Source organism: Colias eurytheme, chromosome 21 (assembly GCF_061535395.1).
Source record: "Colias eurytheme isolate Ceu_HAF_F1 chromosome 21, ilColEury1 Martin Lab GWU primary, whole genome shotgun sequence".
NCBI lineage: Eukaryota > Metazoa > Arthropoda > Insecta > Lepidoptera > Pieridae > Colias > Colias eurytheme.
The window spans coordinates 2317309-2372735 of NC_143000.1; the positions used below are offsets into that span (position 1 = coordinate 2317309).

A 55427-nucleotide genomic window follows, 5' to 3' on the forward strand; every position below is an offset into this window, starting at 1 on the left:
TTCAAGGAATATAATAGAAAAGAATTATCGAAATCGGTTCAGCCGTTCACACGTAATGCCATGACAACGCGAAACGGGTGCAGACCCGCCGCCTTTTTATAGCTCCCGCCGCGAAGCGCGTAGAACGCGGCAACTGATACACAAAAATAATCCTTATGGCTGCATGATTCTGTATTCACGCGCGATGACTTATAGCGTATTTCATGTATAACTTTGGTGTTTCTACACCGATTTACATGATTCTTTTACTATAACCTGCCCAGGAGTATGAAGAATAATTGTGCCAAATTTGGTTAAAATCCGTCGTGTAGTTTTTGTTTCTATAACGAATATACAGACAGACAGACAGACAGACAGACAGACAGACAAAAATTTTACTGATTGCATTTTTGGCATCAGTAGAGATCCCTTATCACCCCTTCATAGTTTTTTTTTAAATATATTTCATGTACAGAATTGGCCTCTCTACAGATTTATTATAAGTATAGATTAGATTCACACATAACTATTAAAAATTTCTAAATTTTTCCGTAAAAAATCCATCAAAATCCGTTGCGTAGTTTTAAAGTTCTAAACATACATAGGGATGGACAGATAAAACAAATGTACAGAACATAGACACTCAATATACCATAGGTAATAGGTATACGCTTCAATAGTCCTTACGCGACAAGGAAAAATGTCCCCGGTACATGCATAATATTTTTATTGTAGGGAAGCTTGGCTTGCTATTACACCGAAGTGAACATTTTTCCTTTAGAACCACTTTAAAATGTAAGTTTTTATACTGAGTCGTAGTTCGGTAAGTATATCACATGCCAATACTTTCTTTATAATATGTGTTTTTGTATGTTATAAAATATTGTTATTAATAATAAATATGTATGTTATTAAAAATAAATAACGTGATAATAGTAAAAAAAATTAAGATATTATCACTTTTCAACACTCAAAGTGAAAATTAAATTTCAACACTTAAATATGATTATACGTTTTCGAACTTCGAAATTAGAATTTCAAGTTAGCTACCTTACTTCCATTTTAAAAAGCGATTGGATATTTGATATGGGGGTAGTTATCTCGCAACAATCTACCGTGCACATGAACACACCCGTATGAGAAAAATAATTTAAGTTACGTTTGGGGTAACTTTGACTTCAAAGTACCTATTATTAGTTTTAAATAACCAGTTTTCAACCGACTTCAAAAAAGAAGGAGGTTTTCAATTCGGCTGTATTTATTTTTTGGGTTTGTTACCTCAGAACTTTAGACTTGGTGAACGGATTTTGATGATTATTTTATATTTTTTGTCTAGTAATGACCATTTAAAGGCGGTTTGATTTTTTGTTAAAAAAATAATTATTAGTATAGCCTTAGCATAAAATATGCTTACATTGTATACATTCGCGTCGGTGTGAAAGCAGTACTGAAGAAAAGTATATTCGTCTGACGATGCATTGTTGTAAAGAAATATTGTCAGTATCCATCACATTGTTAGCGAAGGTCCTAGCATTTACTTGTACAAATTGTGTGTTATGTTGAAAATGTGTGGAGATGGTATATTGTAAAGTGTAAGGAAATAAATAGCTTTTCATCCGTATCAAAATTAGCCTTTTTAAGCATTGGTTTTGCAATTTAACATTGGTTCAACTTTATTATTAGAAGATTTTTTTATAAGTATATATGAAGAGATATTTCGTTATTTTAAGGAATATTTTATATTCAAGATCACTACTACTTTACTTGTAAGTTGTAGTATTATTATTTATCTATAGAACTTATTCTTCTATAAATATCAATCAGTAGTTAAGTCACACCCCGGACAATCCATACAAAATTATCGTTTTGACAGTCACACTGTAGAGACTGCAAATGTGTGTGTTAACGCTTTATGGTTGGCACATTTGTGACTAGCGTAAAAAAAATTCGCGTTTTTCTGATGAAATACATCCGTAAACAGCATAATATCTAACCACAAATCCAAAACGATAAAATTACTATTTGATTAATGTTGTCAATCTTCGTTGCGTATCGTCCTTGCAGAAAAATGTGGCCCATTTTAATCACGATCGCGCGGGGTGAGGTAGGTAAGTTTAATTTTGGCGGGAGGCGGAGAGTGTCCGTTCTGTAGCGTTTAGCTACTACATATTATGTATTCTGTGGTTAAGTCAAAAAAAAAGATGCTCATTTAAATACTTTAAAGACTATAATTAATGTCATATTTTACAACTTGTATTTTAATGTTACACTCAGCTTTCTATCTCTAACTGGCGAACCATCCTCGTACTTCAAGGAAAATTATAAAAAAAGAAAAAAAATTAACGAAATCGTTCAGCCGTTCTCGATTTCGAACACATTCTGCGATTTTTATATTATAGACTATCTGTAACTCTTCAGCTGCATAATATTATAAGTATAGATTACATAAAGTCCATCAGACACTTGAACAAAGTTTTCCTAGGTCAAGATGAACGAGATATCTTCAATTCACAGTGGTTCCAGGTAAATCTTTTTACACAAACTTGGAGATCCTATCAAGTTGGTACATTATTGGAAAAGTGTCCAACCAAATAGAAGAGGATCTATAAAGAGGTATGAAATGTTAAGGTATTTTCAGACGTGAAATTTTAAAACGCTCGAATTCTATTTGATTAAGCCTTTTTTTAAGCTTTTTGACCGCCTTTTAGCAGAGAGGTGAGTTTTAGTTTTGACTTCGATTGCAGATGAAACCAGGTATGAAATGTTAAGGTATTTTCAAACGTGTAATTTTAAAACGCTCGAATTCTATTTGGTTGTGCTTTTTTTATAGCTTTTAGACCGCCATTTAGCGTAGACCGTAGAGGCACGTAGAGGTGAGTTTTAGTTTTGACTTCTATTGCAGATGAACAACACTATCTATGTAACTGTAATACCACCATCTATCTAGTAATAAACCAATGTTACTTTTTTATTATTTAAAATGTTTCATTAGTTCATGACTAGACGATGATGATACATATTTTTAGTTAGCAAATTCAAAAATATTATTTTATTCAGATAAAGACTATACTGTTTACAATAAAATACGTGATTCAAAAGCCTCTCTATATAACTGTAATACCACCATAATAATATACTTAAGTCGTGATATCTTTAGTGTGTATTATCTGTGGCAATACCACGACCTGACATCTAAGGGATACAAAATCCAGGACGCGGTCAACAAATTGAGCTGGAAGAACAAGGAACCCTTAAACATGTTTATGCTCTCTTTCGATAAGGATGAGGACATAAAAAAAATATATGGAATTAAATCCATATTAGGCTGTAAGGTGGACATACAGCCCCTGAAAACATCTAAGCTGATACCACAATGCAAAAGGTGTCAAGCATACGGCCACACACAAAAATACTGTTCAAAAGAACCCAGATGTGTTAAGTGTACAGGCAAGCATTTAACAAAGGATTGCAATAAACCAACTACAATGAAACCAAAATGTGTTCATTGTGGAGAGCCTCATCCGGCTAACTATAGGGGATGCACGGTGGCTAAAGAACTTCAAATTATTAAAAACAAAAGCATAAAAAGGAATGTGCAGCCAAATCTTCAAATTCTAAACAAAGAAAAAGTGACCAAACTCAGTAAACTTACAACAACAAAAGAACTTTCGTATGCATCAGTGACACGAGGAGCGCAGCCACAAACATCCTCACAGTCACAAAATAAGCCACTAAACCAACTCATGGATGAAAAAATGAATACCATCTTAAAGCTTTTAACCTCGTTTGATGAGAGGCTTAAAAAACTTGAGGAAAGCAATAAAAGAGCTTCCAATCATAAACAATAAAAATGTCGAATACATTAAAAATTATGGCATGGAATGCAAATGGACTGCTAAAACATCAGAATGAACTAACAGCAGTCCTAGACATAGAAAACATTGATGTATGCCTCATCTCAGAGACACACTTCAACAAAGAATCCCACGTAGAAATCAAAGGCTACAAAGTTTATCACGCGCTACATCCCCATAATACATCAAGAGGAGGAAGTGCTGTCATTATAAAGGAGAACATCTACCATTATGAAGTAAATAAATACGAAAAAGAAGAAATACAAGCAGTGGCGGTCAGTGTAAAAACTAAGCATTGTCCTATAACCATTTCATCCATATACTGTCCACCAAGGTATTCCTTGAAAGCAGATCATTACAAAAGCCTTCTACACGATCTTGGAAACAGATTTATATTAGGAGGTGATTTTAATGCTAAAAACGTATACTGGGGTTCAAGACTGACCACAACCAAAGGAAGAGAGTTACTATGTGCTATTAGAGACACGCAATGTAAAACTTTATCAACGGGTAAACCAACCTATTGGCCAACCGACCGACAGAAAAAACCAGACTTAATTGACTTTTTTATTTATAAAAATATATCACAAAATTTTCTCCACATTGAGGAAGGTTATGACATGAGCTCAGACCACTCGCCTATCATACTAACTATAAGTGAGAGCATAATAATGAGGGAAAGTCATCCTACTTTAGTAAATAAATATACTAATTGGGAAAGCTTCAAAAAGGACTTGGAATCTGTGATAGAATTAAAAATTCCTCTAAAATGCGAGGAAGATCTGGAGCATGAAATCAGAAAATTTATTGTTGATATACAGAAAAGCGCTTGGAATAATACACCTACTGTTAGAAAAAGCAAAAGATCCAATAATTATCCGCCAGAAATAATAAATCTTATAGCCAAAAAAAGACAACAAAGACAGATATGGCATCATACGAGATTTCCACATGATAAAACAGTACTTAATAATCTTACTAAAAGACTGAAAAGAACAATTCAAAAGTTTCAAGATGAATCAATGGATATCTTCCTTAGTCATCTAACTAGTGATCGTACAACAGACTACTCCCTTTGGAAAACCACAAAAAGTTCAAAAAAACCAATGACGCATATCCCACCAATCAAAGATGTGAATGGGAGGTGGGCAATCAGCAACGAGCAAAAAGCAGCAAGATTTGCACAACATCTGGAGCAAATTTTCAAACCCAATGAAGAGAATGAACACTTCACTTTAGTAGAAGAAACAGAAAATGATGAGCTAGAAATAAGACTAGTCACTCCAAGAGAAGTATCCAGTGAAATTAAACGACTTAGCCGAAAGAAAACACCTGGCTATGATCTCATTACTGGAGAAATCCTTAGAAACCTTCCGCGGAAGGCTATTGTCAAACTAACTACAATCATTAATGCTACCTTTAGGCTTAAGTGTGTGCCTGATGTGTGGAAAATAGCCGAAGTTATAATGATACCAAAACCTGGTAAACCGCCACAAGAGACTACTTCATACCGGCCGATCTCTCTGCTGCCGATCATGTCAAAATTATTTGAAAAACTTTTCTTGAAACGGTTAAAACCCATAATCGAGGAAAGAAACTTAATTCCTGAGTACCAATTTGGATTCAGAGAACGCCATTCTACAATAGATCAAGTACATAGGATAACCAATATAATTGAAAAGGCTCTAGAAGAAAGAAAAGTTTGCTCCACGGTATTTTTGGATGTGGCGCAAGCATTTGATAAAGTATGGCACGAAGGGCTTATATACAAACTAAGAAATATGCTCCCAAAACAGTTTGCTGACATCTTAGAGTCTTACTTATCACAACGTATGTTTAGAGTAAGACAAGATGATGCATATTCAGAGCTTAAGCCTATAAAAGCTGGAGTACCGCAAGGAAGTGTCCTGGGTCCTATTCTGTACTTGTTGTACACTTGCGATATTCCTGAGTTAGAGAACAACACCATTGCAACATTTGCGGATGACACAGCTATAATGGCTACAGGTGACACTCATGAAGAAGCAGTAGAAAAAGTTCAGACAGCTGTTAATACGATCTTTGACTGGACGAAAAAATGGAGAGTAAAACTCAATGAGTCTAAATCTATTCACATAGACTTCACAAACAAAAAGCCAAATTGTCATCCGGTATACATAAATAATCATGTAATACCTTATCAAAATACAGCGAAATATCTGGGTATGACTCTAGACGCAAAGCTTCGCTGGAAGGCTCATGTCAAAAAGAAACGCGAGGAGCTAGAGCTTCGCTATAAGGCTATGTACTGGCTAATTGGCAAGCATTCTACACTTTCAAAGCAAAACAAATTACTCTTGTATAAACAAGTCCTTATGCCTTTGTGGACTTATGGTAGTCAGCTTTGGGGCTGTACCAAACAAAGTAATATCACTATCATACAACGATTCCAAAATAAAGTGCTGAGAGAGATCGTGAATGCTCCCTGGTACATTAGAAATGACGACCTACATCGGGACCTTAAAGTAGATCTCGTCACGGACATAATTAAAAAAAACGCCGAAGCTCACGAACGCAGACTTTACCATCATGTGAACGTCGAGGCTATCCAGCTCCTTGACAACACGGACATAGTGAGAAGACTAAAAAGGACAAAACCTTTTGAGTTAGTTTAGTGCAGTGTTAGTGTAATATAGTGAGTGCTATTCATAAAGAACACATGAACAAAGTGTCTTCGCCTTAAATAGAGACATTAAGAAAAGTGTTAATGGACACATTCTTAGACATACTATACCTAGCAAATTAAGTTAGATTTATATTACTCATTAGCCTATAGTAAAGGGCTAGATCGTAATTTTCAATAATGATACCTTAGGTTCATTATTTTAGGTAAAAAAAAAAAAAAATCTGTGGCAATATGTAAGTAATAATATTATTTTAATCATCATGTTTCATGCCCCATCACACTCAACATTCACGAGTAAAGCATACACATAACACATTGTATATTATTATTTTACTGTACAAAATAAAACGGTAGCCAGTATGAAGAACTTTTACAACAAGTTTGATGTTAACCCTTCCCGTCTAGGACGTCTCAGAGATGTAAGATAATCTCCCGCATCAATCATCATTTCTACTTTCATCCGGACTATGATATTTTTGACCCTCCATTAGATCCTTCTTAAAATAGATGACGTCACCAGTGCAGACTTAGCACGTCATGACAATTTAATTTATTATCTACATCAGTTGTAACGATAGGTAAATAAATACCTAAATAACCAAAACAAATTCAGAAGGATATACGAATAAAATTAAATCTTCACTTACACAATGGAAATTGGAAAACTATTGACATTTATAATTCGAAAATCGCGACAATTACAGCAAATAGAACGATGAGATAAATATGTTTTAAATATCTACATTGCAATTTTTTAGACCCTATAAAATCAATTCAATATTATAAAATATACTGTAACTATGTAATATATTGCAATACATGTTTAAGTAAATAATGAAAAAGTATACTTCCACCACGCTCGCTTTAAGTAAAATGCATTCGTTCACAAACAATACAAAAGTACCCGAAAAAATAGGTTGAAAAAGAGCCCTCATCTGTCCTACCTCTTTTTTCTTTTTCAGGACAAAGCTCCGTTAAAACAAGCACAAATATCCTAAAAACATGGCCGACGAATCTCCCTTTATTCTCTTGTAGTTGTAGCCCTCGGCTTTGCGTAGTAACTGGGTAAAAATAAACATATGTGATAGTCAAGACCAACAAATAGATTCAATCGTTATTTTTACAGTAAATATCTATCCAACGATTTATTATCACAAGCTTTCACTGTTATAATATTAGTTTGATAAGATAAAAGTGTTAATAATCCTTGTGTTGTTAAAAGGTAACTAAATTCCAGAACCTCAATAATTCATTCAGAACACAATATAAAAAGGAACATAATGAATATCCAGTCAGAAAGCCACTTCAACGAACATTCTAGAACTTATACAGGGTGTAATCGCAGGCGATTATTCCGTAACTATTGCAGATATCAAAAAACTTTATACTGATATCGAAAGCCGATATTTCCCGTTTTATTTTTTTAAAGTTATTATTGTCATTTTATTCATTAGGTCAAGGGCTTTCGATATCAGTATAAAGTTTTTTTATATCTGCAATAGTTACGGAATAATCGCCTGTGCACACTTAACGATTACACCCTGTATAAGACCATTATTCGTAAATTATCACAAGCCAGCAATATCCGACCACGCCAATTAATAAATTCCTTAATTTATTCGCATAACAAAGGTATTACCAGCTCATTCGTTCAATTTTCTCTGCCATCGGCCACTCTGCACTCACCATTCATTCCATCTACATAATCATTCGGTCTATTTGCTTTATGCGAACAAATTTGCCAATTTTCCACCACAAGGAACGAAATGAAAAAGTAGGTCCTCTAGATTTCGTGGAATTGAAATCCGCAGATGATTTGAGGTTATTTTACGGTGATAATAGTTCGGATTGTGTCAAATGTAGCAAGATATTTCGGGATTGAGTATTGTGTGTTCAAATGTTTATACTAAGTAGGTAATTACACTTGTATTCAAGTCAAAGAAAAAAGAAAATATGCTTATTTTATATCACAAGTAAACATTAATGATAGTTCTAGAATGAATAAAAATCACGTGTTATAGAATATGAGAAATATCTTTATAGGTGAACACCTGTCTCTAATCTGTATAAAACTACACATTATAATTATTATAGTAAAACAATAGACTTGTACATAATATTACATATGTACTATAATATTACTTTCATTTGTTATATCTATTATAACCACAGATAACAGAAATGATTATAACCATAAACCAACACTATAATCAGAGACAATTGAACTATTTCACACCTACGACTCCCAATAGTTTACCCCATCTACATTGAACCATATCCCATATTGATATTATTGTACCAGTAACAAAATATCAGATGTCTGTTGCAAATGACTGGTGCATTCCACTCCAATGCACGGCAGCCATTTTATTCGACGGCCTGAAAACTGCATTACCCACAATATCGGATTTCAGTATTGACATGACGTTACATGGCGTTGAATTTAAGCACTGTTTATTGGGAATACTTCACTATAATACACCTTGTACTGTCCATGATGACCTAAAAGTCCACAAGGATTTTCGTGGAAAGGAAAACGCTTTGTGTCTTTGTAACAATCTAATAATACTTTAGTCGAGATGAAATACCAAACATTAACTGTAAGTTGTTTGTTAAAAATATGCACTAGCTGTGCTCTGCGATTTTACCCGCAGTGCTCTGCTCCTGTTGGTCTCAGCTAGATGTTATATAGCCTTCCTCGATAAATGGGCTATCTAACACTGAAAGAATTTTTCAAATCGGACCAGTAGTTCCCGTGATTAGCGTGTTCAAACAAACAAACTGTTCAGCTTTATAATATTTGTATAGATTGGTGCAGACATTGAAAATCCTGACAAAATCCGTAATCCGTAATAATAATCCATGAAAATAGATGAAAGAAAACTCAAAATTCCCTAATGATTGAAAGAAAGAATTAAGCTCTACCTACATATTGTAATGAAGTTATTTCTAAAGAAATATTGCAAAATAAATCCTGCCTTAAAATAACTTACCTCTTGGAAATAAATATCCTCAAAAGTGCTTTGCATTATAAAACACATAATTAAATCAACGTTAAACCAAAATGACTTTACATTCCGAATGCCGGCTTATATTCGTATTTCATATTTTAACACGCGATAGAAATAAGTACCTGTTTTTCGTTAGGGCTGATAAGTAGAAATATTATTGTAATATCGAAATTTAACCGTTGTTGACTTCCTTCAATCTCTGTCTAGACTAGTTGTTTTAGACAATGATTTACTGCATGGAAAGGTGTCTCAATGATCAGCATCAAAGGTTTGAAACTACATGAGTGTGCAAATATTTATGTTTATTTTTCAGTTTATCTACACATTACATATATTCATTACTCTGTTCATAACTAGGAGACATAAGCTTCTCCCCTGGGTATATGTATACCTATGTTCTGTGGACAAGCAGACATAAGTTTCTTGCATGATGAGGAACCTAGCACGCCCAAAAAATCCACATAAATAAAGTGACAATACCAATAATACAGAGGAGCAAACATTAATTTGCATATACATACTAAGAATGATTAATGTTTGAAAACATTATATTAAAATGAATTCATGAATATTTTATTTATAATAATCATTTTTATATAAACATCTAACATACCAGCCCTAATCTCTTAGCTGGCAACTTTTTGAAATAAAAAAATAAACTTTTCGCTTCTATTTCAGAAACACGATTCGTTGTGAAAATTTCTATATCATGTGCCTCAAAAAGTTAGTCGAAGTTACGGATACGCCTGCAGGTTTCAAATTTTTTAAATTCAATTCCCTTTTTTGTTAGAGTTATCGCGTCAACTTTTGCAAGTTATGAGGTATGGAAGTTTATCGACGATTTCAATCAATACGTTTTTAGTTCTGTTTGTTTGGAACCCGTTGCAATGAGATATGATATAACTTTAGCATGTGACTTCGCATGAATACAGATATATTTTTTATGACTTTCATACCTAAAGCCACGTAAGTGTTTTACGTTTATACACGTAGTAGTTTATTTATTCTGTGAGTTGTCAGATTAAAGTTAAGCTTCTTGTCGAAGAACTCAATAACTCTGCTGGTTCTAATGTTCTATGAGTTGACCTAAGAGTATACCTATATCAGCTGACGTAGAATCTACAACCGTATAAGCATCTGACTTGAGAAATTTGTCATGAAATTCTCTGACTGGTTATAACAAATATAGTACCTACCTACCTACTTATGAGATATATGTACTTAATTTTTTTTTTTTTGAGTTATACCTCAAAAATTGTCGTTTAAAAATAAAGTAGGAAAGATTTAAAACGTATGAAGACAAATACAAGATTTATGATGATTAAAAATAATTCAATCAAAATTAACATCGTTGATAACATTATCAGAAAGTGCAGGTGTCTGCTAAGTGTCTGTTATCTGTGACCTGTGAAAATATCGCAAACCATATATCTGTTGTTGGGGGTCTTTAAATTATACTTGTTTTGCCCGCGGTTTTACTTGCAATATCTGTTTTTATTAGGTTTAATGAGATAATTAAAAATGTTTGATGATGGATGGAAGGACATACTTACATACTTGCTGATTCATGGTTTATGTATTTCTTTTATGATTTTAGATGTCCTGAGATGAATTCATAAATTATTATTGACATTTAATTGCTATATTTTAAGGACGAAATTTCATTTTATGTTTTGATGAACATATTGGGCATGTAGAGTAAAAAGTTTGATGAATTTTTTTATGATTGGTATGTTAAGATACCTCTTAATTGAAACAAATTAATATGGGGTACCTAGACCAAATAAATTAAAAAAAAGCATTAGTCTAACGGCTCTTTTTCTTTTTTTAATTACTTTATTACTAAAATTTCATAGGCGTAACAATGTATTTAATTTATCTTGATCGATTTGAGTTATACTTAAAATAAAATCAAATTTCTTAATCTTACAAAATTGCACCTGTTGATAAGAATTACATATATAAATGGCTAATAAATTCGTTGAACTATGATACGAGGAAGATTCTCCAAAATGTTCAAGTACATCGCTCTCTTCGCCTTCGTGGCTGTGGCCCAGGCTTCCACCAATGTGCATACATGTAAGTATATTATATTTTTATTCAAATATAATTAAAAAATTAAAAAAATTATAAACTTACTAGTAAAAATATATAATTACTAAAATCCTGGATTTGGTTTATAAAAAAATGTGATTTGAATTTAGAATTTAGATATCAACCATCAACGAAATTTTTTCCGAGGATACAATTTATAGACCGGGAGATACTGACACAAAATTTCGAGTCATTTGTAACAGGATGGCGGTTCTACAGGGGTCTTAGTACGCAATGACAAAAAGAAAAACGATGGCGTGAACGCTGGTACCGGCGGCTTAGTCGCGTGGGCGTTAGTCGAACTCGTCGGAAAATAGCGAAAGTCAAACGATTTGTAACAGTATGGCACTTATTTTTCCTGTAAGTTTGAGGATCAACAAATATAAATACAAAATTTCAAAGATCTATGTGTTGGAAATCTTCACTTATATAAATTAATAATAAATTAAGTTTTCAAGTATGACAGCACTTTTTCCCCCTACTAGAAGTATGGCAAATATAATAATGGTCACATTTTATCAAATACTCTCCAAAAATCCAAATGCAATACTGGTACAAAAAGTTTGGCGAAATAAAAATTTTTTGCAGATTTTCGGCGGTATGGCGACCATTTGGAATCGTCCGAAAAGTATGGCATGGCGATTTTCGTAAATGGCTGCACGACGATAGTTACCTGTGCAAAAGTTAGCCTGGTACAAATGGTTGAAAGATTGTTTTATTTAAATCAACACATTCGCATCGGTATGGCGGGCTGTAAGTCACACCGGAAAAGTATGGCATGACACTACCGCCTACTCCTTTTTTATGGGCTATCGGTAAATTCTAAAATTTTTGTGTTACAAATCGTTTGACTTTCGCTATTTTTCCGACGAGTTCGACAAACGCCCACGCGACTAAGCCACCGATACCAGCGTTCACACCATCATTTTTCTTTTTGTCATTGCGTACTAAGACCCCTGTAGAACCGCCATCCTTGTTACAAATGACTCGAAATTTTGTGTCAGTATCTCCCGGTCTATTAGTTTTATACAAAACTGATATTTGAAAATATGTCAGATGTAATATTTTTCTTTATAGAGAGTTAAAAATTAAATTAATTGCAAAGTATAATTTATGAAAAATACAAAAATTTAATGTTTTTATAATAAAAGTCAGTTAAAAAGAAATATAAATCTCCCGTTCCGTCATATTCGTTCGTTCGTTCATTCGTTCATATAGAATGGGCTATAATCACCTATTTACCCCTTTAGATATCATAATTTATTTCATTTGATCATTTCTTTGACAAATTAAACATTCTCTTAGAATTTGATGAATTGGCTAAAATTAAGATTATGAAGCGCGTTAATTCGAATCGACAAAATAAATTAAGGTTATCTCTAAGTATATAAAGATTAAACAAAAGTATCTTTGGATATTTTTGAAGAACTGAGATACTATATTTGTATAGTACGTATAGTGTTCTTGTTTCTACGAATCTGTTAAAAAGCTTGAATATTATAATAATTAGAACGTAATTTTGTTAAAGTATATTGATACCAGATTTTGATGAAATAATTATTCTGAATTAATTTATCCAAACAAACAAACATATAACACAGAAACACATACAAACATTTATGTTTATAATCGGTATAATGATTATGTAAAAAGATGATGATGATTATGTAAAAGGTGTTGAATGATGATGATTATGTAAAAAATGATGGATTTTGGAAACGATATCTACACAGATGATCACGAAGATATCATTCAATTATCTCACATGGGATCATATTATAACAATATTCATTACTTGTATTAGATAACGTTCGATAATAATTACATATTTATTATAATTTCATTCATAAATATGTGTTCCAGGCCGTGTGTTCACGGGTGCGCTCCCGTCGGCCACCACTATTGAGGGGTGCCGCAACCCCCCGTGTGACCTGCCCCAAGGAAGAAATGCTATCATCCACATGTCTTTCAATGCACGTATGTATATTTTGTGTAATTTTAGTGGTCTAAAAGCCCTCTAAATCCTAAGGTCTAAGTAAAGTGAAGGGGTGATTGATCGCCTTAAACGCTGTACTGAACGCAGATAATATTTTGTTGGATTTTTCTGAATTTTGTAGGAAGTGTTATTTTTATTTTTTTGTAATTTTATAAAATTATTAAAAGGTTTTGATTTGTAAAAAAAATAACTTATTTAAACAGCTATGAAACCAACTGATAGCTATACGAAAAAAAGGAAAACCTAAATACATATGTAGTTTGTGAGTCTGATAACTTATAGGACAACTAGCTTTCCGCCCGCGGCTTCGCCCGCGTTTTCCGTTTTTCGCGTTTTCCGCGGATATAACTTATCCTATCTCTCAAGTTGGATCGAACTGCACATATGGTGTGCGAATTTTATTATAATCGGTTATGTGGTTTAGGAGTCCATTGAGGACAAACATTGTGACACGAGATTTTTATATATTAATATATAGTATGTATATTCGAATGTCATTTACAGCCCGCAACATAAACTCGATGCGCACGCTGGCTACGGCGTTCCTCGGCAACGTGGGTGTGCCGTACCCGCTCGGCAACAACGAGGTGACTTGCAACTTCATCACCAACACGCGCTGCCCCCTCAACCGCGGCCAGCAGGTGCACTACACGCTGCGCATGTTCATCGAGAGGAGCTTCCCCGTGGTGAGAATAACACACATTTATTCAATTTACTTAAAAGCACTTTTTGATTCAATTGACAAAAGCATACAATAATCTTTTACATCAGTTTGGAAAACAGTTTCCACAAAAAAGAGAGCAAAAAGCTCTGTAGTTGGTCTTTTAAAATTGTAACAGTTTTTCAAAAATCTTACATTTTAAAATATGATTAATTCGAGATAACTACTATTATAATCTTTTTACTAATCTAAGCTAAATAGCTTAGTAAATTTACTAATCAAATGAAACTGTAGATTAAAGATTTATTCAAAACGCAGCTGGCTGTATAGTGTATAGCTTTTTATGCTCTAAATTTAAAGAAATCAAAATGAATGAAGAAATAATAAATTGTATTAACTACATTATTTCTTACGCAACTAAGTATAATATGTTAATAATTTTTATAATTGCAGGGCACATCAACAACAGTAGAATTCCGCATTGTGGACCAACAGAACCAGCCCGTGGTGTGTGTGCGTGTGCCCATCAGGATCACAGCGTCCCGCGAGCTCGACTATGTGCCACAGATTGACGAGAATGTACAGATTGAAGAGAGCAATTAAATAGGATTGTCTATAGGATTGTGTTTGTCTATGGTGTCCAATAAATGTTTTATGAAATAATTTTATTGTTTCCTTTGATAATTATCCTTATTTAAACTGTTTTAAGAGTGACTTAATATAATCTTCTTTCTTATATATAAAAATGAATCGCAAAATGTGTTGGTAAGCGCATAACTCGAGAACGGCTGAACCGATTTCGATAATTCTTTTTTTATTATATTCCTTGAAGTACGAGGATGGTTTTTATGTAGAGAAAACGTAAACATGTACCACGGGCGAAGCCGGGGCGGACCGCTAGTGAAATATAATATTGTTTGCAACAATAACATATTCTGTATTAATAAAAAAACGCAACTCGTAAGTTAAAAATCTAGGTTTTGATAATATAGGGCTGTTTAATTTATGCATTTACTTATGCACTTTTTTCATCAAAATGAGTATCGTTTGATAAGTCTTTCTAAATGGAATTGCATTTGTGATTTTAATAATCTGATATGAACTTATTTGTTACTAGCTTTCCTCCCGAGGCTCTGCTTGTAAAAATCTTAATTAATAAATTTAAAGTTACAACATAGTAACTATATTAATATTTTTTTCATCCAATAAGGGTGAAAATCAATTTGTGAAACAGACAACTTTAATACAAAGCAATATACATTGAAATAGATTAGAACTAGGTACCAGTAAAAACAATTATTTGAACACGTTAGGCTTGAAATTAAAACATTTTATAGGTCCGTCCTATTTAATTTGCGATTATGAAACTTTTAGGACTTATCAAAACTACAATGTTAGTCTACCCATTTTGTTTGAATGAGTTTAAATAAATATCAAATATTTCTGAGAAAGTAAATATATTTACAGAAAGGTAAGAAGATAATATTTTACATTAATAATTATAAAAATACAAAGTTTTTTTGACGTGACAACGTCTTATAATTCGATAGCCGGCTGCACGCACGAAAAAACATGACTCATGCGGCGTTACCTCGTTCTGAGGCGTTTCATGTAGGCTTGAAGTGCAAGCGCAAGCGCGGAACGAGCGACAAAGAAACACAATAGGCCGTTATCACGTTCAACTATCGTCAGTAAACCGAATTTACAGACAACCAATTTATTTTTTTAATATCATCAATAAAGATATTATATTTTTCGTGCTCTAAAGTGAAAACACACATTTTTCTGAGAAGAAAAGGAGAATTGCTTATAGTATTTTGTATTAAAATATATTATATACAAGAGATCGAAAAGGTCGTTTTTGTGTAAAACTAATTGTTAAAAGATCATAAATTTGCCACAGAAACTTAAAACTTTAAACAGTTACTTAAGAAATATCTAAAAATCATGATACTAAAAACAAATTGTTATTAAAAAAATTGTATAGTGCCTCATTCTGAACCTATTTAGACATTAATAAGAGGAATCGAAAACAAACGAAACAATAAAATTATTTCAAAAAACATTTATTCAACACAATAGACAAACACAATCCAATTTAATTGCTCTCTTCAATCTGTACATTCTCGTCAATCTGTGGCACATAGTCGAGCTCGCGGGACGCTGTGATCCTGATGGGCACACGCACACATACAACCGGCTGGTTCTGTTGGTCCACAATGCGGAATTCTACTGTTGTTGATGTACCCTGGAATTTAAAAAAATATAATATCTGTTAAGGAAAACTAAACACACATTTTTTTATTTCATAAATTTATCAATATTCTTTGTATCATTAAAGGACCTTTTATCACCAATGATATTATAGTCAGCATTTTCAATGCAATTAAAGTTTCATTTATTTAATAAATAATAAATAAATAAGTATTTTATTAAAATTGTTTTGTGGAAAATGTTGTAAATTAAAATTACATATATACTTCAAGTCAAATGTGTGATATTCTTACCACCGGGAAGCTCCTCTCGATGAACATGCGCAGCGTGTAGTGCACCTGCTGGCCGCGGTTGAGGGGGCAGCGCGTGTTGGTGATGAAGTTGCAAGTCACCTCGTTGTTGCCGAGCGGGTACGGCACACCCACGTTGCCGAGGAACGCCGTGGCCAGCGTGCGCATCGAGTTTATGTTGCGGGCTGCAAATAATATTACATTAAACAACCGTCCTAGTATAGAGAGCTTCACTCACAAAATGTAGAAAATATACATATTTAGGTTTCCCATAATTATTATTTTGTTTCATGATATGTGGACCAGAATTAATTAAAATACTGGATTAGTTAAATAAGTTAAACTAATTAAAATACGTTTAACGTTTTAGAAATTATTATTATTTTACAAAACGTTTCAATAGAACGAATTAATTTTCGTACAGAAATGAGCACGAATTTAACAAACCAAATCCTTACAATATACTTTTAGTACTTAAGTATAATAAGTCAACTTACCGTCTCCTTCAGTTTAACTGTGGTTTGGTTAGGGCTGGGTTAGACTGTAGTACGTCCAAAAGTAAAAAAAAAACACCAAAAATATACATACGTGCATTGAATGACATGTGGATGACAGCATTTCTTCCTTGAGGCAGGTCACACGGGGGATTGCGGCACCCCTCGATAGTGGTGGCCGACGGGAGCGCGCCCGTGAACACTCGGCCTGGAAAAAGTATGAATGATATGGTATAATAATTATGATGATTATAAAACTTTTATCGATTATTATAAAACCGTTATCTTGTAATACAAGTAATTTAGATAGTAATACGTTCTATTTTTAGGTAATTAAAATACCTACATCATCGTCATTCATTCAATCCACAAAGCATTTTGTGGATTGTAAAACACACCCCATTTTTTATAAATAAGATTTTTTCTAGTTTCTACCGCAATATTCTTAAAAGAAGAGATTTAATAAATTGTATACTTAGAACATTTTCGACGCAAAAACTATAATTTTTGTAAGTATATAAAATTAGATTAAAATTATGAGATTTTAAAGTAGATTAATATTTCTGAGAATTAAACCTTATTTTGTTTCATCGTTTAGCTTCAATATTTTCTAATTTTAGTCTATTATACAAAGGAAATATTAAAGATGTTGAAGAGAAAATGATCTTCTAAATCAACAAAAATATTTTCATTGACATATTTTGTTAAAGTTTTGTAACTAGTTAATTTTATTATGTATTCTATTACGGAAAAATATCTATCACTACTTAATTTAACACTAAGCTTATTTCATTTACGCTGTCATTTGAAATGCCCCTAATGCACCTTATTAGAGCGTAAACGCACTATGCGGGTAGCCGCATTGCGGGTAGCCGTCCGGCTGACCGCAAGCACAATTATGTACGTAATATTCATTTCTATGCGCACTGCGATGCGGCTACCGCAGACCGCACAGTGCGCATAGAAATGAATATTACGTACATAATTGTGCTTGCGGTCAGCCGGACGGCTACCCGCAATGCGGCTACCCGCATAGTGCGTATAGGCTCTTAAGGAGTATGTACTTACATGTGTGCACATTGGTGGAAGCCTGGGCCACAGCCACGAAGGCGAAGAGAGCGATGTACTTGAACATTTTGGAGAATCTTCCTCGTATCATAGTTCAACGAATTTATTTGCCATTTATATATGTAATTCTTATCAACAGGTGCAATTTTGTAAGATTAGGAAATTTGATTTTAAAAGCACTAAATCAAATCGATCTAGATAAAATAATTACACTGTAGCCTTACTGTAGCGCCTATAAATAAATTCAGTTGGTAAATTAATTATTTTCAAAAAGCCTATAGGACCTTTGATTTTTTAACAAAATTTTGTAATAAAGCTCATTTCATAATGATGAATTTAAAAAAAAGCTTCGCTACCTTGGTCCTTGCTTGCCATAATGTACGTCCTGAGATTCACACCGTGATAGTTACGGTAATAACTTCACCGATAATCACACTAACTATTGTTGAAAACAGAATTAAAATAAGTGTGTTTTTGAGTTTATGGCAAACAAACAGACTGATAAGGTGGAGAAGGAGTACTTCCATATTGTTCTACTAGCTTTATGCACGGTTTGTCTTAAACCGAATAGATGATACAAAAACTTCCCCGAGAATCATTCCATCTATTAAAAAACCGCATCATAATCCGTTGCTTAGTTTTGAAGATCTCAACGAACATACATACAGACAAGCTGTTTCCACAGTATAGACGGTTTAAGATACAAATTATCTCTTGATACTTAAATAGTTAATGGTACGTATAAAAAAATCTCGTGCAACAATGTTAGTTACCATACTCCTCTGGACCTGGCTGACTGGCTGGACCGATTCTCATTAAATTTTGTTTGCCTTCGTAAAAGCTATATGTGTAAGCCAGAACAACGTTTTCCTGGGCAACTTGTTTTCATTTAGAATCGATGATTTTTTTTAATAGGCCTGTTTTATTTATTCATATATACCTCTGTCCTCTACGATTTATAAAATGTTATCGGGTGAAACCACTGGCATAACTAGTATAACTTAAGCCCCCCAACAACATAATTATTGTTTGCCATATTTGCACAAGTAACTAACTGATAACAGACACTTGGCAGACACCTGCACTTTCTGATAATCGTTATCAACTATTGCTAATTTGGGCTGAATTATTTTTAATTATTATAAATCTTGTTTTTATTGTTATCCTCATATGTTGTAAGTCTTTCGTTAGTATTTTTTTCAATGAACTCCTGGAGTTTTATTCATGACTAGCTTTTCGCCCGCGTTTTCAAAGGAAAACCCTTATAGTTCCCGTTCCCGTGGGATTTCCGGGATAAAACCTATCCTATGTGTTAATCCAAGTTACCTCTATATGTGTGCTAAATTTCATTATAATCGGTTCAGTAGTTTATGCGTGAAAACCATACATACATACAAACCTTTCCTCTTTATAATATTAGTATAGATATAGATAGTATAGATGTAGATGCAATATTGCATCCTATAGGTTAATTCATAATAAACCATTCTAAAATAAGTATAGGATTTTATTTTCCACTACAACACAAACTATTTCAAAAGATTTCAATACATTTTATTCGTACTTATAACCATGGACAAAATGGTATAACGAAAATTACGTAAAACATAGATTAGGATGCTTTTGACGCTAAGATGTAATAACAAGAAAACGCACCACTCCTAAAAATAATTAAATTGAGAATTTGTCTCCCTCACTGAGAATATTATTAAAATTTAAGGAATCTATTACATTTCTTAAATAAATGTTAATCATAATATTATGTGAAAGTATACAGCATTTTCCAAAATAAGGCTGTAGATGTACTTAAGGCAGAACGCTTAATGTAAACATTTCATCGTAAAACAACAACGCTTTCAACATAATATGAATAGAGCATGGAATATAATTAGCTGGATACCGCAATATATTATTCTTGTTGTTGTGATCTAAATGGGTTGTTAACCACTGCTTAAAACGTCACTTTCCTATTCATGAGTGTAATAATTGATAGCTTGTATTTTTAAATAGCAGGAAAAACCTATGCAGTTACATAAAGAAAAATATAAATAAATGTAATTGATAGCTTGTATTTTAAAATAGAAGGAAAAACCTATGCAGCTACATATAGAAAAATAAAAATACGCAATTTATTATATTAGAGCGTTTAGAACACAATAACCATTATAATAATTTCATGAAGCCTGAAATAAAAAGCCTGTGAGATTTTAGCCTTATGAATTTATATACCTTTAGCTTACTAGTCTAGAATGAAGGTTATCCAGACATTCTAAATCATTGAAATAAAGTAAATATGAGATGGTATCAGAAACGAATTTCTTTGTATAAACACTTCTATCAGGTATTTGCAGAAGCCTCCACGCGCACGAATTAATATCCGAACAAATCATTCGATAATATTATTATAATAAACACTAAACCTACTGGCTGTATCCATATAATAAATTAATTAATTATGAATGAGACATATTAATAATAGGTAACTGGTAAGTATTAGAACCTATTATACGTTTTAGAAGGAAAGCATTTTACGTCTTTATAGTTTACAATGTGTAGTTAACTTGGTCTAAAACGTGTAAAAACTAAAAACAAAAATTCTGATTATAAACTTTTCATATTACAGTATGCAGGGTTTTGACTTTTGGGGGCATACATTCGTCTAGCATTAAAAAATCAGGTCATCCTGGTATGTAGGTGTGTTCAAATCTTGTTCAAATTTATTCGATTAATTTAAAGCATGTCAAATATATTGCAGCGCCATCTATACAAAGACGTGATTATTGATGTAATGATTTTCTTACTTTTACAGCGCCATCTATCTTTTACAAGCGTGACTTCTATATGAGATTATCAGTTGTACTTTACAAAAAAACAACGACATTGACTATGTTAAATGTCCGTATTTAAGCAAAAAGGAACCACCCAGCAAAAACGCACTTCTGAGATATAAAAGGATTTACAAAAACATTTGAAGCTCTGTCAGATGAAGTAAAATTAAAATTTATTTTATTTAAATTCATTGATAAATTACTTATTTAAGTATGTGTATATAAATTTGCTCTGAATATTCTTAAACTTTCTAGATAATTAAGAAAATGTGCATGTGGTTCCTTTTAACATTTATCAATTGATAGGTTTTCTCTTATACAAAAAGGAACCACATCCCAGGGATTTAATGATATAAATGAAACTATGTATTTATAATATCGTAATTAAAGCTTTAATTAATAAAATATATAAAATAATACTTATATAGGACGTTTATTCGACGTTATCATCAAATTGGATTTCGAAATCCACCGTGTCTAGTCCATCTATGTGGTCTTCTATTGCATCATCACTAATGAGACCGTTATAAAAACTGTGCATCTTGTGGAATGAGATGTAATATGGACTGAATATCGCTAGAAGGTGAAGAAAGCTTCTCCAGAGGCAGCGACGTATAAGGTTCTTCGTTATCTTCTGTAATAAAAAGAAAAAAGCTTTAAATCAAAACAATAAAGCCGCGTGGCTTTTATACGTAGGTAGGTATATGGCGACAGCAAAATATTATTAGTTCTTATAAAGCCGTGTCCCTACTAGACGACTAAGTATGTTGTATGTACATGCGCCATGTACAAAAAACTGGCTAAGTGCGAGTCGGACTCGCGCAACGAAGAGTTCCGTACCATTATCTATAAAAACGGCAAAAAAATCACGGCTTATTGTATGGGAGCTTCTTAAATATTTATTAAGCAATTGCATAGCTTCTATCGCGGGCCTTGAGCGCGGGGACCGAATCGAGAAATTCCGTAACGAAAAAACCTCACTCCGACGGGCTCGGAGGTGTGGCTTGAAGGCATGCTATGCAATAGCTTTACCGCGGCAGTCCCCGAGTGCCACACGTCTTTTTTTATTCTGTTTTTAGTATTTGTTGTTACAGCGGCATCAGAAATACATCTAAACGTATTTTACCAAAATAGTAGGTAGGTACCTAGATCATCGACAGTTATTTTTAAAACAGGGTTTAGACTTTAGTCTCACAATGACAGATGAATCGTAACAAAATGACTCTTAATTCGACTTGCCTTCGTGAACAACGACATTGTCGTTAAAATACGTAAATCCACAGAGGATTCCTCTTGTACTTACTTAATGAACTATCTTCTTAAAATCACACCACAATCGGGAATGAATCAAAAGTGGATAAAGCGTAGGTACTTGCATCTCAGATTCAATAAGTACTTAAATGCATTAAATAAAACTACTTACCCGTTGTATCTTCATTATTATCTTCGGTGTTCGTCTCCAGTGCTTTTCTTACCCATTGCTTGCTTATTTATTTATTACTAAACATTTTCACATGTAATTTTAAAGGTAATTAACAAAAACAATAGAACTTACTTCGCGGAGGAAAAAAACACCGTCACGTATTCGAACTACTTCGCTGAATGTCACCTATATTGACGTTCGACGTATAGATGTTCGACGTTTTACTTAAAAAATTGGAGTTTTGCACTTTGAGCTGTTTAAGTAATGGAATACGTTGTTTAAAGATGAGAAGCATTGTAACAAGTCAAGGCATTTGGTTCCATATAGCGATGATGGGTTTCAGAATGTTTTACAATATTTATTTATGCATAATAGAACCGAATGCTTGTGGTTTTATTTTGCAATAAAAAATTACAATTAAATTATGTATTTATTTTACGCATAACCATACCACAGAAACCTGGTTCCATTTTGTGTATTAAAAATAATTGTTATTAATAGAAGTATGTGTAATGTATAATGGTACCAAGTAGGTGTGGATCTGTTTTGTATAAAATGACATGATAGTAATATCGTTTATTTGTTTGAACAAAGCAGTCCCGTGGGGCTGTGGTTCGGTTTTGCTTAATATGGTATTATTCGTTGTTGCTGGTGGTTCCTTTCTGCTTTTAGTATACCTTGTTTCCAACGTAAAAATCATGTGGTTCTTGTTTGTATAAGAATTTAGACCACTTTTGAATGAGTATTCTTCAATAAAAGTAAAAAACGAAATTTGTCGAGTGGTTCCATTTTGCATAAATACGGACAAATATGATTTCTTATTATAGCGCCATCTATACTTTATCTCGAAAACTATCTAAAAACTGAACAAGAATCAAGAGATGAATAATAATTATTTCCCTGATGGGAAATAATAATGATTTGTTTCCCATACGTTTTTCAATAAATACCTAGATTGATTAAAAATGTAATGTTGTATGTACCCATTAAATAGTATTGATTGAAAGTAATCTGCGTGATATTTGCGAGTATTACTCATTTTTTACTTTTTAAAAATGTATTATCTAATAATAATCAATGAGCACACCATTTTTATTTCATACGCCTAAAAAATAATGTAAGCAAACACCAAGAAATCTTCATTTTCTCTCTATGCTATCTTCAATTTGTGTATTTAAGTAATTTGTATCGAAGTGGGACTAATAATATATTTCTGCATTATTTTCTTGTGAAACCTGGAACATTTTCTTATATAGGTAACTACTTTTAACAAAATGGTTTCTTTTTCTGCATGTAACCACATAACTCTTAGATAAACCTATATCGTATTAACTGCTGAAATGATTAATTACATTTCAATTTGCTATTTCATCAATATTTGATACAAACACACCAAGAAAGTAACTTATACAGTACGTTTACTATTCAATAAAGGATTTATAAACCAAAATAAAAAACCGTTATAATCAAAAAGTTCTGATTTATTCAGTACAAATAATTAAACTTGACAAAATCAACTGTTTCGGCACAATCATGTTTCTATCGTAGGAAGAAAAACAATGGTTATTTTAACCAACATACATACAATCTATTACATACATGATATGGTTTATATCAACACAACACTCTGAATACCTAGTAATCAAATTGGTACAATCTGAATACAGTACGCTGACAAATTAACAAATAAAATTAAATCTGACTTAAGAATCTATCACTAAATCAGTCAAAAAATCAATAAATTCTAGAAAATCTTAAATATAACTAATGAGTTAAGGTATTTATAAACTAAATTAAGAATGCTTGAATCACAGATATTAGACTCCCCATAAGGTAGACAATTAGGAATTGTTCATAATAATAAATCTATATACAATCACTATTGCTCGATAAATCTAATTTTTCCACTAACACTTGAGGAGTAATGTTAAGAACTTCTTTCAACTTTTTATAGGTAAATGGCATAAGCGTATTATAAAACGGCATTAAAGTTGTTACGTTTTCAAGATCATCGGTCGATGGTTTGGTGCCATAATATGAGTACTCTTCTTCTTCACGTGGTGCAGAAAAAGGTGGTTTTGTTGTTGACTTCTTAGCCACAGCCCTGATATTTGGCAACTTTGCTGTAGATTTTCTTGCAACTTTTCTGCTGGGTGGTTGCACTTTTTGAGCCGTTGATTCGTCATCTTCATCATCTAATAGAATCACATCACTTTGAGCAGAGGAACTCTGAAGAGAATCAAACGTTCGTTTACTTACTTCGCCTACGTGCGAACACTCGATATGTGCTTTTAAATCTTTCTTCAGACTAAATTTCTGTGGGCAATAAGAGCAACTGAACTGCGGCAGTTTATTTTGAGCGAGTTTATAAAACACATAGTTATTATCGTCCGGATGTTGAGACTTACTATGAATTGAAAATTTATTGAGATCCTTATGTAACGTGGAGCAAGTCGTGCATTTTACAACAACTTCTCCGAATTTACTTAATTCTGGTTCGGAATCATCGTGCACGTGCGATTGGGCACTCGTCTCCATTAAAGGTGACTGGCATCGCAAACAAATAACAACGTTGTATGCACTACGGTTTTTTAGGTCGTTTATCCAAGTGTGCGGATCGGTGGTGGGAAGCTCCGTGGTTACTATGTTAGGCGGCTGATTGGAATGATAAATCTTTTGATGTTTCAACAGCGTTTTTGCTGATCCGGTTAATTTACAGTAGAAGCAGGTCGACGGTTGCAGGCCATAATGACGTAATTTGTGATCTTTCAAGAATTTGTCGCTTGTGGTCGAGTAGGTGCAATAATCGCAAACGAGAGGAGCTTTCCTCTTTCTATTCTTGAGCGGTTCGTCATTGATAAGTTTCTCGTCTTCACTGGTCGTTCTGTTCATCGCCTCTACTTCTGGGGTCGGTACCCTTTCTTCGTATCTGACTACGAGCAAGGAGTTGTCTGGTTCTGGCGAGTGGGGTTGGCTGATGGGCTGGGTCCCTGCACTATCGGGTGTAGGATCGCGTTTCATTAAGTTCTTCTGCGTATCCAAGACAGCATTCACCCACGAAGCTCTGAGCCCCGTGTCTCTGGGCGCTTCGAGCGGGCGCGACGACATGCCCGTGTGCGTCTTGCAGTGGAACTGAGCTTGATGGTACGACTGGAATGTCAACGGACACGCGCTACAACACCACCTGTAAATGTTTGTGATTTATTTATTTACACCGATATATTTTTATAAACGATCAAAAATAAAAAAGATAACAAAATATAAAACTCATAACTTACCTTATCTTGTTTAATTCAGTTTCCAAGTGATCGCGCATAAAGCTTTCTTCCTGAATAACATCGTTGCACTTTGGACAACAGAAGGACGAGTTCACGGGAGCACCAAAGGGACCAAATTTCTTTTCTAATTCTTCCAAGCTTGTGTTCTCTGTAGTAGGAGTGGAAGGTTTCGGTGTCGGAACGGTGTTGGACTGGGAAGACAGTAATAGTGACGACCCAGGCGGTTGTTTGAGGATTTCTGCCTTCTGTTGCGCCAATTTCTCTTTATTCTTCTCGATTATTGATTCTTGATATTCCAACAGTTTGGTAACCCACTTCTCTATCCTCATGTCTACTTTTAACTCTATTGGATCTCGATTCTGGCGATGTTCAGACTGCATATGTTCACTTAAGCCGCGTTTGTGAAAAGCTTTGTACAAGCATATACTACAGCCCCATCTGAAAAGTGGAAAGTTTATCATTTTACTACACATATAATTACTGCAGTACATATAAAAATATATGTCTTATGCGAACAAGCCTCACGATAATAATGTAGCTGACGTGATATCCATGGATCTTTTAAACATATCAAAATATAGATGAATTTTATTTTTTTACGAAATATAATATTTGTTTTACTTACTTCCTGTATTTTAATTCTTCATATAAATGTGATTGCATCGCCTCCTTCGTATCTTCTATGACGTTCTTGCATAACGAACATTTATATTTCAGCCCGTTCGGTTCGCAAAATTGTCCGAAATGTTTACAAATGTCTTCAATGGTTTCTTCTTGAGCCTCTATGACTTCTTTTTTTACTATATTCAAATCAACCGAAGGAGCAGGTGGATTTTGAGGTACACTAGGCGTAGCTGACGTTACAGTTTCCGGCACTTCCACTTTCACACGCGTTTCAGGAATGTTATACTTCTTTTTTTGCATTTGCCAATATGGAACCCCATCGGAGTTTGGCAGAGAGCCCTCTCTGTAGTAATAGTAAAATGTTTCCTCGGGTTTCCCTTGATGAGACAATGATTGATGTTTTGTTATATTTTCCATATTTGAAGTTCTAAATGCACAATAAGCGCATTTAAATTGCATCTTAGATTGGTGGTTCTTTGCACAATGCTCGATCACATCGGGTCGTAACAAACTCTTAAATTCACACAGACCGCACTGCCATGGTTTCAAATCCATCGTAGGCGCTGCGATCGGTGGCGCGACCGGTTGTGCGGTATTTACTGGAGGAAGACTAATTTCCTCTCTAACAATCATAACTTTACCTGTCTTATGAATCTCCTTGATATGTTTTTCTAATACTTGACGTTTATAATGATAATAAGGACATTGCGAACACGCATATAGGCGAACGTCATGCATTTTTAGATGAGTTATAATGCGTGACGCTGTAAGAGGCAACGTGGTGTCTAAAGCTTGGTTAGGTGGACAATGAACGCAATGAAAACTATTGCTTCCAGAATGCAGCGCCTCCCAATGATATTTCAACATGTTTTCATCAACAGATATGTACGCACAACCTTTAGCACCGCAGGTGTTGCGTTGTCTCTCGGGAACATATTTGGGATAGCGCGCTGCATCTTCAGCTGGGATGAGGACGCTGACCATAGAACTTTCGTTTTTGTTAGTTTTCTCCGTTGAACGGATAGTTAAAGAACTCGACGCCAGGTTCACCATTTTATCGAAATGCTTTTCATTTGTTTCAAGATGAGGAACTGGGTTCACCGGCGCAGTTTGCGGAACCGGCTGCTGATTTGCATGGAGTTGTAAATGACGAACCATATTTAAACGAACTTTTGTACTAAATTCACAGAGAGCGCAACAAACTGAATAATCCAAGATAGGATTTATAGGCAACTGATCGACATCTTCTGGACCAAATTTTTTCATTTTAGCAGGTGGTTCCTCAACTTTATCACCGCTACCCAAAGATCGTTTGCGTCTAACGACAGTCTTCTTTACATTCTCACCCACGACGCATTGTAGCTGTCCATTCAGATATTTCGAAAATACATTATAATTTGTTACGTTGTGTAGCGACTTAAGATGGTATTTCGCTTGCATCAACGTAGTGAAAACATCTGGACACTTGAAGCAATAAAATAGATTAACATTCCCCGCTTTTAACAGATGAGTTTGAGTATAATGTTTCACTAATCGTAATCTAGTGCTTTTAAATGAGCAGTGTGCGCACGGCACTTCTATAATATGAGGATGGAAGCACGATTGAATGTGGTTTTTAAATATTGTCGAATTTTTCGATATAAGCTTACATTTTGAACACAAATATAAAAGTTTCATGGGTAACTTTGTTTCCGTTTCAACTGATGCTTTGGGAATAGAACTCTCGCTAACAATATTATGCGAAGTATTCGACTTGTCCTCATCATCACTATCTAAGCAAACTATTTCATCTGATGTGTTCAGCGAAGATTTTACTGGTGATATTTTTGGTTCCTCTGCCTTAATATTAAGAGCTGGTGTATGAGCCTCTGGAACAAAAGCGGGAGGTGAAACTGGGCCAGATTCCAAACTTGTTGATGGATGTAATAGAAAACTATTATCTGTATCTTCATTTTTGTTATTAGATCCTAATCCAACAACTGCGGGCGCTGTGGTAGCCATAGATTCTATAAAATTTGTCGTATGACCAATGAGTTTTTCCAAGTCTACAGATCTTTCGGCTTCTTTTACTGGATTTTCTTTTACACCAGCAGGTGTTATATCTAATGTTGGGATTTTGGATTTGTTAAGATGCGCTAGAGGTAGTACTCTATATTCCGTGGTACCCTCCTGTAAATGAAATAATAATTAAATATAACTGCAATATTCTTAATTTTTCTTATAATGAAATCAACATTAGAAATATTGTGCGTTTTACCTTGTTGGTAATAACTCTCAAATATGCTTGAGGCTGTAATGTGGGATGTTCGGTTGAAGCATGAGCTAATAGCTCATTTTCATTATCAGCGCCAAAGACACACCAAACGCATTGATATAGTCTTAGACCATGTGTTTTCAAATGTTGAATTAATTCTGCCACTGATGTTGAAGTTGAATAACATTCCTGAAAAAAGAATTGTGCTCAAAACATTTTCCACTCATTAACCATTAAATTCAAGCCAAGAGCCAAGACATAATACTTACGAAACATTTATACACAGTTGTATTTTTATGCTTAAGTGTTATATGTTCACAAAACTTTCCTGGTGTGTAAGTTTTAAATTTGCATACGGTATTTTCTTCTCCTTCTGTAATCAAGATTAAATTCTTTCAATCAAAAAAATAAAGAAATAAATGTTGTTTAAACTAAAAGAGAAAATAATTCACTCATTGTTATAAGTAAGTCTAATAAGAAATAAATTACACTAAACTTACCGATATTACATGTGTAGAATGGAACGGCATCTGTTCTCGTTAAAGGTGTCGTCTCATTACTGGGTTCAGTCGCAAAGGAAGTTTTCAAAACCGTTTTAACTTGTGCTTCTTCATGCAACCGGCATATATGCGCGTTGACTAATTGGCTCGCAGCCGCTCGGTAAAAACAAAAGCCACATACGTATTGGCAGTATCCGTGTGTTTTGAACACATGTGTTACCAAATCGATGGCATTGTCTGAAGTATCGTAATCACAATAAGCACATTTCAATGCATTGTCTCCCCCTACTCTCGTGTGTGTGCTCGCATGGAGAAGAGCGTCTTCTGCGCTGTCAGTTGTAAAGGAACAAAACCTTCCCGCACATTTGAATACGTGGACCAATTTTTCATGAGTCAGCATAGCATCCAATACTATTCTATTTTTCTTCAACATAATTTCGACTTGGGCTTTTTCGTATAAGTACTTTTTCGGTTCAACTTGTGGAACTTCGGTTCGGGGATACATAAAAGCACTATTATTGGATTCCACTGCCGTTCCGAGACTTACCACACTTTCAATTTTGGGAAAGCTCGCAGTATTTGTGGGATATTCACTTTCAGTATTCTTAGAAATAAGTTCTGATAAAGGTCGCACAGATAAAAATGGTTTAGGAGGACTCATGGCCTCAGTATTTTTCGTTTCTATACTAGATTGTTCAGTACTTTCTGTTACGACTTTCTCCAAGACGGGAATATTATCGAAATGATTATCAAGAAAATGATTTAGACAATTATAAAAATTATGAACTCCTAGAGGGGTTACTATGGCTTTGCAAATGCAGCAATAACCATCCCATTTCTCAGAATGTTTCATCTGTACATGTCTTTTTAATGATATTAATAAAGTCGATTTATAGTGCTGTATGTCATTAATACAACAAATATATTCCTTAGATCCCGATTCAGAATAGCTTATCTTAAAATGGGGTAATTGGAATATATCACTGCTTGGTACATCTTTCTCACTTGCTTTAGGAGTATCTTCCTCATCATATGGTAATGGTGTAGCACTCGTGTCAGATACTTCCTCAAATTCTGTTGGATTATCCAAAGTTTCCGGCTCCAATTTAACGCTCTTTAAATCTGGTTGATTTGACATTTTATCAGTATCACTATCATTCTCGAATGTTATTTTAGATTTAATACTAAAAATGTTATCTTTTTGTGTCTTATTTTTTTCTTGTAAAGAACTCGTTGTTGATGAATTGTCACAAGTATCGCTGTCATCAGAATCACTCTTTTCGTCGACATTAACGTCAGCATTGACATTGGTTCTAGTGCTTCTAAGAGTACGCTGTTCCTCAGTTCCTTTTGTATTGCTTAAGGTTTGCATTCGTTTTAGTAGAGTATTCATTGTTTTAGTTGACATATGAGACATGTTAATAGTAAATACTTCAGTTTGTTTATCATTATGTCTCTTTATGACATGGTTCTTCAAATTTTCGAGTGATACTTGCGTGTAGTTACATATTCCACAAATATAACCGATTAATTGGCCTTTCTGGGCTACAGGAGGAGGCGGGATATCTAAATCGGATGGACATTGAGCGTCGTCATCGGATACGGAACGACTTTCTTTATACTCTCCAGTATGTACGCTTACAATATGCCAAAAGAAATTTTCCAAAAGGTTTTTAAGATTATAAAATTCTTTAAAGCAAAATCTACATATATAACGCTTACTAGGTAACTTACTTATAGACTGCAGATTCACTTTTTCACATTGCTTTATAGCTTCCATGGCTATATCAGCACTCATACGAGATAGTGGTATTTCAATGTGAGGGTGTTGTTTCTTGTAATGATTAACTATGTGAATGCCTTCATAATCGCATAAACGACATGAATAGGTTGAAACATTTCTAATAAAGCAGTAATTCTTGTCTGTAAAACAATAAGGATCAGGAATCTTAGCTTTGTTCTCAAGTATCAACGAATTTTCGGCAGACTCATTTGTCGGTTTCGTTTGTGGAGGAGCTGGATTTTTCTTTTTCTTGTTTTTGGGTACGATGACTCCCGCTTGCCAAGCACGTCGCCTACGTTTTGGTTTCTTCTTCACTTCTACTGTTCGTTCCGTATTCTCACTTTTAGATGAATCTGCTGAATCACTATCACAATCAGACAAACTATCATCCTCCTTTTCATTTGTACAGGATTCACTGAAAGAATCAGTTTCAAAAACATATGGATCACTTTCGGTACTCGGCTTAGCTTTTGAAGACTTAGTTTTTATATTCTTTTTCTTTGTGGGTTTTTCAGTGGAGTCATTTGAGTCATAGCTATTAATATTTTTAAATTTTTCTATTCGTACAATTGGTTCAAATTCAGACTTTGAAACTTCATCTTTTGGGCTTTGAGATTTTTCGTCTACTAATTTCGCTAAACGGCACATTCTTATACCTGTTGTCCCTCCCAAAATATCATCTTTAATGAACATTTCTCTGATGTCAGCTTGTAGATTTAAAAGCTCTCTCGAAGGCTTTTTTCCTTTAGGCTTAGTTATTGCTCCGGATCTCGTTAGACGATTTGAGTTATTTGATTGTCCTTTATTTAATCCACGTTTTTTACCCTTTCGGTTACCTTTTAACATTTTCTTTCCTGGAATTGTATTAGCCTCTGGTTTTTCGACATCTGCACTGCTGTCTCTAATTTCTAATTCTTTCTCTTTTGAATCATCAATATCGTGCTTTTCAGCAGGGTTTTTTACATTTAGGTTATTTTCATCATCGCCAGCTTTATCTGCAGTATTTTTATTTGAATCGTTATCGGTATTCGTATTTCCATCGATTACTTCGTTAATGTTCTCAATTGCAGACTCTTCAATAGATGACTTTGATTTTGATTCACTTCCATCAGGAATTTCTGTGTCATTCTTTATTTCAGTGGCTTCACAGGATTCCAAAGATTTTTTAACTTCAGGTTCTCCCAACTCATTTTTCGTAACTGAACTGTTACTACCATTGTCATCTTCATCATTTAATACAATTTCTCTGAGTTTCTCCAACTTTTTCTTAATTTTTTCGTTATCTGATGACTTTTCACTAAGAAACGATAAAACTTCATTAATTCTACTGCTATCTTGCAAAATTGACAAGAACTTTCCGATAGTATCCCCTTGATCCATACTTTGAGATGAATGGACAATTGATGAATCTTTACTCTGAACATCCGAAGATGAATTTGTCGATATTATATCATTACTTGATTCATTTGTACTGTCAGGGACTTCTTGGGCAATGACTTCACTAGCATTATTTAAAGTTATCGTGCTATCTGGTGCTGTTATTAAATCATTACGAACTTTAGTATTTGTTTCTTCACTTTTATCCTGAATATCATCTTTTGTAGTAGATACCACAGCTTCATTCTTATCTTCATCTGAATGTTTGGTATTTCCATGAGAATCCATGTTCTCATTTTCTTTTTGATCTTCTTTATTATTCTCAGAATTTTCTCGTCCATCAATTAACTTTTCAAAAACACTCGTGCTATTTTCTAATTCTGCACTTTTTTGTTTCTGCTCTTCAGCTTCTATTCTTATTTCAACTTGATTGTATGTTATTTCTTTCTCCATTTCCTGAGCGACGCTAAATACTTCACTAGAATTTTCAATTTCCATACTATCTGACGATGTTATATTCTCTAACATATTTTCTAGCGATATTTCTTGTGTAAATTGGTTTTGCAGGTCCAAGGTCTTAGATGTATCCAAGTCTTGATCTAAATCAGCTATTAAAGCATTTATATTATCTAAAACTGGATCCGAGGCAATATTATCAGAAAATATATCGCTGAAACTAGAATTTAAGTCGTCATTACATTTTTTATCTGCCTTATCAGTCGCAATTTTTTGCGGGGATGGCGAAGTTTTATTTTGTAAATTAATTTCCATAGTTGGTTTGGTAATATTATCATTTTGATTGTTTTTAATCTCATCTTTTAAACTATTTTGTTCGGTATCAGATTCGGAATCATAAATGACAGGCTTCTTACATTTTCTTGTTCGTTTAACAGGTGAATCGACTAATGATTCTACACTAGAACTTACCTTATGAGATCTTGTTATTCGCCTATTGCTATTTTCATGCACACTTTCAGTTTCATTACTCTTTATTTCATCACCAATTTTATTTACAGAATCTGATACTGTTTCACTACTTATAGCTTTAAGATCTTTGTCATTCTTGTTTGAAAGCGGTGGTGTAACATTGCCCTTGTTAGTTGATACTTCCATATTTTTTAATTCATTGCAGTCTTTAGTGCTTTTATTTCCTTTTTTATTAGGATCTTCCGACTCACTCGTCGCTTCTGAGGTTTCTTTTTGTTTGATTTCTTTTAAACTTTCGTTAACGACACTTTTCTCTGGAGATCGCCTTATTTTAGGGATTTTGTAATTTTTAACAGAACAACCAGGACCAAGTATTGTACCTTTAGATATGTTATCGTCTGAATATACTATTCCATAACCTCTAGAATCACGATTGTGTTGACTTTTATTATCACTTTTGTCGAATTCTTGTTCGCGTCGAATTCTAGGATCTCTATTATTCTTCCTGGGCGAGTATTTTTCATTTGAATTATTTTTTTTATCTTTATGGCTGTCTTTATTTGGAAAGCATCTGTTAGATTTTTCATTATCATGTTTTTTCTTCAGGTTAATATCATTACTCAATTTAAAAGATCTTAAATCAGCCTTAATATCATTTAGATTATCACAGCGTTGAACAGAAACATCTCTCCCAACACTGCGTGCGCGACTAAAACTTCTGCTCTTTTCTGTATGCTTAGATTTTGTTCTACGTGAATCATGTATTTGCTTAGTAAGTCGGTCGTCATTCTCCCGAACAAATGAACGTCCAACACTTGCGGCTCGTTGTCTTCGAACATTAAAATTATCCGATTGCCGGTTATCCAAGCCCTGAAAAGTTCTTTTCACACTCGTGTCAATAGTAAACGAGCGACCAGCAGAATTTTGTATAGATAATTTATTTTCGTTTTGAGAAGAACGACTGACGCTAGAAGATCTATTAAATGAATTTGGTAAGTTGCTTTCTATTGATTTACCTCGAGAAACACTTTTATCGCGTTGATTATATTGATTCCTCGAATCGGAGAATTTAAAGTTATCCGAATTTCTACCACCTCTACGATTGTCTCTAGACTGATGCCGATTATTTTCACTATCACGGCTCTGTGATTTTCCTCTCCTATAATCACGATCACCAGAATACTCTCTATAATATCTATCGTGTTTGTTATCACGAGACTTATTTATTTCGTTATTAGATACGTTGGGTTCATATCTTCTGTACGATTCAGAAGAAGAAGAGTAAAATGATCTTTGCTCAGATTGAAAGCCCGAATTGAACTGAAAATCTCTATAACTTTTTTCTGTATCGTCTTCCCACCTAGACTTTCGATTACGCCTTTGGTCAGATTTTCTACCATAATTTTGATTGGGAATATTGAAATTTTGTCCGTAGTCATTTCTGCCAAACGGATGCACTGGTGTAAGTGAGCCATCTGAATGTCCAAACGGATGAACTGGTGTTATTGGGCCATCTGAGCGACCAAAAGGATGCACTGGTGTTACAGAGCCATCTGAACGACCAAACGGATGAACTGGTGTTTTTGGGCCATCTGAGCGACCAAAAGGATGCACTGGTGTTACAGAGCCATCTGAACGACCAAACGGATGAACTGGTGTCATTGGGCCATCTGTGCGACCAAATAGATGCACCGGTGTTACAGAGCCATCTGAGCGACCGTAAGGATGAACGGGTGTTATTTGGCCATCTAAGCGACCGAACGGATGCACTGGAGTCATTGGCATTTCTGGCCTGCCAAAAGATGGTACGGGAGTGCCTGGGCAATCAAGTCTTCCAAAAGAGGGCAGTGGTGTTGAAGGGCAATCAAGTCTTCCGAAAGACGGTAAAGGTGTTGATGGATCAATACTCATTAAAGGAGGTATAGATGATGAAGGCCCTTCAAATGTACCAAACGGTCGATTAGGAGGATAATCCTTTCTATTGTAGGAATCCCTTGGATCAGCATTTATATTTTCTTGCCTGATTTCATTCTGAAAGCCATCACGATTAAACATTCTGTAATCTACATCTCTTTGTGTCCGAGGATTATTTTGGTGTTCTTCCCATTGACGATTCTTGTTTTCAAATTGTTTAAATTCTAGTGGAGTTTCTTTTGATTCAAATTGATTTAAAGGAAATAATGGTGCGTAAACATGTTTACGATCAGGATAATTTTCACTGTCGCATGGATTACGAGATGGCGTCATTTCAAATGATCGAGAATTCGGTGTCAACATAACAGGAGTCATATTAGGTGCTATTAAAGGAGTCATATTTGGTCCCGATGGCATATTTGGCGTTGAAAGAAGTGGATTTCGCATAATATTTTGATTATTTGAGTTAAGATTATTTTCCAGAGGGTTATAAGGTGGACATATTTCATCTCTGTTGGTGGAATCTATTTTACTTTTTCGAGGATCTACTAATGGTAATTTCTTTTTTTCAAATTTTTTGTTTTCTTCTACTTCACTTTTGTTTTCAATATTATTTGTATCATAGGACGTTTTTAAATTAAGTAAACTACTGATTGTGTTATTTAAAGGTTTTCTCATATCAACATCTGTAAATGTAGAAACTACTTCTGAGGTTTTAATGGGATCACTAGGTATTATGACTGGTGGCTTAATACCTGTATCTGCAAAATCATCATGGTCAGGTGATTTTGGGGCTAAATTACGGTATATATCGTCTACCGTAAAGCTTGAGTCATTTATTTCATCCTCAGAACTTTCATCTAATGGCAATTTAATTGGAAAATTAAATCGGCTACATTCCTTTTCTGTTAATTTCAAACTCTGTTTCTTATTTCGATCTTCTTTGGATGATTTAATGCTCACATCATTAAAGGTCTTCGGCGAGGAATTTGATTTCTGTTTATATTTTTCAATCGAAATTCTATTTTTAACTATTTCTTGAGCACTCGCTACTTTGGTAATCTTCGGTTGATGTAATGGTGGTGTCACTATGTCGTTATCCAATGCAAATGTTGATTCACCTAAAATTTCTCTCTTCAGTGCTTGCAAAATATCTATTTCAGATACAACTTCTTGTTTTGCAGATTCTGCCAAATTTATCAGAGGTATTTCGACATCCGACGAATTAACACCGGTTTTGTCAACGTTGTTCGACTCTTCGTTAATGTTTTTTTGCGACTGATCACTTAGCGTCAAGCTTTTATGTACTTCATTGTTGCAAGATACATTCGATGAAATATTAGAAACATCAACGCTTGTATCTATATTAGTACTTTTTGTCTCTGATGAATATTTCGTGTCTTCCACTTTAACACAATCATCTTTTTTAACATCAGAAGCAGATTGATTTGCTTTGGTTGATATATTTTGACTATCTGAAGGAATTGCATTACAATCCTTGACATCTTCAGTGGTGGATTTATGGAAATTTAGAGTATTAGTTTTATTGCTCTCATTAGCTTCAAGGTCATCAATATTCTTTTTAGCTTGTAGATTATCAGTCTCAATTGCATTCTTCTTATTCTCATTACTATCTTCATTAATTTTTTCATTTGTATTTCCACTGTCTTCTGTTATTTTTTCATTTTCAGACATTAAAGAATTTTGAGGTGAAATTTTATCTGTGTCACGTTTCCTTTCAATAGCGAATGACTCAAAATCAGAGATATCGACATTTGTATTTGAATTTGGTATTTTACCTCCTGAATTCTTCACCACAGATCCTTTATCCGAATTGATTACAAGGCAAATTTGAATTTTACGTGATTGATCACTACCTAATGAAGTTTTAATGGTACTAGAAGATTTGTTTTTGTCCATTATTACTAAACTGCCATATATGCTTTCTATAGCTTCGCTTTCACTATCGGACAACTCTCCTTCTTCTATTTCATCTTTTTTCTTACTTTCTTTATTCTTAGCTTGTTTATTACAAGATTTCAGCAGTAAATCCGATATATCTTCTTTAACGCCGGTTTGTTTCAGTTCTCCTAATATTTGAGAGCGCAATTCACGTAATGTAGCAATATCAACATCACTATCACTGCAATTAATGATTCTAGACAAAATATCATCCGTGCTTAGGGAACTTAATTTTTCTTCTGGTACATTTAGGGTAATGTTTAAATCCTTTGAGTGGCCCTGTTTTGTCTTTTTTCCTTTTTTTCTTTCTTTTTTATGATTTGTCGGTGAAACTGCACGTGGTATTCTACGTGGGGATCGCCTGCTGAATAGTGGTTTGTCAGCTTTACAATCGTCATTTTCAGACCATCTTTTTGAACTCCGATCTGGAGATACAAGCACGCGGGTATAGCTTTTTTTAGATGATTGTGGGGATAGATCTTCAGAATTATTCAAGGGTTTAATAGGTGAAATGGATTTTCGGTTTGGCCTCCTTTGAAATAAAGCGGGTTCCTTACTACCAGGAACCACCACTTCTTCAATTTCATTCGCTCTGGCGATTTCTGGTAATGTTTCTTGATTTAACTTAGATACAACCGATTTTAATTTATTCCTGACCTGATTCAGGTTTGAACTCTTAGCTGACACATCGCTGTCACTCTTAATTTCCTGTATTGTGTCCCGCTTAAATCATATAAACGTTAAAGTTATTTTCTACAAAAAAAAAATATAAAACACTTAAACATAGTAAGTAATAAAAAATACAGTCCTACCTGTTCCACTTTTTTATACAAATTGATCAAGACTTGTTCACATTTTAATAGATTCTCCATTTTCATTCTGGAACAAAATATATATTTTATTATAGTGGCTGAGCAGTCTCTTAACTCAAAGTTGAATTATGTTACTATATAGATTGCCTGATGTAAATAAATAAATAACAATTAGGTATTCAATAAACATCACATAAGTAACCTTTTTTTCTTGTCTTGTAGTAAATCTCTGAGAGATCTTATTTTAACGAGCTGAGCCTGACGAGGATTTGACGGCACACTGCTGCTCTCCAGTCTTTTGATCATACTGTCCAAAAATGGAATGTATTTTTTCATTTCTTCGAATTTTCGGTCGTATTCCGGATCCATAGTTGCGGCTGCAAACAATGATATAAATAAAGCTTCCATATGCATATCGATAATATTATTTTTTGTGTTTATTCATAGAAATCGCCTCCACTCGAAACATTGTTTCAGTACAACGTATTTCTTATATCTGGCTAGAGCTTCTTATCATTGAAAAAAATAATGAAGATTTAAAAACACGTAAAAAGTACGAAATTTTTACAAGCCATTTCATCCATTTCAGCATTTCTTAGTTTGAAATTAGTTAATATCAAAATTCAAACAGAAATTTTGCATAGTTTACTGCGTTACTTAATTACTTGTCTTATACGGATAAGAAAGATCGAAAAACACACGCAATTTTTGAATATACCTAAAACGATCAGTTGTATAGATTTAATTAATCCTTACTAATACTTTTGTCATTGAAAAAAACAATTTTTTTATTTTTTATTTATTAATTTACACTTTATTAACACTATATTATAACCTTAACAAATTTTCGCCAAACTGTAAAACATTAGTTTGTTCTATCTTTCGCGTTGAAACGCAGCAATTTTATGATATGATATTCGTGTCCGAAAATAATTAGCACAGCTCAGTAAAACATTCCATTCCCATAAGATCCAAAATATTGAGAGAAAACATGGAGCGAGATATAAAGGGCAGCTCACGGAGAAGCAGCTGGTGGAGCACTGTAGATTCCGTCTGCTCCCTTTAGGCCACATAGGAACTTAAGTAAAGTAAGTCACAGCAATAGGAATGGCTATTTTAAATAACATTGAAAAATATAAAGGAATAATAGATATGAACGCGTACAAAAGGCGTCAGAGCGCTAACCTGAATACCCGCTGTGACGGCAATGTTAAGAATCTATGGTCCAGTAATCTAAGTCCAGGCGCAATCCGAACGGAAGGTGATTAGGTCAAAAACCAATCGAAGAATTATTCTTGATAATAATCGAAGATTTGTGCAATTAGTAGGATATCAATACCCAACAATTATAGTTATGAGAACAAAAATGCTAATACATCCCTTCGTTAGATAAAAATATAGTATAAAGCATAATTCAAGCTACACCGTACCGGGAACGGGCCATGCTGGAGCCGCAAAACAATATGCAATAATATGCATGCAATAATGTCTGATCGGGCCGCGGACGTTGCACGGACGGAGCACGGCCCGGTTGCGACACGGTGTAGCGTAAATCAGCCTTAAAACTAAGTTAGTTTGAGACACCTCAGCAGATCACAGAAGATTTCAACTCTCTAAGCATCCCGTTCTGAAACAGCAGGGTAAATTGCAAGCACATAGCTAATTCGCCTCATTTCTATTCATTATATGTATTATTATGATTTCGAATTGTACAAAATGTTGCGCATAAATTAATTAAAAGCTAAATATGTTAAGTATTAAGCATAAGTTCAATTTCGTAATACTCCTACTTCCTACTAGGTATGTAATTTCATAAATCCGATAATTCGGAAAATTGTATTAATGTATGTTTGTTACTCTTTCAAGCAAAAACAGCTGATGAGATCTATATGAAATTTGAAACGCATATAGATTATATTCTACATAAGCATATTATAGCCTTTTTATCCGGGTCTCACTGCGGGATCAATTTAGTTTTTAATAAAAACTATACGGAAAACGAAATATAACTTAAAATCGCTACATAAGACTATGTTTTAATAATAATTTGAGTTCGAGTTTGAAAATACTGTAAAAACAGAACGTTAGGTCCATGATAAACGCAAGAGCAACCTGTTCGTAAAACGAAAAGCCAAATCTTTGAAAAAAAAACAACGACGAGCGAAACTTTTGAAGACATTATAATCTAAAAGTGTTGGATACTGAGACTAAGAATCTAACAACAACTCTCAAGCTAAAGATTGATGAAGACGTTTACCCTACAGAGAGTGTCAAGGAAATACATAACCTTCGCACTTGAAAAAGATAAAACACCTGCCCCCCTAGTCAAGTGGCTTTCTGTTAGCGTAGCGTTCAATAGAATAGACTACGAATGTATGAGATTGACGTAAGCTATAGATACGTTTATCTACAGCTTACGTCAATCTCATACATTCGTAGTCTATTCTATTGAACGCTACGCTAACAGAAAACCACTTGACTAGGGGGGCTGGTCAAATTGGGCTAAAATGAATGTATATCCTACACACGTTGTAAACAATATAGTTTAAAAAAATACAAAAGATGGTAGAATTAAGGAACTTACTTTTATAATTGTAATTACTTAATGAATGCAATCATGAATACATTTGGGCGTGTGCTAGAATCGCATAGACATGAATATCAGGATTACGTAAGTAAATTTGTCGACTAACTTGAGGGTAGAGAACTTCAGTGGAAAGAAGGCAAAGTTAGAAGTTTATTTCCAGTTCAGTCTAAGTTATATCAACGAATTTCGGAAACTAATTCAATAGTCCATTGAATAAAAAGTTCTAGAGTGCGTGAGTTAGTAACGTAAGATGTTTCTTCGGAAACATGTCAAGAGTCCCTAGGTAATAAACATACTAAAACCCCGGGCCACTAGGAGGAGCCCCGGAGTGGGGGGAGGGGGAAAATGGGTCCATTTTTTCATTTTTCGCTTAAATCTCAAAAACGGTACATGTTAGAGAAAAACTTTCAAGGAAAAGTTGAAAGGCCATAAAATTATCTACAAGTTGTACCTGAATCATTTTTTCCTATATCCTACCGTTTCTGAGTTATACGCAGTAAAACATGATTTTGGCTCAAACAATTTCCACATCAATCGATCAAAAAATATTTCTTTCTTCCAAAAAACTCAAAAGTGCAACTTGTGACCGGTATTGATAGATTGCTCTTAATTAGGTCTATAATTGGTAAAATAAACACATTCCTCCATGGAAGCCTTTAGGAGGAATCGATTGTCAAAATATTATATTATGGTAGTTTGAGTTACTGAACTTGATCTTTTTATTTTTTTCTTCCAAAAAACTCATAAGTGCAACTTGTGACCGGTACAGATAGATTGCTCATAATTGGGTCTATCATTGATAAAAATACCAGATTCCAACACGGAGGCGTTTACGGGGAATTGAATTTTATTAGGGTATAGTTACGATACTTGAACTTTTTATTTTTTTTCTCCAAAAAAACTCAAAAGTGCAACTTGTGACCGATACTGATAGATTGCTCTTAATTAGGTCTATAATTAGTAAAATAAACACATTCCTCCATGGAAGCCTTTAGGAGGAATCGATTTTCAAAATACTATATTAGGGTAGTTTGAGTTACTGAACTTGATCTTTTTATTTTTTTCTTCCAAAAAACTCAAAAGTGCAACTTGTGACCGATACTGATAGATTGCTCTTAATTAGGTCTATAATTAGTAAAATAAACACATTCCTCCATGGAAGCCTTTAGGAGGAATCGATTGTCAAAATACTATATTAGGGTAGTTTGAGTTACTGAACTTGATCTTTTTATTTTTTTCTTCCAAAAAACTCAAAAGTGCAACTTGTGACCGGTATAGATAGATTGCTCATAATTAGGTCTATCATTGATAAAAATACTAGATTCCACCATGGAGGCGTTTACGGGGAATTGAATTTTATTAGGGTAGATACGATACTTGAACTTTTTATTTTTTTTCTTCCAAAAAAACTCAAAAGTGCAACTTGTGACCGGTACCGATAGATTGCTCATAATTAGGTCTATCATTGATAAAAAAACCAGATTCCACCATGGAGGCCTTTAGGAGGTATTGAATTTTATTAGGGTAGTTACGATACATGAACTTTTTAACTAACTACCCTAATAAAATTCAATTCCCCGTAAACGCCTCCATGGTGGAATCTGGTATTTTTATCAATGATAGACCTAATTATGAGCAATCTATCTGTACCGGTCACAAGTTGCACTTTTGAGGTTTTTGGAAGAAAAAAAATAAAAAGTTCATGTATCGTAACTACCCTGATAAAATTCAATTCCCCGTAAACGCCTCCGTGGTGGAATCTGGTATTTTTAGCAATGATAGACCTAATTACGAGCAATCTATCTGTACCGGTCACAAGTTGCACTTTTGAGTTTTTTGGAAGAAAAAAATAAAAAGATCAAGTTCAGTAACTCAAACTGCCCTAATATAATATTTTGACAATCGATTCCTCCTAAAGGCTTCCATGGAGGAATGTGTTTATTTTACTAATTATAGAACTAATTAAGAGCAATCTATCAGTACTGGTCACAAGTTGCACATTTGAGTTTTTTGGAAGAAAGAAATATTTTTTGATCGATTGATGTTGAAATTGTTTGAGCCAAAATCATGTTTTACTGTGTATAACTCAGAAACGGTAGGATATAGGAAAAAATGATTCTGGTACAACTTGTAGATAATTTTATGGCCTTTCAATTTTTCCTTGAAAGTTTTTCTCTAACATGTACCGTTTTTGAGATTTAAGCGAAAAATGAAAAAATGGACCCATTTTCCCCCTCCCCCCACTCCGGGGCTCCTCCTAGTGGCCCGGGGTTTTAGTATGTTTATTACCTAGGGACTCTTGACATGTTTCCGAAGAAACATCTTACGTTACTAACTCACGCACTCTAGACCCCCCTTGGAGGGACTCATTCAATGGACTACAATAAGTGCAATGCTTTAATAAATACATATATTAGGTATAGAGGTTTCATGCTACTACCATAAATATTGCCTACAATTTGACATTTACTATTATGAAAAAACATTTATTAATCGTATCTACCGTTAATAATCTACCTTATCCAATATTGCATAAAAAAACACTTACTTACTATACAATAAGTAGGTAAACTCCAAAATATAATCCATACTAATATTATAAATGCGAAAGTAACTCTGTCTGTCTGTCTGTTACTCAATCACGCCTTAACTACTGAACCAATTTGCATGAAATTTGGTATAGAGATATTTTGATACCCGAGAAAGGACATAGGCTACTTTTTACCCCGGGCCATAGGGTAGGTTTTATCCCGGAAATCCCACGGGAACGGGAACTATAGGGTTTTTCTTTGACTGCGCGGTCGAAGCCGCGGGTGGAAAGCTAAGTATCTCAATAAATCCCGAATATAGTTGAGCCAATTTAATAGGCAACATTTGACGTCTATCAATTTTATCTTCATAGGGTGGTAACCTGCTTAAAAACATCGATTAAAGCGAATTAATCGATACGGACTTGAAATAATTGTCAATCGAACTTGAAACACATGTCAATAATTTATGATGATTTTTATTCCCAGGTAACCAATGCATTCGATTCTAGATGTCAGATTTCGATTTTTAGAGTAACGTCTCTGGTATTTATAAAGAAAAAAGGTTTATTGACACAAAATTGTAGCGACGTCAGTTCTTTAAATAAGAAAATGTTTATTATGTTTAGAATGGTTTATCAGTAAAATCAAATCTTAAAATTAGTTGCATCGGTCATTATTATTATAAATATGTAATCGTAATTGAAAAAAGTTAAGCAAATGTGCAGTTCTAACAAAACGAAATATCATGTTATTCTATGTCGTCGTTACTAGGTTACGTTGTTGAATTTTGTTGAACTGTCAAATGTTGCCTATTAAAATGGCTCTACTATAGTTACCTAATTATACGTAATAAATAATGAAAATAAAAAAAATCCCATTTTTTGAAGTAGGTAACACTATTGTAAAAAATATAAAAGAAAATATACCTAGCTCGAATCTTTACATAAAATCTTTGAATTTTATAAATACCATAATCAAAATAATTAAATGTATTCCTCCTAGTTCATAATATTAAATTAATTTATTATCATGTCTGTACCATACAAACGGCTAAAAACGGAACGCAACCAATAATGTTAGCTCGTTCGCAGATCGAGTCTCGAGAATCTTCGGTGACATTCGGCAATGATTTATTGAACTGAAAAACTTTTAGCTATTTTAGATTTACGATGCAAATAAATATTCATTGCAATTCATTTCTAGATTTAACAAGCTAATATTGGACAAAGCAATTGGTGCCATTAGAAAGTGATTTTTATTTCAGTACCTACCTGCTACGTGGAATAGTTTCGTATAGGTTGGTACAAAATGGTTAGAGAACGAAATTTAGATCATATTTTAAAACTTACACAATCACGATTCACGACAGATTTATTCGTTTATAAAGTTATAATAACATGAAATCATCATGAAGAATAAGGTTTTTTTGACATGTCATTTATGTAGGTACTTAACAATAATTATTATCACGCATTATATTTTTTCAGTCTCACACGCGAAACGTCTTAAATTAAACAAAAATGCATAAGTACCTTATAATAACACAATATATTTAAATGCAGATCAAGGTTTCACAAAATCTAGGTTCACTTTTACAAAATATCCACATAACAAAAAGCGGCCGCGCTAGCGCCGTGACTCTCGTCTCCTTCGCGCCGCAGCGCCGAGTGAAGTGAACAAAATGGCGGCCATCGTCTATCGGCTTCGATCGGCCGCCCGCAGCCCGCGGCTCGCGGTAGACGGATGTCACGTGGTACATTGCTCCCTAGCGGGCCCCTGCGACGCATCCAAGACAGAAATGTTTCTTTTTTATGTACCTACTTACATGATACATCGCACTTTGCAACACATTATGATTTCGTAACAAGTATAGCGTACCAATGAAATAGTTTTTAGTTTTTACCACTACCTTTCACATTAGTTATAACTTTTTGTGTAACTTCGTTGACTAGATGTCTATAATGCGTCAAACCCCCTATAAATTCTCAGAATGGAATTTGATCATGTTATTTTATTGTTACATGTAGGTCCAGTTATCAATATAAAATTGTATGTTCCACCAAGAAATACCTACTAACTAGATGTATTTTAAAAAATACTAAAGATTTGTCTAGTAGGTACCTACCTGCCTATATTATTACGTAACAACGTTTGATAAATAGGTAAAGATTGTAAATTATCCACGAGTAGTAACAAAGATTGCAAAATTGACTTTCGTAATGGGCAAGAATACTAATTTTACAAAAATACTTCTACGTTTTATAAAGATATGGGGTATCATTCACGTACCTTTTGTCCCAAACCATTTTATCAACTAAACGATTAACTGCAGATCCACATGAACAGCTATCAAACGGAAAGAACTATCATTAGGTAATTATTAAATGTATAAAGAATGGGTACCAAATCATCAAACGATTCGGAAAATAAATTTTAAGAATCTCGGGAAATTTAGGGTTTCACAGTTTTAGCTTCGCCAGTATTTTTCATAGTGATTTCACCTTGACAGTTCTTTATTTCACATTAATGTTCTCAACGCAGCAGACTAAACCGGGTGTAGCACGACGCCATTACAAGAGCTCGATTTATCGGGATTCTATGAAACCTTGGGAGTCATGATTTGTAATTAAATTGGCACTAACCTGTTTAAACTAAATAAACCAAGAGATAAAAAGAGTCAAAAGCAATATTTATAATCACGATGAACGAACACTAAGTATTATCTATATTATTATTATACATTTTGCTTCAGTGTGTATAAACGTGATCGTCCCTTGGCGCTCCTTTGTTCGCGTCTCGAGCTTCAACGACACTGCTCAAATTGCACAGCAATGAGGAATGCAAGCGACGCGACGCGGCGAACACCGCACACCGCGCCCCACTGCGCCATCCAGCGTCAGTTCGGAAATCATTCCACATTCGACGCGCGGGCTCGCGGCCCGTTACAAGTGTCTGCTGTGTATTTGAATATTTAAACAAATAAATCGTGCTGCCTAAAGTATATTCAATATCGTAAAGGTCTCTAGGAAATTTATGAAAATAAAATATCAGAATTTGTAACCATTTACTAATCAAAATGTCAACTATCACTGAACGTTCGCGAGATTAGTTTCTAGTTGTGAATATGATTTATTTGTCGAGTTTCTTATCAACCAGTATTCAATTGAAAATCGTGGTTGCCAAGTTGTGTTTTCGTGTTCATTTATAAATTTATACAGTGTTTAAAATTTAAATGATTCTTTACAAGGATGTTGATTTTAATGTGACGTCAGTTCTATATATTTTATTATACATTTCAGTACATAGGTGCTATAAGTATTATGTGGGTCATTGTGTGAAGGTATATACATAATAGGTATACCAAACTAGTTGTTTTTGTTTTTAAATGAACTATTAGCTAGAATTTAATTTATGTGCCTATTTACCTACTTATACAAACTATTTTAAATTTATAATAAAATATTGCACAACTAGGGTCATTGCGCCTGTTCGCGTCCACATGCCTATTCGCGTCCATTTTGCGGATATCTTTTAGAAAATTCACGAAAATAAGTATACTTTAAGTAAAATTGTAATAAGAAAAATTTCCGATAATACCTCAATGTATAAGAGACATGCACACATATTCAAAATATGCCTGCGCACCGCCTATCCTATTTAAAAAAAATATTTAATTTTGGTTATTAAACGAGACAGCTAAAACGCGCGGGATTTTGAGAAAAAAATAGTGCGCAGCGTCGCGTTTGACGGTAAGTATCTTATTGTTAAATGTGAATTTTTGAATATGTAACTGTTTCTTTACTTTGCTAACAAAACATGGAATAGTATGGATTATAAATCAGCTTATTTCTTTTACAATTAATAGCTAAAATAAGGTGGACGCGAATTACTACACCGAATTTGTACAACTTCCATTTTGCGTCCACGGTGGGCGCAAACTATACCTATAGTGCATAACAATAGAACATATTGCGTCCACATTGTTTTTCATTAAGTAGCAATGAATTGTTTGTTAAAATATGTAATTTAAAATAGATTGTAAATTTTTGACTAAGACTACAAGTTGATAATTTAAATTTTCATTCAAATTAGCAAATTTTTATGCAATTTTTTTCATTTTAAAATGGGTTTTCTAAGAATGAGACTAGTATCTTTGAGAATGAGAATCAATAAGTCTGTGGTTAAGAAAATAATATAAACAAAAAAGAAATTTAATTCATTAGAAACTAAAAATAGGGTAGGTAGGTAATCTTAATAGAACTGATTATTATTTATTTACATAACGTAACTTTGTTTTTTGTTAATTTTTAGTTCTATGGTTCTATTAATGATGAGAAGATAAATATAAATAAGTTTTTCCAGTTTCCTTACAGTGAATTATATTAATAATAATGTTGATTTTAGGGTTCCGAACCTCAAAAGGAAAAAGCGGAATCCTTGTAGGATCACTTTGATATCCGTTCGTCTGTGTGTCCGTCTGCCGGTCTGTCTTTCTGTCAAAAGCCTTTTTCTCAATAACACGTTGAGATATAAAGCTGAAATTTATATTGTATACTCAAGTCTACGGTCCCTTGAAGCAGTGAAAAAATCAAACTTATAAGCCAAAGCAATCAGAAGATACAGCCGTTTATGCTGCAAATTTTCGCAAATTTCGACATTCGCAAGGGAATCAAAACTTACAGGGTACTTTACGTGAACAAAGACACTTGAAGTTTGGTACGAAGCAACGTCTTATAGCACAAATAAGGGAAACATTGAAAAAATAATCATTTACAGTTAAAACATATGAAAAAAAACAGTTTATACAGGAACCCTCGGTGTGCGAGTCCCACTCGCATTTGGCCGGTTTTTATTAAATAACTATATTCGTAAATAAATAATTTATTAAAATCTAATTTTTATTAGCATTTATCTGATAAAATATCACCCAATACACTCTTAATTCTTTTTCTAAGCTGGTGGACGCGAACTGGTCCACGGGTGGTCGCAAACTGGAATTTTTGGACGCGAACTGGGTAAAACGCCTAATTCTGCTATTTGTCTAGATAAATAAAAACCACATGATATTTCCAACACAATTGAAAGTAAATCTTAAAATAGACTATGTAATGAACACGTTACATAAATTTTGCGTTGAAATTAGTTCTGGAACATTTTTATTTTCTCCTTCAAACTTTCCAACTGCACTAAGTGGACGCGAACAGGCGCAATGACCCTACCTATAAGGTTGCTAATTTGACACATACATGTCTTAATATGACAGGCTATGTTTCTAAGCTAAACATACCTAGTTGATTATTTATTAATAAATGATTTTATTTACTAAATACCATTTTATTTCAAATAATTAAGTGTTTTTATTGTTGATAGGGAAGCGCTTTAAATATAATTTATATTGTATATAGTAAGTACCTAGATATACCAAAGCTTTTTTATTGTACACTAGCGGTCCGCCCCGGCTTCGCCCGTGGTACATATTTCCCAATAAAAAGTAGCCTACCTATGTCCTTTCTCGGGTATCAAAATATCTCCATACCAAATTTCATGCAAATTGGTTCAGTAGCATAGGCGTGATTGAGTAACAGACAGACAGACAGAGTTACTTTCGCATTTATAATATTAGTATGGATATTTGATATTGGTGTCAAGTTTTCCTGTTGATCTGCTATGAAACTTACCTACCTACCTCCTTATATTCAATTGCTGTTGTTTGTTGTAGAGACATCTATGAATAAAAGTGAATAATTTTTTATACTTTTCCTCACATAACAATATAAAAATATGTCATTGGACTGTGCTTATCCTTAAGCAAAATTTATCTACATTATCTTCCATTTTACAAACTTATTAGAATAGGTCGATTAAGTTTATATTTTAGCAGTAATAATATTACACTGTACACACTACTGTGCTACTACGTTATAGTTTGCGACCTTGCCAGTGAGTTTCAACGATAACAATAGTATGAGATAACAAAGCCAATTCGAAGAATCAGCTTCACCACTATAATACCACATGAATACCTATAATATGTAGGTACGTCTACACTTTAACTTATTGTTTACGTTAAAACAAAGCTAAAACTTATGGGTTTATACCAAAGCTTCTGTACATACAGTACCTATACACACGGAGACAGTTTCCTAAGAAAAAAAAATAAAACCAACGAATTGTTATGAACGAAGAAGTCAAATAAATATTGGTCGGTTCCAAAGTATCTTCCCAACGATGTTCTCCATACAATAATAATTATTAATATCCATCCATATTTAATAGTTATTGAAAGTTATCATGTTGTTTTTTGCTAAGTTCTAAGTTGTTTATGTACACAAATTGTCCGTATTTAAGCAAAAAGGAACCACCCAGCAAAAACGCACTTCTGAGATATCAAAGGATTTACAAAAACATTTGCAGCTCTGTTAGATGAAGTAAAATTAAAATTTATTTTATTTAAATTCATTGATAAATTACTTATTTAAGTATGTGTATATAAATTTGCTCTGAATATTCTTAAACTTTCTAGATAATTAAGAAAATGTGCATGTGGTTCCTTTTAACATTTATCAATTGATAGGTTTTCTCTTATACAAAAAGGAACCACATCCCAGGGATTTAATGATATAAATGAAACTATATATTTATAATATCGTAATTAAAGCTTTAATTAATAAAATATATAAAATAATACTTATATATGACGTTTATTCGACGTTATCATCAAATTGGATTTCGAAATCCACCGTGTCTAGTCCATCTTTGTGGTCTTCTATTGCATCATCACTAATGAGACCGTTATAAAAACTGTGCATCTTGTGGAATGAGATGTAATATGGACTGAATATCGCTAGAAGGTGAAAAAAGCTTCTCCAGAGGCACCGACGTATAAGGTTCTTCGTTATCTTCTGTAATAAATAGAAAAAAGCTTTAAATCAAAATAATAAAGCCGCGTGGCTTTTATACGTAGGTAGGTATATGGCGACAGCAAAATATTATTAGTTCTTATAAAGCCGTGTCCCTACTAGACGACTAAGTATGTTGTATGTACATGCGCCATGTACAAAAAACTGGCTAAGTGCGAGTCGGACTCGCGCAACGAAGAGTTCCGTACCATTATCTATAAAAACGCCAAAAAAATCACGGCTTATTGTATGGGAGCTTCTTAAATATTTATTAAGCTATTGCATAGCTTCTATCGCGGGCCTTGAGCGCGGGGACCAAATCGAGAAATTCCGTTACGAAAAAACCTCAAGCTCTCCACTCCGACGGGCTCGGAGGTGTGGCTTGAAGGCATGCTATGCAATAGCTTTACCGTGGCAGTCCCCGAGTGCCACACGTCTTTTTTTATTCTGTTTTTTAGTATCTGTTGTTACAGCGGCATCAGAAATACATCATATGAAATTTCGACTATCTAACTGTCACGGTTCATGAGACAGAGGGATAGACAGACGGACAGCGGAGTCTTAGTAATAGGGTCTCGTTTTACCCTTTGGGTACGGAACCCTAAAAATCATACGCAACAGTGGCAACCCTAGCAAAAAATTAAATAAACTTGTTAAAATTTTGAATTTCGCAGGCTAGGGCCTTGTTCCGGTCAAAACAGTGGCCGCGCGAGTTTTAAAATCAAACAAATAATTATATGCGCTGAATGATGTGGCGGAATGTACTGTACTGAATCTGAATCTAAACGTATTTTACCAAAATAGTAGGTAGGTACCTAGATCATCGACAGTTATTTTTAAAACAGGGTTTAGACTTTAGTAGTTTCATCTCACAATGACAGATGAATCGTAACAAAATGATCTCTTAATTCGACTCGCCGCGCCTTCGTGAACAACGACATTGTTGTTAAAATACGTAAATCCACAGAGGATTCCTCTTGTACTTACTTAATGAACTATCTTCTTAAAATCACACCACAATCGGGAATGAATCAAAAGTGGATAAAGCGTACCTGCATCTCAGATTCAATAAGTACTTAAATGCATTAAATAAAACTACTTCCCCGTTGTATCTTCATTATTATCTTCGGTGTTCGTCTCCAATGCTTTTCTTACCAATTGCTTGCTTATTTATTTGTTACTAAACATTTTCACATTTAATTTTAAAGGTAATTAACAAAAACAATAGAACTTACTTCGCGGAGGAAAAAAACACCGTCACGTATTCGAACTACTTCGCTGAATGTCACCTATATTGACAGATGTTCGACGTTTTACTTAAAAAATTGGAGTTTTGCACTTAAGTAATGAAATACGTTGTTTAAAGATGAGAAGCATTGTAACAAGTCAAGGCATTTGGTTCCATATAGCGATGATGGGTTTCAGAATGTTTTACAATATTTATTTATGCATAATAGAACCGAATGCTTGTGGTTTTATTTTGCAATAAAAAATTACAATTAAATTATGTATTTATTTTACGCATAACCATACCACAGAAACCTGGTTCCATTTTGTGTATTAAAAATAATTGTTATTAATAGAAATATGTGTAATGTATAATGGTACCAAGTAGGTGTGGATCTGTTTTGTATAAAATGACATGATAGTAATATCGTTTATTTGTTTGAACAAAGCAGTCCCGTTGTGCTGTGGTTCGGTTTTGCTTAATATGGTATTATTCGTTGTTGCTGGTGGTTCCTTTCTGCTTTTAGTATACCTTGTTTCCAACGTAAAAATCATGTGGTTCTTGTTTGTATAAGAATTTAGACCACTTTTGAATGAGTATTCTTCAATAAAAGTAAAAAACGAAATTTGTCGAGTGGTTCCATTTTGCATAAATACGGACAATTATAATCAGAAATGATACGTGTTCATCGCTCGAAGGCAGCTTGCGAATGATTCTCCATTCTGAATTCTCATTTCTGTGCCGGGCAGCGGGCTGTGGAGTGCTTCATAGCGCGCTACTGCTATAAGTACAAAAATATTGATTATAACTGCGCATGCGTATAACGTGACACGACTACGTTCCAGATTGCGTTTCGCTCGCTCGCCAGTCGCCACATCACCTATTTACATTTTACACTTACGCAAAAAATATTCCGCGGACACCCACGCGCATTCGATACAGCTTCAATTAGTAATCTACATTTAGTGGTTATTGTATCAAATGCGAGATAATTAACAGGAAATGACACAGTGACCTTGTTGTTGGAAATGAAGCATGATATTTTCATTTTGAGTTACTTGTAGGTTTGTTTTACGATTAGTTATAAAATAACGAACTTAAAAAATAAAGAATACCTACCTAGTTAGGTCTACTCTTTTGTGTATGAAATGTGAAAGTTTTACCTGCATCCAACATTGTTTCTATTTCATTAAGTACCTACCTACGAGTCTTTGAACAATAATTATTATTTTGTTTATATTAGGAGACTCGAAAATATTAGACATAAAATTTAAGGGCGTTTACGATTTTAATTTCTTTCTTCACACTGCTCTACAGTAGTACTGTATGTTGCGAAATGAAAGTAAAACTTGGCTTCACTATGCAGTACATTATATTATTATTATGTATTCTATGTATCTTGGACTACACGAAGCATAACACGCATAACATTGAAACATGTAACGCCATCTATGTCGTCTGTAGTGAAACTTCACAACAGAGTAAGGTCACAGCTCAAGCCACACGTGATAATGCTCTGATAATGCGAATCTAAAAATAGGTAATAAAAAAAACATTCGTTGTAGCAACTATAAAAATCAATGGTATGGCTTTATAACAGTCTGTGTATTACATATTTAAAATAGACAGTGAATGGTTTTCCATAAGTATGTTATCTAATTTAAAAATGGGAATTAATCTAAAGACCAAGTTTTAATAAGTTAACTACATATGTTATGTTTTAAGGGAACTAATACGAAGAACAAACGGTAAAATATAGATAATGCATCTTTTTTTGCGATATAAAGGTGTAACCACAGTGTAACCGAGGATAACAACAGTTGCTTGGATTAATAACCATAGCAACGAAGTTTATGCTTTGAAATGAAAAAAAGTCCATTCTTGTCATTGAGATAATATTAATAGGAGACGACACCGCCTACATCACTTATGTTCCACTCAACATACGTCATGTGACGTATGTTGAGCGGTATTTTTTAATGGTTTTAAAGTGAAACGCATCAAACATGCCTTCGTGTGTGTTACGATATTGCACAAATAATACAAATAATACGGAAAAGTGCAAAGGAACAACTTTCATCGTTAAGTACCTAACTAAATAATAATTTTTAAAACTTAGTTAGAGCAAAAAAATGGCGCACAGATTTTGTTCGTGGTGTCTCCTCCATACGTAGTAATATTATCTCAATGATTCTTGTATTGAATATAAATTAAATTGAGCATTTTACTTGTTTGTTTTCTTATTTTCTCAAATTACTTTGAAACAAATAAAATACGTAACATTGTTATATAGTTCTAGGAATTAAAGTGATGGTGAGTGTACAATTGAATATTTTCTATGGTTGAAAGTTTCATTCTCAACTAAAAAGAGCGTGTGTGCAGTGCGTGTGTGTGTCGGATCATAATTGAAACTTCTTTGGCAAGATTCATCGGTAAAACTTTAACAAATTAAAATCATAACTTAATAATAGTCGAAAATAAAAAAATAAAACAGCACAAAACTTTCAAATTTTCTTTTATTAATAATTTAAAGCTTACTGGAGACATTTTCTTGTTGGTATAGCAAGCGCCTGGCCGCGGTGTGCGCGACTAACGGTACTGTCAATTGGTTTCAATTTCAACAAAACTATTTAACCGATACGGTTCCCGGTATCAGTCCTTACAAGGGTCGAAGCTGGTGCCTTGATTTCTTTCATTAAATGACACTTCTAACACCAGCTTCACCTAAGAACCGTCTTGCAGTTAAATAGCAACACAATCGTTTTGCGCACATCTTATCCACAATCCACATTCATTCCATTTATTACAAAGACCAACTCGCAAATTTCGCATCGTCCAACCCGGAGCCTCGTGTAATAAATGATGATCCAATAAAAAATAGTATCAAACCACACATGATTGCCGATGGGCTTACGGCGTACACCGTCTGTTCGAAACCTGCACTCAAAGATCATACGTGGACGAACCGTAAAATCCTTTTGTACACCATTTGGCTGGCTGCACTTTAAACTTTTGAATCTCATTCCTCGTACTTTATATTTCACATTTAAGACTAGAATTAGCAAACAGTAGGGAGTCTTGTGTGGTTATGTATGTTTTTATCGTCCACGTACAATCACTATCTTAGGTAGGAGTAAGGGGCGTATATTGCTTTAACTTGAGCCGAAACGTATGGACGGCAGATCCTACAATGCGTAATTGACGACAGCCCAGGTCTCGAGTCGTAATATCGTTCATTAAAAACTATAGAAAAACATTTGGATGTTCGCCACAAACGGTCGCACTTGTGCGACATCCAAAATCGGGTTAAAACGATTCGAAAGAAAAACACGCCCGCAAGTGAGCGCGTGGGGACGTGAAAAAAAAAGCTTAATTCATCAACATAAATCCTCATCCTCGGGGGAAAATATATGTAGTAACAAAAAGAAAAACGCTAACATACACAACACAACCGTAGGCGTTCACACACACCATACCTGAGTCACCCTTTCCCTTATAGTTTCGGACGTCAAAAGATCGGAGGAGCTTACGTGAACAAAACTATACATACGCTAATCTAGAGCTCTCAAACCGAATGCAAAACGCGAAAGCTTCGACCGCACCTTGTGACGTCATTTGCCATATCAATAGAACATAGCAAAAAATACCGTTCGTCCCTTTCGCACGAGCGCGGCGACGGCTAGAGGAGAGCGAGACAGAAATTGGACCCCCTGCGTAGATCATTTGCTTGTATAAATAGATTTGTGTATAATATATAGTATATATATGTAGGTGCCGTCGCCGAAGCCCGTCACATTCAATACAACCGTTCTACGACGCCTCAATCTGTGATGCAATACTACACATTCATTTGGATACGATCATACTTTATGGCTATTACGAATTCATTTTATTTAATTTAAATCAAAGTTTAGCCTTTAGAATTGATTGATAATCCCAAATATTTAGGATTTGAGGACAATGTCATGATCTGCCGTATTACATCAAACCAGATCAGAGCGTCCCAATATAAATATATAATTTTTCGAATAAATCTGTAAAATGCAAAATCAAACCGTTAATTTCATCTTTATTACAAGTATATAAGACACAATTTATTGCTGTTCTGTTAATTCCATATGTTAGCAGGTACATATGTCAACGTCCAAATCTTTGTAACTAACGATAAAATATA

General features: G+C 34.0%; 3 protein-coding genes and 1 long non-coding RNA gene across 7 annotated transcripts; 1 reads left to right on the plus strand and 3 right to left on the minus strand.

The window, feature by feature from the left end:
- Positions 1 to 11497: 11497 nt before the first annotated feature.
- LOC149898946 (uncharacterized) lies at positions 11498 to 14923 on the plus strand. Its single transcript, XM_090114111.1, has 4 exons — positions 11498 to 11588; positions 13467 to 13580; positions 14104 to 14285; positions 14714 to 14923. The coding sequence occupies exons 1-4, from the start codon at positions 11498 to 11500 to the stop codon at positions 14861 to 14863; spliced, it is 537 nt and encodes a 178-aa protein (XP_089970237.1). The 3' UTR covers positions 14864 to 14923.
- Positions 14924 to 16305: 1382 nt separating this feature from the next.
- On the minus strand, positions 16306 to 18417 carry LOC149898947 (uncharacterized). Its single transcript, XM_090114165.1, has 4 exons — positions 18327 to 18417; positions 17353 to 17466; positions 16768 to 16949; positions 16306 to 16508 (listed from the first exon to the last, which is right to left on the minus strand). Exons 1-4 carry the CDS (start codon positions 18415 to 18417, stop codon positions 16359 to 16361), a joined length of 537 nt encoding a protein of 178 aa, XP_089970291.1. The 3' UTR covers positions 16306 to 16358.
- A 2888-nt stretch (positions 18418 to 21305) lies between these two features.
- On the minus strand, positions 21306 to 22607 carry LOC149898948 (uncharacterized). Its single transcript, XR_016457979.1, has 2 exons — positions 22578 to 22607; positions 21306 to 21788 (listed from the first exon to the last, which is right to left on the minus strand). It is a non-coding gene; the product is annotated as an uncharacterized LOC149898948 (long non-coding RNA).
- A 1430-nt stretch (positions 22608 to 24037) lies between these two features.
- LOC149898949 (uncharacterized) lies at positions 24038 to 45945 on the minus strand. Of its 4 annotated transcripts, none has more exons than XM_090114305.1 (9): positions 45769 to 45945; positions 38211 to 38385; positions 38009 to 38075; positions 29234 to 37919; positions 29003 to 29103; positions 28737 to 28922; positions 26481 to 28648; positions 25856 to 26293; positions 24038 to 25761 (listed from the first exon to the last, which is right to left on the minus strand). In XM_090114305.1, exons 2-9 carry the CDS (start codon positions 38375 to 38377, stop codon positions 24444 to 24446), a joined length of 13131 nt encoding a protein of 4376 aa, XP_089970431.1. In that variant the 5' UTR covers positions 38378 to 38385; positions 45769 to 45945; the 3' UTR covers positions 24038 to 24443. The 4 variants fall into 4 exon arrangements, with proteins under 4 accessions (XP_089970431.1, XP_089970428.1, XP_089970430.1 ...); XM_090114302.1 differs by having other exon boundaries at positions 29003 to 29106; XM_090114304.1 differs by lacking the exon at positions 45769 to 45945 and adding an exon at positions 45416 to 45744 and having other exon boundaries at positions 29003 to 29106.
- Between the last annotated feature and the right edge of the window lie 9482 nt (positions 45946 to 55427).

Excerpts from the sequence above, each read along its gene's own strand:
- LOC149898946 (XM_090114111.1), top strand. The coding sequence starts at position 11,498 with ATGATACGAGGAAGATTCTCCAAAATGTTCAAGTACATCGCTCTCTTC. Across the intron at positions 11,589-13,466 it reads TTCCACCAATGTGCATACAT|GCCGTGTGTTCACGGGTGCG; the intron begins GTAAGTATATTA and ends TATGTGTTCCAG. Across the intron at positions 13,581-14,103 it reads CCACATGTCTTTCAATGCAC|CCCGCAACATAAACTCGATG; the intron begins GTATGTATATTT and ends TGTCATTTACAG.
- LOC149898947 (XM_090114165.1), bottom strand. The coding sequence starts at position 18,417 with ATGATACGAGGAAGATTCTCCAAAATGTTCAAGTACATCGCTCTCTTC. Across the intron at positions 17,467-18,326 it reads TTCCACCAATGTGCACACAT|GCCGAGTGTTCACGGGCGCG; the intron begins GTAAGTACATAC and ends TACTTTTTCCAG. Across the intron at positions 16,950-17,352 it reads CCACATGTCATTCAATGCAC|CCCGCAACATAAACTCGATG; the intron begins GTATGTATATTT and ends TATTATTTGCAG.
- LOC149898949 (XM_090114302.1), bottom strand. The coding sequence starts at position 38,377 with ATGGATCCGGAATACGACCGAAAATTCGAAGAAATGAAAAAATACATT. Across the intron at positions 38,076-38,210 it reads CTACAAGACAAGAAAAAAAG|AATGAAAATGGAGAATCTAT; the intron begins GTTACTTATGTG and ends ATTTTGTTCCAG. Across the intron at positions 29,107-29,233 it reads ATTCTACACATGTAATATCG|AAGGAGAAGAAAATACCGTA; the intron begins GTAAGTTTAGTG and ends TCTTGATTACAG.